The sequence below is a fragment of the Cannabis sativa genome, chromosome X, assembly GCF_029168945.1.
Source record: "Cannabis sativa cultivar Pink pepper isolate KNU-18-1 chromosome X, ASM2916894v1, whole genome shotgun sequence".
Classification (NCBI taxonomy): Eukaryota; Viridiplantae; Streptophyta; class Magnoliopsida; order Rosales; family Cannabaceae; genus Cannabis; species Cannabis sativa.
In genome coordinates, this window is record NC_083610.1 from 52,897,070 (window position 1) to 52,959,928 (window position 62,859).

The 62,859-nt window shown below is 34.8% G+C and overlaps 1 protein-coding gene and 1 long non-coding RNA gene across 3 annotated transcripts; both read left to right on the forward strand.

Moving 5' to 3' along the window:
- Positions 1 to 34,424: 34,424 nt before the first annotated feature.
- On the forward strand, positions 34,425 to 35,334 carry LOC133032445 (uncharacterized). Its single transcript, XR_009685083.1, has 2 exons — positions 34,425 to 34,903; positions 34,991 to 35,334. It is a non-coding gene; the product is annotated as an uncharacterized LOC133032445 (long non-coding RNA).
- Positions 35,335 to 40,677: 5,343 nt separating this feature from the next.
- LOC115695570 (uncharacterized) lies at positions 40,678 to 60,063 on the forward strand. 2 transcript variants are annotated; one of them, XM_030622634.2, is made up of 19 exons: positions 40,738 to 41,108; positions 41,244 to 41,431; positions 41,756 to 41,860; positions 41,948 to 42,019; positions 47,359 to 47,506; positions 47,774 to 47,856; positions 48,162 to 48,217; positions 56,532 to 56,668; positions 56,825 to 56,915; positions 57,028 to 57,093; positions 57,226 to 57,445; positions 58,109 to 58,210; positions 58,359 to 58,444; positions 58,524 to 58,646; positions 59,051 to 59,120; positions 59,200 to 59,291; positions 59,405 to 59,509; positions 59,590 to 59,718; positions 59,826 to 60,063. In XM_030622634.2, exons 1-18 carry the CDS (start codon positions 40,759 to 40,761, stop codon positions 59,701 to 59,703), a joined length of 2,208 nt encoding a protein of 735 aa, XP_030478494.1. In that variant the 5' UTR covers positions 40,738 to 40,758; the 3' UTR covers positions 59,704 to 59,718; positions 59,826 to 60,063. The 2 variants fall into 2 exon arrangements, with proteins under 2 accessions (XP_030478488.1, XP_030478494.1); XM_030622628.2 differs by having other exon boundaries at positions 40,678 to 41,108; positions 59,590 to 60,063.
- Positions 60,064 to 62,859: the final 2,796 nt, after the last annotated feature.

Consider the following 62,859-nt stretch of genomic DNA (forward strand, 5'->3'; position numbering starts at 1 on the left):
GGTCGTGAAACAATAATATGCACAAATCATTATCAACATGACTTTCATCTATATAACCAAAAGCAAGCAAAATAATAAGAATAACAAAAGAACATATTCCATTTTTATTTTCTAGAAAATCTGATAGCATAACGACTGTATTTTGAATAAATTCGAAAATCATAACCTGCATAATTATTTGTACAAAAATATATTTGGCACTCAGTGCCTTAGAACACTCCAGAAAAATATACAGATTTGTTGGAATTTATTTTACCAGGATCTAGATTTACTAACATGTATGTTTCATTAACACCCTAAGTATGAATTCTCTAATACGATGAAATTAAACACATAGGATTTTAGAAAACCTTACATTGATGGCAGCAAAATAATATGACTCCTTTCACTCAGATTTCTAACCCTTGTTCCTTTTTGTCCCAGAGTAATAACAAGATCTGAGTCTGGATCTCCTTCTTTCCTTCGAGTTGGTTAACTACCGTCTTCTACACTATGATTGAGTACTTGACTTGCTATGTGTGGGCATGGTACTCTATCACTAAGGCTCGAATTGATGAAGAACAATGAATAAGGTGTGAAATCACTATAGAAAAGGAGTCTCTCATCTACTAGTTGTTAGAGAATAAAAACTAGGTTTAATTTAGTTGAAGTGAGTTGGATGAGAATGACAGCATCATGTTCCTTTTATAGTATTTCAACTAGGGTTTGGGATTTAATTATATGGATTAAAAGAGAATAAAATAATGGGCAAAAAATCAAATAAGTGGCCAGCCACACTAATGGGCCTCACTAGCTACAGTTTTTCCATTTTATTTCAACCATTTACCCTTCTTTCAATAATGTTATATTTTCCAATTTTAATCCTACAAATGTCAAAACTATTTATTTAATAATTATAAATCAAATAAAATTGCAATTTATTTTATTCATTAATTAGACCATACAAAGTCTCTTAATTAATAAATAAACCCCAAAACTTCTTTTCTTCATAATTAAGCCCTTGCTTAGTGAAAATTCATAAATAAGACATAGTCTAATTTTAGAATTATAATTGATTGATTAAAACTAATTAACTGAGTCTGCAAGCAATATTATCTCAACTAGTGTGTGGACCATGGGGTTATATAATCAAACTTCCAATAAGTAGAACTAGAATTTACCAAGTAAATTCTCTAACTTATTATCCTTGCACCACTATAGATTCGATATTGAACTCTTAATTATATAGAACGCTCTATATTTACCAAGATATAGATACACTAGAAATTATCAATTGTTACAATCTAAATAGTCAAAGATCATCTATATATGATCTACATCAAATAGGGAAAAATTTACCGTTCTACCTTTCAATACATTTAATCCTTAAAACACTTAGGTACCTATAAATGATATTTCAGTAAACTAATATAATTACTGAAATGAGGCCTCAATCATTTATCTCAATAAGCTAAGCTCGAAGAAAATTATTGTTTCACTTCTAAATACTTATAGAAGCTATAGATTCCATATCTATGATTAGCGCTCCCACTCAATTGAACTACCATGTCCTTAATTTGTATGTCATGAGAAGATCCAATTGGTCGACTTAAACGAACAAATTGAAGAGCATAAATAATAATTAAGCTTGAACATAACGATCTTAGGATTAAGATCTATAGACCTAAAGATCAACCGGTGATATTGACTTAGAAAGATATAACGGTAAGTTTATGATATCTTGTCCAAGTTTAATATCGGTCCAATCCGATGTATACTCCATACATTCAATATTGGCATACTTTGTCAATGTCCTGGAAAGGACATAACACTTATCCAAGGTGTAAGTATACCTTATCGCTGATTATCATGTCAATCTAAATCTAGTGTACTGACAAATCATGGTACTTAAACTTTTGAACATATAATCATGATTATACTCCACTGTGTTGATAACACTATAATCATGAATAACTATATGTTTTGGATTTAATAGAATTTATACATTAAACATATATTCATGAAATAAATCTATGAACCATGCAACTTAAAATGATTTATGATATTTTATTAATTAGTAAATCCGATTATATTGAAATGTGTTTTATTTAGGGCACAAAACCCAACAAACTCCCACTTCCACTAATATAAAACTAAAAGTGCATTTCAATTAATCTCAACACCTTGATATCCAGATCTGCATATTTCTCTAACATACAGTCTGCATACTGATCATTGGAGATATTTGTCCGAACAGGTAAAGAGTGTGCTGACTTTGTAAACCTGTCAACTATGACCCACACAGAGTCATACTGTCTCGTAGTCCTAGGTAATCCAACTACAAAGTCCATGGTAATGTCTTACCACATCCATTCCGGATGGTTCAATGGTTGTAGCAAACCTGCAGGCCTCTAATGTTCAGCTTTCACTTGTTAATAGGTTAAACACTTTACAATGTACTTTGCTATATCGTTCTTCATTTTAGGCAACCAATACATGGACTTAATGTCTTGATACATTTTTATTGTCCCCGAATGAATAGAATAAGGAGTTGCATGAGACTTATTAAGAATTTCTCTCTTGATATCATCATCCACAGGAACACAAACACAGTTCATAAATCGTAACATCTCGTTACTATCCACCGTAAAGTCATTAGTCTTTCCAGCTGAAATCTTGTCCCAAGACTTCACGAAATATGGATCTTGATATTTTGCTTCTTTAATTCTTTCCAGAAGAGTAGATTGCAAGGTGATGTTAGCTAACCATCCCACAACAAACTCGATGTTAGCTCGGGTCATTGTATCTGCCATTTGCTTGGATATCTATTTCATTGTATTCATCTGGTTCTGACCTTTCCTACTTAGGGCATCAGCTACAACATTGGCCTTCCCAGGATGATAAAGGATTTCACAGTCATAATCCTTTACCAGCTCAAGCCAATGCCTTTTCCTCATGTTCATGTCTTTCTAGGTAAACAAGTATTTCAGACTTTTATGATCAGTGTAAATCTCAAATTTCTCGCCATATAAGTAATGTCGCCAAATATTTAGCGCAAATACTACTGCTGTGAGCTTTAGATCGTGAGTAGGGTACCTCTGCTCGTACTCTCTTAACTGTCGAGAAGCATAAGTTATTACCTTTCCAGTTTGCATAAGTACACAACCTAGACCTTATCTCAAGGCATCACAATAAATGACGAACTTTTCCTTATCAAACGAAAGAGTTAATACTGGAGCAGTAATCAAGCGTTGCTTTAACTCTTGAAAAATTTTCTCACACCGATCTGTCCAAACAAATTTTAAATTCTTCTGGGTCAGTTCCGTTAAAGGTGTTTCTATTTTCAAGAAACCTTCAACGAACCGATGATAGTAACTAGCTAGACCCCAAAAGCTTCTATCCTCAGTAGCTAATTTTGGTGTTGGCCAATCCCGAACAGCTTCGATTTTGGCCGGATTGACCTTGATCCCATATTTATCCACTATGTGCCCTAAGAAAGAGACACGTGATAACCAAAACTCACACTTCTTGAATTTAGCATAGAACTTTTGATCCTGCAATCGCTGAAGTACTAATCTGAGATGTAATTCATATTCTTCCTCTAATTCAGAATAAACCAGAATGTCATCAATGAACACTCTTACATGCTTGTCCAGGAAATCTTTGAATACAAGGTTAATAAGATCCATGAATACAGTCGGGGCATTGGTGAGTCCAAAAGACATCACCAGAAACTCGTAATGTCCATACCAAGTACAAAATGCAGTCTTCAGGATATCCTCTTCTTGAATTCTTAACTGATGGTCACCGAAGTGAAGGTCGATCTTTGAAAAGACTGTCTTACCCTTCAACTAGTCAGACAAGTCATCAATTCGGGTAGAGAATATTTATTCTTGATAGTGAGATTATTCAGTTCCCAATAATCGATGCACATTTGAAGCGACGCATCTTTATTTTTCACAAATAACACTGGAGCACCCCAAGGAGAATAACTCAGCCTGATAAATCCCAAGTTGAGTAATTCTTGAAGTTTGATCTTTAACTCTTTCAATTCTACTGGGGCCATTCGATAAGGTGCTTTTGAAACTGGTTCTGCTCCTGGAACTAACTCTATAACGAATTTAATCTCTCTGGAAGGTGGTAATTCAGGTAAATCCTTTAGAAATACATCTAGAAATTTACACACCAACCACGTATTTTCAGGTCTAGTTGACATAGGTTGGCTAGTATCCACTGTAGTTACTAGGAATCCTAGGCAACCTCTGCACATCAGATCTCTAGCTCTTAAGATTGTTATTCTAGGTATACGCTATCCGTGTACCTTACCAACAAACACCGTTAGATTAGCACTATCAGGTTCAAACACTACCATCTTCTTCTTACAGTCAATCGTTGCCCCTTACTTGGACAAGAAATCCATTCCTACAATTATATCAAAATTAGATAATTGTAACTCTATCAGGTTGGAAGTTAATTCATAACCATCAATCCAAAAAAGACAAAGACCTAATCCACCGAGTAGATACAATTAGGTCTCTAGAGGGTAACAGGGTACCAAACCCCCAAAGCATACACATTAAACAGTTTATGAAAACTCTTAATTACTCTACTTGATACATAAGAATGAGTAGCTCCAAAATCAAATAATACTGAATAAGAACAACCGTTTATAGACAACTGACTTGTCACCACTAATGGACTAGCATCAGCGTCAACTTGAGTCATAGTAAACAAACGCCCTGGGTTTTGATTGTTGTTCTTCTTTGGTTCTTATTTCTTGGATTACGGACAGTCTCTAATAAAATGGCTCACCATACAGTACTAGGAATATGTTTTAGCTCGGCACTCACCGTGATGGTGCTTCTTGCATTTAGGACACTCCAGGTAAGTTCTTAATGTTAACACACGACCCTGATGGCCACCTCTATTTCCACAAAACTTTCTATCACCTCCTGGTATTCTGGAAGCTTCAGCCTTCCGCTTATGGTCCGGGTTACCACTGTCAGTCCCCTTACTGACACTACCACCCACACTAGGGTTTGAAGCCGTGACGACATCCTTAGCAGCCTGCTCTTTAATCACATGTTGTTCTACCTCTACAGCAATTAGTACCAACTCAACCACTTTCTTGTATAACGTATCATGATCGGTGGTAATTTTTCAAGTCCTGACTGATAGTGGCATTCAATCCCCTCAAATATTTCTATTTCCAGGTGAAGTCCGTTGGTACTAGGTCACAAGTGAACTTGGATAGGCAATCAAACTCTAGGGTATACTCAGCCACTATCCTCTTACCTTGAGCCAATTTCACAAAATCTTCCATATGTGATGTTCTGATGGCAATGTTATAAAATTCTTCCTCAAACAGGCTCTTGAATTCGTCCCAAGACATGATGATAACATCTCGAGTCTGTCCCACAATATCCCACCAGACGCGGGCATGCTCTTGAAACATGAATGCAGCATAATCAACTCGTCCAGTTCATGTCACCCCCATATTATCCAGTATACGAGTAATAGTGCCCATCCACTGCTCTACCTTAATGATATCAGTACCTCCCAAAAATGTTGGAGGTTGGAGCTTGACAAAATGCTCAAAAACTAAGTCTCGATGTTGTAGTACAAATCTTGGGTTACCCACCACTGGAATAGGAGCTTGTGGTAACACTTGTTCAACTGGAGTTGCCTGGGCCGATTACCTAAACAAACGTAACTCATCTTCTTGACAAAGTATGATGCTTCACATTTCGAGGAACATTTGCTACCAGTCAGTATGTGGATTAGCATTGTTAACCTCCGCATTATCTCATGGATTCTACAGAGGCTCATGCTGTGCTTGTGGATTGGTTTGGTCATTACCGGGCTCTACGTGCTCGCCCTATGGTCTAGATGATTGATTAGGGTCCATTTTTCTCAAATAGCCCTGAAATAAACAACCCCGGCGAGTTAGGCACCGAAACTACACTTACACACTTATTGCCTTAATCCTAACTCATACATATAATTTCTCTTTTAAAATAAACATTTATCAATTTAATCACTAATCATGCTTTTCACACAACATTTCATTTTCTAGATGCTCATATGTTGCCTACAACAAAAAATGGTAAACATAAATCACAAAAGCAGTAAAGCATTTACTCTCAATACTAACTGCACCACAAGTCGAGCTTGTCTTTGAAGATGATTGTACATATTCAGCTGATCTACAGGAAGTTTAAAAACCTTGGCGCTTTGATACCAAATTGTAACGCCCTAACAATAGGAACACCATGAACGGTGACTAAACATATGTTGATCCCGCTAAAACGGGATTAATAAAGCTAAGAGTAGAATTTTAAACTTTAAAATAAATATAGAGTAAAATTATAACTTGTAATTATTTAACTTCACAAACATTCAAAAGGTCACATTTTGTTTCGAGATCCCGTAAAAACTTTTCAAAATATTACAAGTTATCATTACACGCTGACCTAAGCGGTAAAAGCTGAGATTACAACTTTCTTCTAGTAAACCCAACCTTCGTGGTCTAGTATGGCTCGAACATGTACAATACACAGCTAAGCCCTCAAACTCATGGCTGATCAATAACAGATTTACCATTTCTTGCACAGTAGAGCACCCGTGAGCTAAGCCCAGCAAGACAGTATAAATAATAATATGCATAATAATCAAAAACCTCATAATTATTGATGCCACTGCATCTATCGTCTATTTGACATAGACCTACGTGTTACGCTTACACGTCTATTTACATAAGGTCTTAGAACGGTTTATCTCGATTCTAATTACCGAGTCTATCCTAATGATGCCTTATGTGCATAATTCTTTATCTCAACATATATAGTATAGTATTGCATTCAAAATCATTTAAATACTAGAGTAGTAACCCTAGATCACAAAACTGTTTGCTTTTAGGGTAATAACCCTAATCCCAGTTTTCTCACATAATATACGCATAATAACATACATGATTGCTGCTACACTTAACTCTATGTGCTAGCTTACTGTCTTACATGGTAATTCAAGTATGTGGAGATATCAAACCCCTGAGTGTTCCTGAGCAAGCGCCGATAATCTTAGTCACATGTTCTCGAGATTTCACAAATAGGGCTAATCCTAAATTCAATTTCACATAAACACATTATTTTCATTCCATTTATAGATTAACATATTGAGCTCAAAACGAGCTTTCTAATGATATCAAGAACGTCCAAAATGGAGTCCCGAGTCAAAAGTTACAGCAAAAACAAGAAACTGAAAATTCTCAAAAAAATAGGGCCTCGCGTGGCGAGCCAAGCCATGGCCTCGGCTGCCCAACCTGTTGGACCACACCGCGGCGAGCCAGATCGTGGCTGTGGCGAGGGACCCTAGAACCCCAAAAATTACCATTTTCTCGAACACTCAAAAATCATTCCAAATCATACCAAAACCTTATCAACACCATACACAAACTCAAAATCAAAACTACAATCACCCTATCCATGATCAACAACAATTCTAAGCCAAAAACAAAGCGTAAAATCATAGTTACAACACCTAAAGCATGCTACACAACCATACATGCACAACATAACACAAACTTTAAAACTTAAACATTCAAAGCAACAAAACCCAGAATGTCAAGTGATTAGCCCAGAAAATCACAGTGCAAACCTAGATTTACACATCCTAAACTCAACCAAAACTTCCCAAGACAACAAAGATGCACCTAGCATGAATCTACTAGAAATAATATAGCCAAAAACACCACAAATCATACTATTCTCAACAACATGCATCTAATCACATATGAACATAAAGAACAACTTAGAAGAGCTCCAAATATCAGAAATTCAGAATAAAAAGATCAAGAATCATTACCTTAAGTTTTTTCCCAAGCTTCAAGCACAAGAATCACACAAAAATCAAGCTCTTTTCTTCCAAATCAATTGAAATCAAATAGAGAGGGTGAGAGAGAGGGGGTCGGCTAAGAGGGGTTCATACCTAGAAAATGGTTTTCTAATTTTCCAAAAAATGATATTGTTGATTATTAACTTATGTGGTTAAAAGAACAAAATGCCCCCAAGGCCAAATATATCCATAAACATATATACAAGGGCAAAATTGTCATTTCACTCACACAAAACTATAAAATTAATCACATTAATTCAAATTTTCTCATTTATTTTGGGCCCCGAACCCGATTCGGACAAAAATACTCAATTGTAACTCTCGCTAACTTGTCAGAAATACCTATTGATAGACAGAATAAACATACTATATAATAATATAGTACATAAACACATTATATCATTAAATTACGATTTTACCCTTTTCATGTCAAAATTATGAAAATTCTCTTGGCACACCAACAGGGTCTTAAAATGCAATACATCATAACAGTTTCACATATTAAATTATATAATAATATAATTCCTAATTATCACATAATTAATCTAGTTAGGGCTACTAATTCGAATATTAAACCTTAGATTATTACACTTTATGTCCTACAATATTGTATAGTCTTGGCTTTCATCTAAATGAGCCTATCCTTCTCAACGATGCCAGCATCCAAGGTGGTAGCCTGGTCTTCAGCGAGCCGGTGAAGTGCCTCAGCTAAGTCAACCTTGGCCTCCAGCCCCTTGATGATATTGTTTTTGCCCTAAAGTTCTTGAAGTTTAACAGACATTTGGTTCTTAAAGGCCTCCTTGGCTCCTTTGGCCTCCTTGAGCTATGGGCAAGGGTAGAAAATGCAGATTCCAGCTCAGCGCAATGGGCCTTGACCTTTTCCTCCATTTTTTTTCTTGGAGTCCTCCTTATAGTCATTGAACTTCTGCAAATATTTCTTATTAGCCTTGGCATCTGCTTCACCATAGTACTGTTCGACCTCTTGGATGTTCTTGTTGATCTTTTCCATGGCCTCCTTCTTGATGTTCTCAATTTGGGCCTCCAGTGTCTGTCGGGTGGCCAAGAAAAGTTCAAGCTGAACTGCCATAAAGCTCACTTATTTGCATGCTCCGCGAGAACCGCCATCTAAAATAAGAGATGTATAGCAAGTGATGTGTGAGCATTCTAAACATTATATACACCACATGTGTATAGCAAGTAAATCACCAAATTTGAACAAAATTTTACACATTTTCCCAAAAGCTTATTTCTTTCTACCACAAGCCCTTACGGAAAATGAAGGAATAGAAATAATTTTGGATTTATCAAGCCTAAAGAGAATTTCTAGCAATATGCTCTCCTGATAGTGTGTCCCAATATGAAACACTTAGGTCTCTATTTATAGTGTAGGTGAATTACATTTCAATCTCTCACCCAAATGACTATTACTAGTCAAAATATGGTCAGAAATGGGATACAATGCGTTGGCTTGAATATAGAAAACATCCCCACTTAAGAGGTGAAAAACGTTCTTTAAAAATATGTATTCAAGTGACATGTTGCATAGGATGAATTATGCACGCCATTTTTGAAATCTCGTAACACTCCTTAAGTATTCCCATATGCATGTTTAGGCGACATATGGCCTGATGTGTTCTAACAAAGAACAATGAAGATCTTCGTAACTCTTCTTCATGCTAACTCTCTCACAAATATTCTAACACTTATTTTAATAATATAAATATTATAAGCGTTTTATAATAGATATATTATCACTTATATTAATCTCCTAATAATTTTATAATAACTCATTTATTTATACAATTTAAGTAAATGTATTTCATAGATTATAAATGCTATTTCAGATTTTGTAACTTTCCTTTTGTTACTTTTTTAGTGTTTAATTAAATTTTATAATATAATTTAATGACTAATCCTACATAAATATATAAGCCACATTTTAATATTTTAATCAATTTAATATTACACCAAATAATATAACATGGCTCACTTGGGAAAGAAATTGTGCTACCACAAAATATAGAGGCCTTGGTTTTTAAAATTTGGTTAATTTAATAAGGCTATTTTTGAAAAACAAGCATTGAGGTTGTACGCCAACATCTTTCCCTCTCCACAATGTTTCTAACAGGCATTTCCTATCCCCATTGGTCATTCTTGGAGGCTAACGTGACTTAGTAATGCCTCTTTTGTTTGGAAGATTATTTCTTGAGGTTGGGAATTATGGAGATCGGCTTAGGGCTGAACATTTAGACCCGCAAACCCGAAAACCCGGCAACCCGCCCCGACCCGCTGCCGAAAAAAAGCCGAAAAATTAAAAACCCGTGTAGTCGGGCCAGGTCCAACCCGAAAATGCTCCACATGGGTGTCGGGTTTGGGTTTTAATAAAATGCAAATATTAATTCGGGTGTTAATCCGAAACCCAAAAATTAGGCACAATTGCATAGATTTTCGTAATAGGAAAGCTGAAGGTACAATTTTTTCATTTATTATGAAATAAAAATGTGTAAGAGAGGCTATCTATCTTCACGTTTGTAACTGTCTCACCTACAAAAGTATGTCATAATCGTACGTGGGTATAAAAATAGCTACTGAACAAAGTTCAAGTCATTTTCCTTGGGAAACTAAGTTTTTTTAAAAAAAACCAAATGAACATACCTGCGTATTGGAGTATATAAATATATATATATATAACATTTTGGGAAACTAAGTTTGTTTTTCTATTTATTTTTTAAATAATATTTTCATTAAAATAAAATAAACACCTTGGGAAACAAAGCATTTAAAGTCTACAGACCAAACAGTGAGATTATTCATCTTCCTCTCGTCTAAGTGCATTGAAAAGCTAAGTTTGTTTTACTATTTATTTTTTAAATAATATTTTCATTAAAATAAAAATAAAAATGTTATTATAATATTATTTGTACATTTTTTTTTTGTTCTTTGACAGTGGTAGTGGTTCATATATGAACTTTTCATTGTGAGTGAAATGACACCAAACCATAGAAGTTTTTTATGCAAATATTGATTCGGGTGTTAATCCGAACCCGACCATAGTAAACCCGCCATACCCGACCCGAAATCCGATGGACCCGACCACCCGAAAATCGGGTTCGGTTACACATTTTAAACACCCGAAATCCGAAAGCCCGAACCCGACCATCCGAAAACCCGAATACCCGACCCGTGTGCAGCCCTAGATCGGCTCAAGATGGCATACTCGTTGAGGTAACATTTCTACCTATAATAAAGTTTATATGCCCAGAGAAGATGTTCTTTGATTGTGTTTATTCACTGTGTGATAGTATTAGAATTATTGATAAGGTGTATGGAGTTTCATCTCAAAACTAATTGTCCATGAAGAGTAACTCATACATCTTATATATGGTGTTATATTTCTACACCTTAACTGTTGGGTTTTATGCCCTAAATAAAACTCATTTCAATATAATCAGATTTACTTATTAATATAGATCAGAAATAACATTTAATGTTGCATGGTTCACATGATTATATGTACATAATGTATAAATTCATCTGAAACCCTTTTCACATACTTGATCCTGTTTATTGTGTCGTCAACACATTGGAAAGTAAACATGACTATGTGAATAAAGTTTCCTAGATTTATCAGACATAGGGTTTTACTGATATGATAATCTACAACAAGAGTTTACTTGTATTTGGAGAAATACTATGTTCTTTCCAGAGCATTGGTTAAAGTAAAGCTCAGGTTGGATGCATGGAGTATGCATCGGAAGGGACCGATATTGAACTTTGACTTAGATTTATTAAACTTACCGTAATATCTATTCAAGTCAATATCGCCTAGTTGATCCTAGATCAAATGATCTTAATCCTGTTATGATTAGGCTCAATCTTGAAAGGCTATTCGTGTTCTTTGATTTGTTAGTTAAGCCTACTTTTAGGTCGTGGTGATACGTACATTTTGGGAACACGGTAGTGCAATTGAGTGGGAGCGCTATCATAAAAATGGAATCTATAGCTTCTATCTGGCGAATAGTAAGCAAAGGATGATCTCCTTCGAGCTTGACCAAACGAACATAAATGGTGGAGTACTCATTTCACATAAGCTGAAATATCATTTATACGGGGTCAAGTGTTTTAAGGAATAAATACATTGTAGGGTGTAACGGTAATTTAATCCCTTTACAGTGTAGATCATTCATATAGAGGGTCATTGATCACATTAGGATTATAACAATGGATAACTAATGATGTGTCTATATGGTGGAACATATGTAGCATTCTATATACCGGGAGTGCAATTCTAAGTTCTATGCGTGGATTCAACGAAGAATTAATAAGTTAGTGAATTTTAGTGCTAAATTCTTGATCTACTTATTGGAAGCTCTAAGTTATAGACCCATGGTCCCCCCACTAGTTGAGATAATATTGCTTGTAAGACTCATGTAATTGGTTTTGATTAATCAATTATAATTCTCAAATTAGACTATGTCTATTTGTGAATTTTTCACTAAGTAAGGGCGAAATTGTAAAGAAAGAGTTTATAGGGGCATATTTGTTAATTATGATACTTTGTATGGTTCAATTAATGAATATGATAAATGACAATATTATTTAATAATTATTTATAGTTATTAAATAGTTAGAATTGGCATTTAAATGGTTGAATTAGAAAATTGGCGTTTTTGAGAAAATCAGATGCAGAAAAGATAAAACTGCAAAATTGCAAAAAGTGAGGCCCAAATCCACTAGTATAGGGCCAGCCACTTTTGTAGGAAATTTAAACTGATTTTTTCATTATTTTAATGCCATATAATTCAAATCTAACCCTAGTGGAATGCTATAAATAGATAGTGAAGGCTTCAGAAAAATTACACTTTTCTTCTGACTTTTTCTATTCAGAAAAACTGAGCCTTCTCTCTCCCTATCTTTAGCTGAACACTCTCTCTCTTCTTCCTTGATAATTTCGAAATCCTTAGTGTATGAGTAGTGCCCACACACATCAAGTGATACCTCAATCATAGTGAGGAAGATCGTGAAGAAAGATCATCAGCAAAGGAGTTTCAGCATCAAAGATTCAGAGAAAGAGATCCAGGTTCGATATTGATAATGCTCGCGCGTAAAGGAATCAAGGGCTAGATATCTGAACTGGAAGGAGTCATTATATTCCGCCTGCACCCAATGTAAGGTTTCTTAAACTTTATATAAAGCTTATTTCATCGTTTTAGAAAGTTCATATTTAGGATGTTAATAAACATACTTGTGAGTAGATCTAAGATCCCCGGTAAAATAATTTCCAACAACTGGCCTCAGAGCCATGGTAATTGATCTACTTACATGTAATTTGGACTTTAAAACGATTGTTTGTATGTTCTTTGGATGGTATCATGTTGTATTGAGTGTTATTTGATGATTGATTGATGATTGTGAAATTTTCGTGAAAAATAATTGTTATTTCGGTTCTGGCATTATTTTTATTGGATAGTATGGAAAAAATTAAGCAAGTTAGCCTTTTACAGAACTCAATTTGGATTTTATTTGAATTAGTTATGATTTTTTGAAGATTTCGACAAAATCGCTCGATAGTTTCATATGATCGCAACTGTCCGTACAGTTTCGAATTTTTTCAATTTTCTTCAATTTTTCATACTTTTTCATGGAATTAACTTCCAATTTTTTGTATGGTTTTGTATATATACTATTACTATTCCTAATTCAATTCTAATTATCATTTTGAATTAATTTAATTTTTTTTTTTAATTTAATTCAAGATATTAGTGTAATTTGAATTTGAATAGAATTAGTATTTATCTTTTTGCTTAAAAATCTATCTTATTTTTAAATTTGATTATATTTTTTTTAAATTTAAGGTCAGATATTTTAAGATATTTATAATATCTTTTAAGATATTTATAATATCTTTTAAGATATTTAAAAATATCTTATCTTTTAAAGATATTTATAATATCTTTTAAGATATTTTAAAAATATCTTATCTTTTAAGATTTTTTAATTAAATCTTTTTAGATATTTTGACCATATTTAAATTTAAAATAAGATATTTATAATCATGTAATTTTAAATAGATATAAGATATTTTGCTAATTTTTTAAATTTTGTTATTTTATTTATTTAAATTACATTTAAAAATTTGAAAAAGATATTTATTTATCTTTTCTAATTTTTTATTTAATTTTTATTTATAAAATAACATTTAAAATTTAAAAGTAGTTAGCAAATTTTTGAAATGATATTTAGGTTGGTTGAAACCTAATTTTTCAAAAATTGTAGGTTTAATTTTAAATTTTTTTTAAATTTCGAATTTTTTTTAAATTTTTTAAAAATTTTAAATTTTTTTTTATTTTTATTTATTTAATTAATTATTTTCGAAATTAAATATTTATTTAAAATTAAATAAATCCTACATCCAACTATCCAGCTAACCTTGTTGCAGGAGTATGTGTTTTAGCTTATGTGTAAGTTTTTAAAACCTATTATTACTTGATTGCAAATAGCCATGGTTACTTTTTGCCAGATCTAATGATCTGATGGCTCCCTTGGTCAAGATAATAATTTGTAACAGGTATATTTACAATCTTCTTTCATCTGTGTATGACCTAGCAACATACGATAGACCCATCCAAAGTGTGCACGTGTGAGCCTATGTGTTTAATTTTATTATAGATGCATATAGGTTAATGTTGCTAAATAAAATGTCATAGTCATTGATAGATTTTATTTAGGCCCATTTAGTTTTGGGCTTATTCAATTAATAACAGTTGTTCTTATTAAGGTTAAATTCCTCTCTTTTGGGCCTTGTGTGAGAGTTGGGAGCCATAGAAGTGGGTACGACATACCGAACTCCAAGACCCCTCACACAAACCACCCCGGTTGTGAAGGCCCATTTGCCTGATTTGAATGACTGTACTAGGTTAATTACACTAGTTTAACCTAATTAAAATTGATTAGCAACATAATTAATTTCATTTATTTTGAAATTAATTTAAGAAAAACATAGTTTAAAGAATTTTTTTTATTCTAAGCTAAACTATGTGTATTTTCTTGTATTTAATTAAATATAGAATTATAACCATCTAGATTCTTTCTGGAACTTAATTTAAATTTTTCATTAAATATTCCTATTTAAGTTGATATTTAGTTATCTTCAACTAACCAACTTAAATCAATATCTTTGAATTCAAAATTTCAAAATTAAGTTGAGGAATTTTAGGCATTGGTTATTAAGATTCTTTAGATATTTTTAAGTTAATATCTTTTCGAATATTAACTTAAAATGGAATATTTTCAAATTAAGTGGTTACAACTTAATTTTTGATATTTAATTAAATTTAAATTTGAAAAATATTTAGGTTCTAGATTTTTTCTAATACAACCTAAATTAGATATTTTTTCAAATTTTGTGGAAAAGATACTTAGTCAAATAAGATATTTTCTAGATAGTTATTTCTGATTACTTATTATTTCTAATATTAAATAGAAAAATATTATAAATTGTGAAATTAATTATTTATATAATTAATTTTGGTACAATTTATTTTAAGTATATTTTTTCCTAGATAAACTAGTAGATTAATAATTAAGCCTTCTCTACACTTAATTATTTATTTCTTGAATTTAATACATTTAATTAATTTGAAAATAAAATATCTAAGTTGATTTAATCATCATACTTAAATATTTCTTTTTCATGACATTTAATTAAAAAGAAAATTATTTTTAGTTGAAATTTAATTTTTCAACTAAATTTAAATAATTTTCAAAATATATTTTTTCTTTATTTTATTAATCAATTTTTCGAAATTGCATTTCTTAAATGCTAGAATTTCGAATTTTATCTTGAAAAATAGATTAAGTTGTAAATTAATTATTTATTTTAATTAATTCTTGGATCAACTTAAATCAATGATTTTTTCATTTATTGATTAATTTAAAATAAATTGAATTAAAGTATATTATTAGAAATTGAATTAATTAGTCAAAGAAAAATCTAGATAGATGATATTTTTGCTTGAAGTATTTTTCTAGTGTATTTAATTAAATAGAAAATTAATATTTAAGTTGATTTTCATCATCATACTTAAATATTTGAAATTTTTCTTATATATTTAATTAAATAGGAAAATTATATTTTTTGTTGTAAATTAATTTTATTAATTAATTTTGGGCCAACATTAAATTAGAATAATTTTTCCAGGATTTATTTTTTATTTTAATATGCATTTTTTCGAAAATTGTATTCTTATATACTTTAATTTTTCGAAATGCAATATATATTTATAGAAAATTAAATTTGAGTTGTAAATTAATTTAAATTAATTTTGTAACAACTTAAATATTTTTTTCTAAATATTTATTGGAAATTAATACTAAGATGGAAATAATTCATGTTATTTTCATATCCATCTAAGTAAAATTTATAAATATTAAATTAAAATTTATATTTAGAATTTTTCATTCTAAATTGGAATTTTTAAATAAATATATATTTAAAATAAATAAATTAAATAAAGAGAATCAAAGAAAATACAACTCACTTTAAATAATGAGCTTGATTATTATTAAGATATTCGATCTCCATTGTTGGTCTTACAAAAGTTAAATGTTTTCAATATAACCTCGAGACGCTAGACTTCGTCCCCCTATGGATGGTTATTCGTTGAACGCATTTAACACCGTAAGATTTCATTTGATAAGTGTTTTGTAAGTTTTCGTCTCTATTAGACTCTCCTACTAAGTGACTACTTAGAGATAAACTTATGAAACATGAAACAATGGTTGAGGCTCATTAAATGAGAATAACCTTGACTCTCGCCTACGGACAACGTTGGATTCTTATTTTGATCGAATAAAAGGTTGCTAGAATGGTTTCTATTTTAGATGAGCTGACAAATCTATTCAATAAATGATGCTTTGACTCTCGCCTACCGACACTTTGTATCGCTTGTTGAAAACCTTGGAAATTATATAGGATTGTATGTTTTAGTATTTTCACTAGTCATTCCTACTTGCTATATGTTTATAATTTCTGAATTGTGTATGAATTTATATTGAACCATGTTATTTTCTGTTATTAAGTTGTAGTTTAATTTCGAATCTTCATTGTTGGTCCAACATGTTTGTTTATCTAATGAGATAAATCCCTAATGGATTTTCACCATTAGACATACATAATAGTGTAAGATCTCGAAAGATAAGTATTGTATATGCGACATCTAACTGTTCATCAATTGATGACACCTTAGACTAGTATTTTTACGATATGAAACAAGAAGATTACATAAATAAGATTACTTTGTCTTTCGCTAATCGAAGCATCGTTGGATTCTTATTTATAAACGAAATTATCCTAATTCCTCTTAGCTTATTCATTTCGAATTAGCTCAATAATATATCATTGGATGAATGGTCTATAAATCATTTCATGTCATTATATTTTCTCTTAAGAAATTAAATGACGCATATGATTATAATCCCGAAATTCTATTCCCAATTGATATAAATCCTCAATCTTAGAAATCTCCTACTTGTATGGGCAAATCTGACTTAGAGTTTGTATTAGTAGTGCTTGTCCAAGATAGAATTACTCATTATATTTGGTATAAATTTAAGTTTTTGACTTTAATTTTAGATTCCAAATAGAAATTTTCTTAAATTTCTAATTCCAGAATACAATACAGTTACACTTTCTCAAGTGTTTAATATCCATCTTCTATTAATGGATTAAAAACTGTATGGAATATGAGTTAGGTATTCGTGACCGGGATCCAGCTTGCATTCTAAGAACTCTTTGATGTAACTAAACCTATGTCATCATAGACACTACCACTTTCTTTTAATCTATGGCATTTGTATCTGTTCATAGTGGATTTGACAAGATCAATCTCGCAAAGAGTTAATATGCCTATATCCATCGAAAGTAGTTCATCTCATTCGTATGGATGTACATTCGAGGGTGGATATGAGTTTTTCGTTGTATTCTTAAAACGATAACTCTAGATTATACCTTTTAGCAAAGAAATTTGAAATGTTTGAAAAATTTCATTAATTTCTAGCAATGGTTAAAACCATTAAGGTAAGTGGTTAAAGATCTTGCGAACCGATAGGGGTGGAGAAATAGATAGTAGATATGCAACTTCAAAGATCATTAAATTGATTTTTGAATTATATCCAAACTTACCTCCAGTAAATTTCGAGTTGCATGTTGATGATTAGTTACTAGTCGTTGCCTAATTCCTTCTATGGTAATACAATTTCGAATGATGTAATGGTTGTATACTTAATGTAAATCATTACTAGATTCATGGATGACCTAATCAAAATCTTAAGAAAAGCTAGAACCATTAACCATGGTTTGTTAGCTATTCTAAGTGATTGGGGGTGGACCATCCCATTGTCAATAGATAAGAAAGTGTTTGTTCAAACAAATACTACTTTTCTAAGATAATGACTAAGTCTCTAAAACAAGTAGCAAATAAAGGAGATATTTTTCTTGATTCCAAAAGTGTTCTATCATCTTATATAACATATGATGATCCCACTCGCCTCCGTTGTCTTGTCACAACCGAAGAGATCAATACCATTTAATTTTCTTAGACATAATTCACGGTGCCTTGTCGTAGTGGGAGAGTTTCTAGGAACTCACCTTCTTATGACTTGGGAGACACTAGTGATTTAAATCCATTGTGAGTTTAAACAAGTAATGGATTGTCAAGATAAGAAACTAAGAAGAAAGCCGATAGAACTATGGTTTAATCCATTCACATGGAATAACCTAAAGTTTTCTATTACAAGGACATAAAAGGAAATTTTAGTTAATCAGTCTATTCTATAGACTTAACAAAACTTCCCGTTCCTAGTATTATAGGTTTGAGTTTATCTAAACCTATGGCTTGTGGTATACACCCGGTAATTACTTACTCTAATGCAAGCAACTTACTTTAGTAAGATGCTTTCAAGCATTTTCTTTCTAATGGCAATCTATGTAAGCTTCACAACTTCTTAGGCATAGATTTTATCTAAGGAAAAGTCTCAACTATTCCAAAAGATAAAGCCATGAAAGAATTTCTTATATCAACAAAGTGAGAGGTCTTAGATATGCTTTTGTATGCCTTGGACCAGACACCGTCGTTGAGTGGGAGTAATGAGTAGGTATCGATTAATCTAGAGAAGAACATTGGAAGACAATCAAGTAAATTTTAAGATTAAGAAGAGGAACTATATGTTAGTCTATAAGGGTGTGATTAAAACTCTTAGACTACACCATATCAGATTTCGAAATTTGCCTATGTGCTAGTAAATATTTCTGATAAGATGGTGATTACCTTTGGGTGGAATAATGATTTTGGAGAAGTGTAAAAACCTATCCGAAGTCTCTGTGTCTACCAGAGAGAGACCGAATGTTAAAGCCGAGAAAGGTACTTATTCGGCCTAAGGAAAGTTCTATACATTTTTGGCATCATTCCAAATTGCCTTAAACTACTCGTGTTAATTTCCCGATTAACCAAAAGTAGTTGCCAAAAGTATAGAATCCAAAGATCCCAAGAGAGTAGACATATAGAGAGGAATTTCACATTATCAATGATTTTGTGATTAAAGGAAGAGTAATGGTGGAGAAAAGGTTGTGGTTAATTCAACCTTTCGTATCCTATTACGAGGAGTTTACTACTACTACACTTGATTTGTATATCAAGGTGTTGAGATTATTTGAAATGCACTTTTTGTTTTATATTAGTGCAAGTGGGAGTTTGTTGGGTTTTATGCCCTAAATAAAACTCATTTCAATATAATCAGATTTACTTATTAATATAGATCAGAAATAACATTTAATGTTGCATGGTTCACATGATTATATGTACATAATGTATAAATTCATCTGAAACCCTTTTCACATACTTGATCCCCGTTTATTGTGTCGTCAACACATTGGAAAGTAAACATGACTATGTGAATAAAGTTTCCAGATTTATCGACATAGGGTTTTACCGATATGATAATCTACAACAAGAGTTTACTTGTATTTGGAGAAATACTATGTTCTTTCCAGAGCATTGGTTAAAGTAAAGCTCAAGTTGGATGCATGGAGTATGCATCGGAAGGGACCGATATTGAACTATGAATTAGATTTATTAAACTTACCGTAATATCTATTCAAATCAATATCGCCTAGTTGATCCTAGATCAAATGATCTTAATCCTGTTATGATTATGCTCAATCTTGAAAGGCTATTCGTGTTCTTTGATTTGTTAGTTAAGCGTACTTTTAGGTCAGGGTGATACGTACATTTTGGGAACACGGTAGTGCAATTGAGTGGGAGCGCTATCATAAAAATGGAATCTATAGCTTCTATCTGGCGAATAGTAAGCAAAGGATGATCTCCTTCGAGCTTGACCAAACGAACATAAATGGTGGAGTACTCATTTCACATAAGCTGAAATATCATTTATACGGGGTCAAGTGTTTTAAGGAATAAATACATTGTGTAGGGTGTAACGGTAATTTAATCCCTTTACGTGTAGATCATTCATATAGAGGGTCATTGATCACATTAGGATTATAACAATGGATAACTAATGATGTGTCTATATGGTGGAACATATAGAGCATTCTATATACTGGGAGTGCAATTCTAAGTTCTATGCGTGGATTCAACGAAGAATTAATAAGTTAGTGAATTTTAGTGCTAAATTCTTGATCTACTTATTGGAAGCTCGGTTATATAGACCCATGGTCCCCCCACTAGTCGAGATAATATTGCTTGTAAGACTCATGTAATTGGTTTTGATTAATCAATTATAATTCTCAAATTAGACTATGTCTATTTGTGAATTTTTCACTAAGTAAGGGCGAAATTGTAAAGAAAGAGTTTATAGGGGCATATTTGTTAATTATGATACTTTGTATGGTTCAATTAATGAATATGATAAATGACAATATTATTTAATAATTATTTATAGTTATTAAATAGTTAGAATTGGCATTTAAATGGTTGAATTAGAAAATTGGCGTTTTTGAGAAAATCAGATGCAGAAAAGATAAAACTGCAAAATTGCAAAAAGTGAGGCCCAAATCCACTAGTATAGGGCCAGCCACTTTTGTAGGAAATTTAAACTGATTTTTTCATTATTTTAATGCCATATAATTCAAATCTAACCCTAGTGGAATGCTATAAATAGATAGTGAAGGCTTCAGAAAAATTACACTTTTCTTCTGACTTTTTCTATTCAGAAAAACTGAGCCTTCTCTCTCCCTATCTTTAGCTGAACACTCTCTCTCTTCTTCCTTGATAATTTCGAAATCCTTAGTGTATGAGTAGTGCCCACACACATCAAGTGATACCTCAATCATAGTGAGGAAGATCGTGAAGAAAGATCATCAGCAAAGGAGTTTCAGCATCAAAGATTCAGAGAAAGAGATCCAGGTTCAGATATTGATAATGCTCGCTACGTAAAGGAATCAAGGGCTAGATATCTGAACGGAAGGAGTCATTATATTCCGCTGCACCCAATGTAAGGTTTCTTAAACTTTATATGTGTTTATTTCATCGTTTTAGAAAGTTCATATTTAGGATGTTAATAAACATACTTGTGAGTAGATCTAAGATCCTGGTAAAATAATTTCCAACATTAACAATGTCAATGGATCACAATTGTAGCTCTTTTTGACTTGTCTTTTTAGACCGGCGACACTTTTAGCTTATAACGAATCACAAGCGGACATTTTTTAACTTGTCTTTTTGGACTGGTGACACTTTTGATTCACTATTCCAAAATTACAAACCGTTTTTTTTTAATCATCTTTTTGGACCAATTATTGTATTTGGATCGAATACTCATTATAGTTTTGTTTGGCTCTAATGTTATCTTAGAATTTGACAAGGTACGTGCGATTTTATCTCAAAACTAATTGACAATAAAATAAGTAGCTTATATATCTTATATTATATATGTGGATTTTGTTTCAGTACTCGCTTGGTGGAAGTGAAGTTGATGAGGCTATCCTTTCAATTCCAAGACAAGTGGAGCTCTCTTTTGATAATCTTGTTTGAAATTATGGAGAGATTGGTTATTATACGATACACAATGGTTATTGGTTTCTTTGTCTCCATAAAGGTGTTGGTCAGTCTTCCACTTCTCAGGGGCCTTCGAAGTGGTGGACGATGATGTGGAGTCTATGCTTACCTCAAAAGTCAAGCCCACAATTGGTTGGCTTGTCTGACTCAGCTTGCTCAAATAGGAATTCCCACTTCCAGTTTGTGTCCTTACTGGCTTAAGGGTTTTGATAAGATGTTGTTTAGCACGCTCTTTGGGGTTGTGAGAAGCTGGTTGCTATACATAGTACTTTGACTCAACTAAATGAGATACTTCCTGAATCCTGAGGCAGATTTTGAAAAAATAATTATGGTGTTCTTTAGGATCTAGTAAAAAGGAAACAAACGGGTGAGTGAAAATATTGTAATTGATGATTTTCAAGTTGTCAATGGGCCTTTTAAGGACATCTAGACATGTTATAGAGTTAATAATGACTCAGGGCAAGCAGGGAGTGATTGACATGCGATTTGTTCTCCTACTGGTGGTAAGTAGATCGCACCTCCCACTGGTATTATTTAAGTGAATATTTGTGCAATTTGTGATGTTTCTAACTGCGAGAATGGATTGGGAATGGTGGCTCCTGCTTCATTAGGAGAACAAATCGCATGTCAATTGGGATATATGCTTATTTAAGTAGTGTTGTGAAATAGTATCTCAAAAAAAAAAAAAAAAAGAAAAAAAGTAGTGTTGTGAAATACATAATTGATGTATGTAATGTTTTCTCTAATATTTCTTTCCAGCATTGCCTTATTGGAGTTAATGGTGTAACTCATGCTATGGCAAAATTAGTTTTATCTAGGTAATAAGATGTTCTTGTTACACAGATCTGCCTATTCAATGATTTCCTTTGGCTCTCGGCCTTTAGGCTAAATTTTTCTCACTAAATACAAAAGTGTCAATCAGTATTATCGATTATTAGATGATGTGAAATATTAATTTTAGACATAGTAAATCTTAAACTTTTAACTAGAAAGTCATCTGCAATAAAGAAAAAAAATAAAAAATAGAATGTTATCGGTTACAAGATTTATCTCAATTAATATTTTTCTAATTTTATAATTATTAATAACTTTGAGAGAATATCCATAATAACTTTTATCATACTTCAAGTAAATATAACCGGTAGTGCTTTATATTGATGAATTTTTATGTAAGTTCAAAATATGCATGGAACCCACGTATGGAGCAAAGTCTACTATTATGCCCGTAGCATGCTTTGTGAATAAACACTTTAACCTTTATTTATTTTGGTGTCTAATCATGGCATGTGCTAGCTCCTTCGGCTTGTTAAGTCAGCGGTCACTTATCACAAGTCCAGAATGGACAACACAATCAAACCAACCAATTCATTTAGAGTCCCATTCATTAATTGACCAACGATAATATTTAATTATTTATGGTATTATTATTATTATTTTCTTCTTTTCACCTTGTATTATTAAGTAAAAACAGTTTTAAAACAGTTTTCATATGTACTTTCCAATTCTACTGATCAGTACTCAGGAACCAAGGAAATAATGCAAAGCTCGCCTAGCCATGTCAACAAATGTACAAGAAAGGTGAAGCTAATTTTAATTGCGAAATTTGATAATCCAGGCTAAAAAGATAAGTTTGGTGTTTAATTATACCACCCCTCCTAACAATTTTTTAACTATATTTATCTTTTATTTTTAACCCAAAAATATCTCTCTCCTTAAATCCAAAAATCTCAGTCATCATCTCTCTCTCTCTCTCATTTGTCTTCACTGTCGGACCTCCACCATATTCACCCTCAACAATCTCGGCCGGACCTTAAAATGAGCTTAGCCCGACATCCACCACACTCTACAAAACAATGGGTAAGTGTTTTTCTTAGTAAATAGTGTTATTTTTTGTTGTATTGTATGGATCTGAATATTATTAGTTGTAATTTGTCATTTTTGTGTCCTTGAAATGGAGGTAAAGTTTGTTTCGAACACTGTGTTTTTTCTAGGTTTTTTCGGTTTTTTACGATTTTGAGCGACATTGTACCATTTTTTGTGTCAGAAGTCGAAGGTTAGGGATGACATTCATAATTTTGGCGACAATTAACGATGTTCTTGCAATTTGTTTTGCAATTTGTGTGCAATATCGTGGCAACATTATGAGAATTGGTTTATGTATGTTTTCTTGTGCGACATAATGCGATATTGTTTCTTGGTTGTGCGATTATTGTGCGATATCGTCGCATGAATATCGCACAACAAATTCTAACACTTGCACATAAACAAAAATAACACTTATAGCAAAATAAATATCAAAACAACACAGAAAAATAGAGTAAGATTGACATACCCTTTTCTCAAATAGTGCAGCCACATCAGGTTGCTTCACATCATGTTTCGTAACCGAATTGGGAGTACTCTAATTCAACATTCGAGGGAATCTAGTCCATCTGCACTGGCCATACTTCTTCCCCAAATCTTGCATCACCTCAAAGGCCCAATATTGCAGCGCCGGTGCATATCCATAGACATTGTACTTCAGATCTGGTTGAGCAATTTTTTTTCTCCTTCTTCTCTTTCTTCTTCGTCTTATCTTTCTTAGTAAAGACCTTATCCATGTAGATCTTCCTAAGGTCAATCATACTTTTAGTTATGCATGACCACAACTTCTGATAAGAAAGGAGGCCCCAAGGATACTCGAAGAACTTGTCTACATTTTCTACTAACTTTAGCATATTTGTCCATATATAAACACCCTCAGCCCTTGATAGCAACAAACCTTCAACAAATGCACACAACCCTAGCTTGTACACATCATTTTCAACATCGCACGCCTCAAAAGCTAGCCAAAGGGTTTTAAAAGTAACCCTTTTCGCATTATTGAGGTACTCCCGCAGTATCCGATCAGACTCACATAGTGTACTCAATTCTTCTGTGGAGGGGCCACCGCTCATCTTTAGGCATGTGATCAAATCTAACTCAGACTGCCCAAATTTGGTTTCGGTTTTACCACGTAAAACCACACTTCATCATTTTTGACCTCACTCACGTTCTTTTTCCTCAATAGTAATTGATGCACAATCACCCTGGAGAATTTCAGATCATTGGCATTCCAAAAAACTCCAAAGGGAGTTTCCTTCACCTTCTCAATCAAGTTAAAGGCTTCGAACGTAGCCTTTATTGAAGCAAAGTACCTGTTTCCTATGTAAGTGATACACCCCAAAAAATGCTCTGAAAATAGGAGAATGAGTTCTGGAGCCATCTACATTTACAAACAAAGATTATTATTAATTAGAATATAAATTGCACATACATCACACAGCAATCACACATAAATTGCACAAATTGCAAAGACACAAAATCCAGAATGACATTGCATACATATCGCATAAATATCGCCCAAACATCCCACAATGTTTCAGATGCAATATAAGTCCCACAAAATCGCACAAACTCGCAGAAACAATCGCATAAATATCGCTCAAATGGTGCACGCAGAAACAATCGCATAAATATCGCTCAAATCCACACTGGCAAATCGCACAAACTCGCACAAAATTGAAAATCACACAAATAGAACTACAATGTCATCGCACAAAATTGCACATTAATCGCATAAAATTGCACAAACAACCAAAATCAAAAAAAAAAAACTAATTCCCCCTAACCTAGATTCTTCTCCAAACACAAAAACTTACAAATCAAAAATTTAATAATTTACGTATATCAGTTTTATCACAAATTCTAAATTTAAAGGATAAATAACAAAAAAAAAAATAAGGGAAGCCAAACCTGGTTCAAGTGTTTGAGTGGGTTCGTGGACGGTGGCGGGGATGATGGTGAACGGAGACTGGGTCGACTAGGATCGAGTGGGTCTCGTGGGTCGACTGGGTTCGAGTGGGTCTCGCGTGGGTCGATTGAGTGGGTCGAGTGGGTTTTTGGGTCTCCTAGGTTGAGTGTTGTAGTGGTCGACACTGGAAAATTAGGTTGAAGGCTAAACTGGAGGCGGTGGTTTGAATGGGTTGGTTGGCTTTGGTGCAGTGGTGAGAAGAAAACTGAGATTGGAAGAGAGAGAGGAGAGAGAAAGAAGTTAGAGAGATTGGGGGGAAATGAAATGAGGGGTACTTTTGGAACTAAATTGAAAGTAAAGAATAACGAACCTATGTTTATTTTGTGTGCATAAAATAACACCATGTGTGTTTTTGTAGCATAAAATGTCAAATTTCCCTTTCAATTATACTTTTTCCCGAACTTTTTCTTTTTATTTTACTATTCATAACTACCCAAGGAAAAAATAAAAAATAAAAAAACCTTGAATATGCTCTTTTGTTTATGGAACCTACTTCGGAGTAATACACATAAAATAATGGTCGCGAAAATGTAAGGACGCAGAAAAATGCCTATTAAAAGTTAAAATAAAGTTATCCACAATGTCAAATGATAATAAGGTGTGTCATATATGAGGATATTGTTGATTATGGTTACAAGTTTTATCTTACGGAAAGTTAGTTGTTACTTCAGAAAGAAGTTACAGGAAGCTTGGTGCTCATCTAGAAAGCTTTGTTCGTAAAGTTGTGGTCGAATCCAGATGGTTCTTTTAGATAACTTGTCCTTCGTAAGGATAAACTTTCTGGATAGCTTGTCATCAGTCTGAAGACATATTTCCAGATAGCATGTTGTCAGTCTTGAACTCCCGTCCGAAGGGAGTGCTTGTATTCATCTGCATAGTCTCATCTAGATTGACTCTTCTAGATTAATTATTTGTACTAAAAGCGCATTTCTGAAGCTAGTGTGGAATATGTTGCTGGCCCTGACTTGGAGAGAATTTAAGGTGGCATTAAGTAGCAACGGTAGAATCGAAGCTAATTTTGGCAATAATGATAATCTATAAATAGTTATCACCTTTGTAATCCATTGGAGAATTAGACAATTAAACAACTTCAGTAAAAATCGTGATTGTGCAAGGTTAGAGTGTGAGAGTTTAAATTAGAGAGAGAAAGTTTATTTTGTAATCTCAGTAATAGGTTGAAAGGATTATTGTAACCTTGAAAACAGTATTATCAATAAAGACATGGTTGTTGTTGTTCCAACCGAGATGTAAAGCATTGCACAAGGCTCGAACTCGTTAAATTTGGTGTTACCTGGTCTCTATTTTACTATTTAATCCATTATATGGTTCTTATGAATCATTTAGAGTATTGTTCTTGATTGAGTGTTTGTTGGTCCAGTATAATTGCATCGTAAGTCATTTATTGATTCCCAACAAACTTGTATCAGAGCTTGGCTCATAATGATGACTGCTGCAAAATACGATGTGGAAAAATTTACTAATACGAATGACTTTGGATTGTTGAGAATGAAGATGAAGACTCTGTTGGTTCACCAAGGATTGTATGAGGCTCTGCTTAAAGAAAAATCTCTTCCTGATTCTATGTGTGAGAAAGACAAGAACGAGATTCTTGCAAAGGCTCATAGTGCAATCATATTGAATCTTGGAGATAAGGTTTTGAGGAAGGTTACAAAAGAAGCCACGACCGCCGACATTTGGCTAAAGCTTGAAACTCTATATATGACTAAATCATTTGGTCATTTTAAAGATACAATGTTATAAGAAAGAGAATCAATTACACTCTATGATGTTCAATCAGCCTTGAATTGAAAAAAGTTGATGTTATCACAGAAACTTTTCCTGGTGATGTGGACATCAATATTTGACATGTGGCATGAATGATGATGTCACGGAGTTAAGTAAACTCGATTCATAGTAATTGACCTAGGGGGGTCCCTAGCCCTACGCCCAGGTTGACTTCGGGAGGTCCGGGAGCTCCAGGATGAAAGTTTGGACTTCAATAACTTGAATCCAACTCACTATATTTCAGTATTATGTATAATGAATACATGGAGCAACCTAAGCCAAGCCCCATGAGCTAAAATGACACGAACCTACAACTCAGAAGCCAACCTGGGCACTAGGTTCACTCGATGCCTAAGTTAACATTTCTCACTATGGTTTCAGTTTCTGGGATTGTCTTAGTGCAAAAGGGTGAAAACTTGCATTAGGACATTAACTAGACATACCATAAACATATTTGATCCATCATAATCAATTTTAGAGAAAGTTTATTTTTGAGCACGCAACGCCTAGGTTAGCAATCTATCAATCTGGGCACCTTCTAAGTATTAGATCAGAGATTTGACTTTTGCATCTTCTTCATCTTCATCAAAAATGGGGAAACTTTTGTGGAAGAAACGACACTTCTTGGGTGCCAAAAGTAAGGCCCAGCGCCCAGGTTGACACTTGGGGCTGAACATGTGCCCAGGTTGACATTTTGTCTACTTACGCCATTTTCAGTGGAATTTTCCAAGAACACTTCCAAGCATCTTCTTTGTTTTCAGAAAATATTAAGATTCAACTATTTTTGGGAACCAAACAGAATTTCTAGAGGGCCAGAACTTGGACCAAGTGCCTAGGTTGACATATTGTCAACTTGGGTTGTTTCCGATCAAGTTCAACAAAAAGTGTTTTTTGTCATAAGAAATGTTGACCTCAGATTTGGCCAACCGATAGCAGATTCAAATTTAATGTTGATGCTTGCCACATGTTACACAATTAGAATAATAAATTAAATAAACACATGATTTTATAGAAGTTCGGCCACCTTAGTTAACGGGTAATGACTTACACTAAGCAAGAAGTAAAAGAGGCTTTGTTTTCAATTCCTGGTATCAAGGCTCCAGGTCCAGATGGGTATGGTAGTTCTTTTTATCAGGACAACTGGGACATTGTGGGTTCTGACTTCACAGAGGCTATTCTTTCCTTTCTCACTACTGGGAAAATTCTGAAAGAAATCAACCACACCACTATTACCCTCATTCCCAAGATAGCTTGTCCCAAAAATGTGGCGGATTTCAGACCAATCTCATGTTGTAACGTGCTATACAAGACAGCTACCAAGGTTCTTTGCAATAGACTGAGGAAGGTATTGCCAGATCTTATTGCAGAAAACCAAGGGGGATTTGTTCATGGACGATATATTGCTCATAATGTCCTTGTTTGTCAGGATATGGTGAGATTGTATGGGAGGAATAACTGCAAACCAAGCTGTATGATTAAAATAGATTTGAGGAAGGCATATGACACCATTGAATGGAGTTTCCTTGAGGAAATGCTTGATGGTTTTGGGTTTCCGATTCAGTTCATTGACCTTATAATGAGCTGCATCAGGACCCCAAAATTCTCTCTTCTTTTTAATGGCTCTATGTGTGGATTTTTTAATGCAAAGAGAGGACTACGACAAGGAGATCCTATGTCTCCCCTTCTCTTTGTATTAGGCATGGAATATCTATCACGAATTCTTCACAAAATTGGTGATATGCCTGGCTTTAAATATCATGAAAGATGTTCATCTTTGAAGCTGAACCACATGTGTTTTGCTGATGATTTGTTGGTATTCAGTCATGGAGATTTTGTTTCGGTTATGTTGATGCTACGAGGGCTGAAACTTTTCTCCTCAACCTCGGGTCTATTGCCAAATGAGCAGAAGACAGCGATTTATTGTTCTGGTATGCCAGAGTCTGAAGTAGGAAGAATTCTTGAAGCCTCACAATTCAAAAGAAGTTCTCTGCCGTTCAGGTATCTCGGAATCCCTATCTGTTCAAAAAGAATTTCTCATGCTGAATGTCAGATTTTGTTAGAGAAGATGGTCAGTAAAATTAGAGGATGGAGTTCTCGGAATCTATCATATATGGGAAGAGTAACATTGATAAATGATGTACTCATAGCTATACACACTTATTGGGCTCAGATTATGATTTTACCTAAGAAATTGCTCAAGGATATTGAGGCCATTTGCAGAGCATACTTATGGAAGGGCTCTCAATCAATGATGGGGGCTGGTTTGGTGGCATGGGAACATGTATGCACATCCAAAAGTGCTGGTGGACTTGGTCTTAGAGATATTCAAAAGTGGAACATAGCAGCTATGACAAGGTATGTATGGGATATAGCTAATAAGAAAGACTGTCTATTTGTCAAATGGGTTCATGCTGTATACTTGAAAGATAGGTGCTGGTGGGATTATGAAGCTCCCACGGATTGCAGCTGGTTTTGGAAAAAATTGATTCGAGTTAGAGATCAAGTGCAAGGTAAGATGGATCGAGCAACTTTCCTTATGCAGAAATTTAGTATTTCCAGCATCTATCATGAGTTGTTTAATAGGCCCGAGAAGAAGGAGTGGAGTAAACACGTGTGGGATAGGCTTGTTATCCCCAAACACAAGTTTATCCTGTGGTTAATTTTGTGGGACAGATTGAAAACAAAAGATAGGATAAGCAAATATGATACACAGGTGGACTTAACTTGTTTGTTATGTGGGAAGGAGAATGAATCAATTCACCATTTATTTTTCCAGTGTGAGTATAGTGGGAAATGTCTCACAGAGTGGAAGTCACAGCTGCAATGGGGCACCAAAGCCACGGATTTGCAGCAGCTGCTGCATCTCATCAACAAGAGAAAAGGTGTGTCAGCCACCAGGAAGAGCATGTTATTAACTATGTTAGCTGCCTTGGTTTATCATATATGGGGTGCACGCAATGATGTTTTATGGAACCAAAAACAGTGGCAAACCACAGTAATTGTCAATCGGGTGCAGCAGGAAAGCAAGAGAAGGATTATGGGGGTTTGGCCAAGCAAAGCAAAGGATGAAGACAAGAACTGGGTGCTGAATTTGTAATTTGAATTGTAAATTGGTAGACAATTTAGAGTTATAGCAGAATTTGTGTTATAGCAGATGGTAGCAGGTTCAGTTGTGTTTGTACAAAAATATGTGATGTAAAATTGGTAGTTTGAGCAATACAAGTTTCCTTATTCATCAAAAAAAAAATAATACTATTTAGATCACTATAGTAATGAGATTTGAAGTGGCTCTCTTAAGGTTACAATATGAGAATCAAAGTTGGCAAATCTCAAGTGAAAGTAAAGTATTGGGCGTGTGGAGGAGAGAGAGATGAGTTATCAGACTTTGAGCATAAGGCTTAGGGTTTGAGACTTCAAACTTAGGGTTTTAGGGTTTGACTAAGGCTCTTTGTATAGGAGAGCTTACATCCCTAAAATTCCTTAAAAAAGGTAGATAAAGCTATAATTTATATAATAAATTGATAAAATACAAATAACTAAATTGCCCCTTAAAATAGGGAAGTTGTTAATATTTTCCCTCTATTTTTGTGGGCTGTTAAGGCCCAATTTGTGGTCTGGCTTGTTGTCCACGTATGAAAGCTACACACCAAAATCATGTCAGGCCAAAGGCTGGTTGTCCATGCACCTGGAGAGTGCAGGCTAGCTGACCATGTGATGTCCAGAAGTTGGTCAGCTTATGCTGGCCATAGGGCCTGCAAGGGGTGGCCAGCCAGCCCCCTTGAGGTGGCTACTTTGTCACTTCGTCATCCTGCCCGAGTACTTGGACCTCTCGTTGGTTAAAGTACTGAGTAGATGGCTTGGCCTTTTTATTGGCGAGTTGTACTCCCACGTGGCACTGATGTTGGCCACGTAGGCATGCCACGTTAGGTGGCCTAAAATAGGGATAACATTTCCCCCAAGTCCCAGTGCAAACATCTATGCGGATAGGGACTTTTCAACTTAGTTGGGACTGGTGTAGCCTTAACTGGAAAAATCTTGCAGCATATTTAGCCTTTGAAATATTTGTTATTGACTTTCTGATCACCTTCTTAGCAGTACGTTAACCGCATTTTTATTTGCATGCTCTTTAGTTACACACTGCATGGCAAGTAAAAACGAGGTCCCACAGGAGATATATAAGCTTATGGGAGGGAAACCACTCTTCACTTCCACATTTCAATCTCTCTCTACAAAAAGTTACTATTGAAAGATCCTCCTTCTCTCTAGAAGCCAACGCCCATAATGCTTCAACTCTTGGGATTTTTACACCATTTTAAGGATTCAAGCTTCCCATCTTCTCCATCAAATGTTTCTAGTAGTGGGTAAGCTTTCTAATCCCATTATTCACTTGTTTAGTTAATTTTGCCATGGTTGTATGAAGCTTTTCTTCGCTTTGAATATTTTCTGATTCTCACGTTAAATTGTAATCTTTTTGGTATTTTGATCATCATGCTAGTCTTAGGATGTATAATGTGTGATTTCCTGATGAAAAATATCTGATTTTGACCTTCATTGTGATTCTTGACTCTTTGAGTCACGAAGAACATGAAGAACGTGTTTGAGTTTTTGAAAAACACACATTTAGATCTAAAACACACACTGGTCGCCCATAAGGGTCCTGTTCAAGACATGGCCGACCATGGGTCTTTCTCATGGAAGTTGGCCAGCCATAGGGGGTACCCCAAAAGTTTGTCAGCCAATGCCTAAGCTTAGGGTCCCTGGCCGGCCCTTGGCTGGGTCATGGAACCTTGGTCGGCCCTCTCTAAGCTTGGGAACCTTGGCCAGCGAAGGCCAAGGTTCCAAGCGGGGGGCCAAGTTTTTGTCCTTTTTTGACCTCAGCAAGGGTTTTGTGAAGGCATTGTAGGCATATACAACTGTAATCTCATACGTGGCTCCCTTGGGAACTTTGTATAGGACTTGATGGTGAGTCTATTATAGTCAAATGTACAACTTAAGACTTGCCATTTATCTAAGTAGGTATACTTGAGACGATACTTCGTTGATACCCAAGTACCCTTGGGTACAATTGGCCAGAGTTCTGTCTGTTAAACTTTGAGAATTTAGGAAAAAAAACAATATCATCAGTCATCTACTCAATACTTCAGCTGACGGGAGGTCCGAGTACTTAGGAGGGACAAAGAAATGACAAACTAGCCATCCTTAGGGGGTTGGTCGGCCACCCCTAACCGACCCTATGGCTAGCAGACATTGTAGGGCTGACCAGACCAACCTACACTTGGCAGGTGCATGGCCGACCATCCTGTACCTGGCAAGCCTTTGGTGCATAGCCTTCATCCGGGGATAGCAAGCTAAGTTGTAATTTGGGCTTCAACAACTCATGAAAATAGGGGAAAATATCAGTTACTTCCCTATTTTTGAGGGATAATTAACCCATTAAATGTTTATTATTTAATTATGTAAATCAGGATTTATTTTCTTATTTTAAAGGATATTAGTGGTTAATCTTAATGTAAGCTCTACTATATAAGAAACACTAACCTAACCCTTATTCTCTAAGTTCTAAGTCTCTAAGCTCTCAAGCTCTACGTCTGAAACTCAAACTCCCTCTTCTCTTCTCTCTCACATGCCTTATGCACTCTCTCTCACTTGAGATTCGCTAACTTGATTCTCACATTGTAATCTTAAGAGAGCCATTCCAGATTCCACAACCCTTGTAATTTGAGTGGTATTGTCTTTGGTATTAATACAACTAAAAGGGGAGTAGATCATTACTCGCTAACTAAGGGGGTCGAACCTCTATAAAATCTTGTGTCTCTTTTAATTTTTTGTTCTTATTGTGTAACACGTGGAAATCAACAGTAATAAATACGACTCTGATGTCGGTTGGCCAAATCTGAGGTCAACAACTGGTTCTCCAACACGTGGCTGTTTAGGCTTTCTTTCTTCTACAACTAGAACTACATCAGATTTTTCATATTGTAAGGCTCAGGCATACTTTTCTCCAGCTTTTCTTGAGTCTCTAGCAAGGTGGGGGCCTCCAATGATAACCTGAAGATGTTCGTCCGCTGGTAGAGGCATTAACTGATTCTGGGTGTTATCTGTTTGGGCGACCCTTTGTTCTTGGTTGGTCTTGACATATTTTTGTAAGTGTGTATTATTTTTCCTAATGAGAAAGTCTATTTCTCACTTCAAGTTATTGCATTCATTTGTGTCGTGATCGTAGTCTTCATGAAAATGACATAACTTGGTGGTGTCCTGTTTGTGCATGTCCTTCTCATGGGAGAGGTTTTTTCTGTATGGCACCATAAACTAGGTGGTTGCATAGATTGTTTCTATGTCTTCTATTAGGATAGTAAATGCCGTGAACTTAGAGGCATTTTCTCGAGGATGTTGTTCGGAGTTGTCACCTAACATGCCTTTCTTTCCATTTCCCTGCCTGTTGCCATTGTTTGACCTCTTTCCACCTTTGTTTGAACTGTTGTGATTTTGGGAATTCTGGTCTAGCTCAATGGATGTATTGGCTGCATTGGTGTGTTGTTGAGTTTTCTTTTGTCTAACTATATCCACACGTCGTACTGCTTCTTTGAGCTTTATAAATCCATCTACTCGGTCCAAGAATTCTGCCATTCATCCCACAGTCAGTCTTTTTATGTTTTCCACTACTACAAAATTGAGTTTTAGTGACACCTTTTAGTGACACACACAAAAGTGTGGGTCACTAAAAAATCAGGTATAAGTTTCAGTGACACACACAAAATGTCTCCGAAATTTCAATGTTAGTGTCTCACAATCTGAGTCACTAAATATATGAGGTGTCACTAAAGAGTAATTTTTATAATGTTATATTATTTTCTTTAAAAAAAATAATATTAAACTATAGTGACGTGAAAAGTGCGATTGGATAAATATTTCCAAACACGCTAGGAGTGTCACTATATCATAACAATTAAAAACAAAATCAGAGCGTCACTATATATATCAGCACAATTAATATATATGAAAAATAAATGAATTTTAAGAATAAAAAAATAATAAAAGATATAAAAGGACTTTTTTTTAAAAGGTATATAAGGGTTATTTAGAAACCCTAATTTCTCTATCTTATTTTTCTCTTCCGCCTCTTCTTCTTCTCTCTTTAATATATTGCATTCATCTCATAGCTAGGCCGGACGGGCGTCTCCGGCGTTGTAATGCCGAAACAGCCACCACCAGTAGACGTAGCACCCGCCGAAACACTGTTCCTTTCTTGGTTGTTCGTGTTCTGCCCTCTGCGAAGCGAGACAGAACCTCTCGTCTCCCTCTACTCCATCGACGACTTCTCAACCTCCAAATGCCAATGGTCTCCTTTCCTCTCCCTTAATATATTTTTTTTGGGTTAAAATCTCTCCCCCTATCTCTGATTTTTTCAGGTGTATTGTGTTTGAAGGTCTTTGTGGATCTAGTTGTTCGAACTTCGTCTGTGGTCTATGGTGGTGGGGTTTGTTGTTTTCATCGTTTGAAGGCTCTGGTTCCTGGTTTACGGTGGCAGGTTTCATGGGTCTCGATGTTTGAATGTCGACGAGTCTGGGCTCGTGGTCTATGGTGGCCGCGTTTGTAATTTTTTTTGGTTCAGATTTTTAATTTTTTTTCTAGATGTGTTAGATTTGTATTTAACTGATCTGGAATTTTTGTGGATGTATAAGTTGAACTTTGTTATAAAAGGTTGTATTTTAGATTTTTTCAGTATTGAACTTTGTTAAATCTTTAACTGGGTTTTAATTTTTTTTTTCAGATACAGTTTCTAATCCATTCCTTAAAAAGAAATATAATAAAAAACATTATATAATTTTAATATATATTTTTTAATTAGAATTGATTTAATCTGTCAAAATTATATAAAAAAAATATATATATATAAAAAAAATAAATAAATGGAGGGTTTATTATCATTATATGTAAAATAAATTAATATTATTTATCATATATAAAATTTGAACTAAATCAAATTAAATATTATTTTTTTTTAGAAAAATATTTAATATAGTGGCACTTTGTGTGTCACTATATCTCCAAAAATATTAATAAAAAAGAAAAAAAAAAGATATAGTGACACTTCATGTGTGTGGCTGTTACCTTTTCAGTCTGACAAAACCTGTCTCTATATGCCCATAGTGACACGCAGAAAATGAATGCAAAAGGTTTCAGTGACACGTGTGAAGTGTCACTAAAAATTGTCTTTCCAGTCACCCTCATTAGTGACGCGCGTTGAAGTGTCACTATACACTTTTAGAGTTACTCAATGTGTGTCACTAAAACCCAATTTTCTAGTAGTGTTCCATAATTCTCCTAGGGGTTCGATACCTCCTAGGATTGTGGCCAGCCTTCCTTCCTCGGTCAGTCCTTTGACCTTTGTTGCTTCAGTCGTGAACCTACTAGTGTAAGCCTTTAAAGGTTCTAATGATATTTGCTTCACTTCTACCAGGTCTTCTAAATGAGATGGAAGTTATCGAGAAGAGGAAAACTATGGACGAAACTCAGATGTAAAGGAATTCCATGAATTGAACATCCTTGGAGCTAATATGAAGTATCATTGTTGGGCGGCCTCTGCCAAAGTAGCTTGGAAGATTCTGCACCGTACATCACCTCTCATCGCTTGTAAGTCTATTTACATCTCAAAAATATTTAAGGTAAGATAAAGGATCTTCTTTGCCTATATACATTTTTCATGTTGGCATTTTAAACTTGGGCAGTAGGTCGAGAGCATTGATCTCTTGTTAGATTTGTGATCCTCTAGTCCTATCAAGTTCAAGATCTCTGTGAGTTTTGGGTCGGTCAGGCCTTGTATGAGGCTCTTAAGATGATCTATTTATGATTGCACTAATTGATCAACTTGACCTACTTGTTGATTGGCGTGTGTCACATTAGGATCTCTATGAATGAGACTAGGGACATAGTTGTTTGCATTATTTGGATGGACGGTAGGAGGAACATTTTGTCTATCTAATCCTCTCCTACGATTCAGTCATTTTTGAGGTCGTGCACGGTACCCAGTCGGTCAAATAATGATGTGCCGAGGGGCCCCTATGTCTGACCATTTTGTATAAAGGGTTGGCCTGATATCTCCTTCTGAGTATGGGTATTAAGTTGGTCATTCCTTCCCAGGGGACAGTCTGGTAAAATCTTCCCGTCTACCACTTGGCCCACAGTTTGAACCTGTGGCCTTGGATTGGACGGTCCACCAACATGAGTTTATGGGGTGTGATCAGTTAAATACTCTTTTGACCCGTTCTGCGACCCCATGGGAATGCTAGCGCTAGTCACTGGCTGTTGGCTGGTGATCTAATAAGCTCTTCAGATCAGTATGGTGGCCTGCCTGGAACGGTTGTCAATGGTCGCTTGCTAGGCTCTCATGATCTCCATCTCTCAATCCTTCCACTCGTCAAACTAGCGTCTTTGTTCATCAAAAGCAAGATTTATAGATGCTCAGATATCTTGCTGGTCATGGTGAAAGTGTTACTGTGGCCTTGCATCAACCCCAATGCATCTCTCAAATTCTATATTTCAATATCATCTCGATCGACCTTTGAGTATTTGAAGTGGATGGGATTCTAGTTCCAGGTGTGGTGTGCTCGGCTGTCGTACTAGTGTTTCCAGTCTCTTGCACACCTAGAGTGAACCCAGCTAGAGGAAAAGTCACTCTATGGCCTGTTGTTGGTGGTTGAGTATTAACTTGTCTGAGGGCTGTCCCTGGTGGATCCCTTGCATTTCCGGGTGTCTGGACGTTCGGATCTGTCACCATTGGATCGACTGTATTACTTTGATTCCCCCTTCGTGTTACAACCATCCTGTGTCCTGTAAAAGACTTAAGACAAAAAATTTGGGTGTCCTTGCTCTCCGTGAAAGCACCAAAATATTTACCTCACTTTTAGCCAACGACAATGAGTCTTAATTAAAGCAATAAGAATAAAGAAACAATAGAAAGCAAAGAGTAATAAGTAAAGAAAATACTAGAATTTATAGAAGTTTGACCCCGTGATACTGGTAATAGCCTACTCCCCTTTTTGTTGGATTGACTTGTGAGTAGAGAAACAAGAAGACCTTGATTTCTCTCGAAAGCTTTTACAAAGATCTCTGATTAATTCACTCTTAGATCGAAATTTCTCTCTTGAGTATTTTCTTTCTAAATTAATTCATGTCCTTGAATAGTGAGATGAGACCACTATTTATAGGAGCTAATTACATAGGATTGGTTTCCCTTAAATCTATAAGAAATAAACTAGGAAACTAGCATGTTTCCATAATTACAATAAAGAAATTGGGAAATATAGGCTTATTGCCTTCATTCCCTAAATATACGAGCTAATCCCACAAATGTAGGGATTATCTTCGTGACATGCAAGCTTGGAAACTACGATGTCTATTTATGAAATTACCAACTCGCACCCCCTGGTCGGTGTATGCGAGTTAATCACGCGATCGTGCTAGTTAGATGTCCATCAACGACTTTACTCGGGCATCCTGCTATGTACGTATGACTTTGAGCTTCATATCAACCTGTGTGGCCTGCTAGGCATAGAACCATCCACCAGGTTATCAAATGTGAGACACATGTCATCCATTCAGCTGTCATATCATAGGGCAAAATTAGATACGTAATATCAACTTTCAATTCATAAAATGTAGATATGTCTGAAATAGATATGGAGTTCTTGATCAATCTAAATCAGGTATAAACTAAAAATAAATGTATCAATACACTAGCTAATATTTCTCCCATTCCATTAATGTTATTTTCTATATTTTCAATGGTAGATTTATTCATATCAAATCACGAATAACAAAGAAAATTTGAATTCATCTAAAGCCACGTACATAGAAACATTATTCTAGATTTTAAGTTTCTCCGTAGTTACATTGTAGTGGCATTAAAATTTTACTAACGCTCTGAAACTAGACATATCAATGATTACAAACTGATAATGATAAAATTATTTTTATGATATTTGTAGGTATTTCATATCGACAATCTAATACAAAACTCTTTAAAAAAAATTATAACAAGGTTAGTTTTATTAATGCATTCATTTGGTTGTTATAAAGTTGGTTTATAGAATTCTAACAGTTATTTCTCCACATAATATTATTAAGGTACAATTGATTGTTGATCAGTGACAAAAAAACACTGACAATTTTTTCATGATGATGCCCATTCAAATTTTATATTTCTAATTACAATTAATTTATTTATTAGTTAAATAATAGTTGTGCTACTACAATATTATTATTTAAAAAAATAAGACTCGAAATTAACAATGCACGACTTGTTTAGAGAAAACTCGATTGTGGTAAGTTATGTTTGTATTACATAAGGGCTTTATTAGTTGTTTTAAGATTTAATATTAGTTGCCTAACAACAAATATAACTGTTGCATTACAGTTTTATGACAGTTATCCCATAGTTGACTTACAATACTTAAAATTTTAAAATTGTTAAGAAAAAGATACAATTCCGTTTCTCATATTTTGCGATGGACAGTTTGATCAATGAACAAATTATGTAAATTATGAAGCTACTGGCCAATACATTTCAATAGATTACAAATATGAAGAACTAGTACACAAGCTGAAATAAGTGCTGGAATGCAACCAAAAAAAAAACACTCAACTACAACTGAATATCAAGTGAAAGAAGGATACCAACCGTTGAGGATAAATGACTATCTAAGCCTATTTTTCTACATACAACTAAAATTGAAAGAACCTTACTTCACAAGGTATCCATTGTGTGTGAACATGGTCAGCAACACAACAACAACCAACAACATCTCCTTCTTTGCAATGAGCAACTCATTAGTTGCACAACAGTTGTTTAAGGTTGTATGTCATATCCAAAATATTAACAGAAACATAAAGCATTATCAACATCATATTTGACATATTAATGTGAGGTTCTAAAACTTTTTTTATTACATTAAATATTCTGTTGAATCTTCAAAAGTTTCTTATTACTAAAATAGCACAATTTTAAGGCCCAAGATAAGTGTTACCATAGGGACTCGAACTCTGAAAGATAACCAAATGAGGAAGTTTATGCAAAGCATCCAGCCAACTACATCACACACTTGATGGTACAATTAATCAGTTATTAAAAAAATAAAAAATAATCAGTACTTTTAGAAAAGAAAAAAAAAAACTTATGATCCTTAGAGATATTTAAAAATAGAATAAATATGATTTTTACCTCCTAAAGAAACTAAGAAAAAATAGGGCAATGTTAGAGCAAAATGATAAAGAAACTAGAAAGAAACCTTTGGACTCTCATCAGTTTGTTTCTTCCTATTCTTAACTTCAGGGAGAGAAATGTTTTCAGCAACATTAACCATTGATTTCTTCTTCACAGGGCGATGATCACTTTTTTTAGTAGGCTGAGCAAAGTCTGAATCATCATCTTCAATAATGGGTCGTTTGCCTTTAGATTTGTTTACAAGATATTTAACAGCCGTTTTTGAAGGCTTTTTCAACAATGGTGATGGAGAAGATGAAAACCAAGCAATGACCATTTATAGAATAGAAAAAAGAAGAAAAAAATTGAAAAAAACGTGGTCATATGATGGAGGAAGGCAGTTGAGTAAGATAGACAAAATCAGTTCTTTTTTTAATCAAAATAGTTTTGATTGTGGAAGAAGTTTTCAAACAGAAAGCTACAATGAAAACTGAAATAAAGGAAAAAAGATAAAAGAAAAGAAGGGAAAATAGATAGTGTGTGAATGTGGTATAATAACATCATACTCGTGTAAAAGGTATTAGTGTAAATATAACAATATTAAAAGTAAAAATGTAGGAGTAGCCGTGTAGGTATATGGGTAATATTTTTTTTTGATAGCATAGAGATAATATTTTTGAATTTTTTTTATTTTCTATGTAATTTTTTTACTAAAAAATATGTGTTTTATTAATTTGATAAGGTACATTAATATAAAAATATATAAAATTAATACAAAATAAAATAAATAAGTATATAAAATACCAACATATTTTATTTAAGGATCAGTTTCTAAAAACTTTTATAATTTAAGGACCAATTTGACAAAACTTATATAATTTAAGAACTAGGACACAAATAAACCTTATAATTATTACTAATTAAATCGGATTAAAAAAAATGGATTGGGGTGTTTTTGACATTTAAGTTAGTAAAATTTAATATTCAGTAAAATGGCTCTCTCAGCCTGCATCCTGGGTATATCTCGTTTCTCTGCTCCACTTTCTGCATATTCCTTCTCATCTTCTTCTCTCTACCTCAAACTTATTACCCCAAGACTCAACCAGATAATACCCACCAAGCAACACTACCAGTTTCACCGCTCTAAGACAATGGCTACTACTTCAGCAGCACTTAATAAAGAAGTTTCAGCCAACCAAGAGAAAATCACTGCTCCCTACGGCTCTTGGAGCTCCCCCATCACCGCCGATGTCGTCGCCGGTGCCTCTAAGCGGCTTGGTGGTACTTCCGTTGACTCTCATGGCCGCCTTGTCTGGCTAGAATCCCGCCCCGCTGAAGCAGGGTACCTAAATCCTTCCTTACGTATATAAATACTTATATGCATATGTAATGCCTGTATTCCGTGAATAGAAAATTGGGGTTTTTTTTATCTGACTACAAAAAGTTTGAAAACAATTGGTATTTGTGTTGTAAACAGGCGTGCGGTTCTTGTAAGAGAAGCGGAGAAAGCAGGGGAAGAACCTGTTGATATTACGCCGAAGGATTTTGCGGTACGAACGGTGGCCCAGGAATATGGCGGTGGGGCTTTTTCGGTTTCTGGAGATACAGTTATTTTCTCTAATTACAAGGATCAAAGACTGTACAAACAGTTTTTAAATTCCAAAGGTTCATGTTCTAGCTGCTTTTCACATTCCATTCAGTGATTCTTCATAGTTGACGTTCGGTTCTGTTATCTCTTTCAATGTTTCAATTACGGTCATATGCTTTGTTGTATTTGAAGTTTGATCATACAATTCTTTTTTGCAAACCTTATGATACATGTTCCTGTTTATGTTTCCTTTTTATGGTAGTACCTGTCACATTTCTAAAGTACATGTATATTTTGAGCTTATTGTAAATATACTGTAGCAATTTGTGACATTTTTTAATCTGATTTTTCTTGAAAGTATCATAGAAACCTGCTAACATTATGCAATCTGTGACAAACAGATTCTATACCCAAACCACTCACCCCGGATTACGGTGGACCAGTAATCAGTTATGCAGATGGAGTATTTGATTCACGATTTAGTCGTTATGTCACTGTCCGGGAAGGTACGTTCGTAGCTTCTCCTTTTTCTTGGTCTTTTTGATTTTTTTAATTATTTGTTACAATAAAGGTTCCTTTTTTGTTTTCTGTAGATCGTCGTCTAAGTAGCGCAAATGCAACCACAGATATCGTGACAGTTAGTCTTGGAAGTGATGATATTCAAGGTGAGAAATGTCAAGCTGAAATGTTACCAACTTTCTCTCAATGTGTATATTGTATATTTGTCAAAATGTTTTTTTATTTGTCAAAGGTTACTAATGCATACACAATCACCTTCCTGTAAGTTCAAATCAAAAATAGCCCATAGAGTAGTTGAAGAAAATCTGGTATTATTGATGAATGAAAGACAATTACAAAATCTCTTTCCTAGCTTTTCGAGACAGCCAGGTATCTCCCTAGAGTATTATTTACCCTGTACAATTTTTTCCCTAGCCAAATAAAAGAATCAGACTTTCTATTTATACCCAGCCCACTAAATTGACCCCAAACTAAACACTTGCTTTGACTAGGGTTGCCACATCAACAGTTATATGTACACTTAGTTTCTTTTGTTTTTATTTCTTCTAGAATACACTTTACGTGGTAGTGGTGGTGGTGTAACTCTCACCTTGTCCTCAAGGTGGAAATTTGGAAACTTCATATTGAATTCAGCAAAACTCTCCCCAACTGGCTTCAAATTATGGGACGGACTTCCATTTAATGAGAACTTCCAAATCTTTGTCGTTGTTGAGAGATTGCTACCTAACTTGGAGCACACTCTCTGGTTCCATGGGAACTTCCAAATCAGGCGTCATGGGTGATAGAGAAGGAGAGGACAATGCTGTGCCAAGAGCTCGCTTCAATTGAGAAATGTGAAAAACCGGGTGGATAGTGGAGGTGGGTGGCAACTCGAGCTTATAAGCAGCGGCTCCAACTCTTGCTAGCACTTTAAAAGGTCCGTAGTACCTAGCCGAGAGCTTTTCAAATCGTCTCTTAGCCACCGATTGCTGTTTGTATGGTTGTAACTTGAGGTATACTAAGTCACCCTCTTTAAACTCTTCATGATGGCGGTGTTGGTCAGCTTGGAACTTCATTCTCTGCTGGGCGCGCAAAAGATGCATGTGGAGGTCATCTAAGATAGCATCACGATCAGCCAACAATGTATCAATTGCCGAAACTTGCGACAATTGAGCTGGATAACGAATCAAAGGAGGGGGTTCTCGACTATATAAGGCAGTAAAGGGGGATGTTTTGGTGGCTGAATGAGTGGTTGTATTGTACCAGTATTCTGCCCATGCTATCCACTTGGCCCATTGTCGTGGCTTCTCGTTTGCAAAACATCGAAGATACGTTTCTAAAGTTCGATTCACCACTTCTGTTTGGCCATCAATTTGTGGGTGGTAGGCCGTGCTTTAAGTGAGTACCTTGCCATTTGTACAACTCACTCCAAAAATGATTGGTAAAAATTCGATCCCGATCTGAGATGATGGACATTGGCAGCCCGTGAAGTCGCATGACCTCCTTCAAAAAGGTTTGAGCTATTATGGCTGCTGTAAAAGGATGTTTCAGTGGTATAAAATGGGCATATTTGCTTAATTTATCCACCACCAGCATGATGGTGTCCCGCCCATCAGACTTAGGTAACCCCTCAGTGAAATCCATGGATATTTTGTCCCAAACTCGGGCCGGCAAAGTGATGGGTTGAACCAAATCAGCGGGTTTGTGGCTGCATATTTGTTCTTTGGCAAGTTGGATATTTACTTACAAATTTCAGCATATCTTTTCGCATGCCTGTCCAATACACCTTTGATTTTAACCTTTGATAAGTTTTCACTTCTCCCGAATGGCCTCCCATTAGAGAGTTGTGAAATTCTTCCAAAATAGTGTGTATTAGAGTGGAGTCCTTGGGAATCACAATTCGCCCTTTATAGAGCACAATGTCTTGTTGGAGGGTGAATCCAAATGGTTTTTTTCCTTGTTGAATGTCTTGCTTGATGCCCTTGAGGAAGGGATCTTGTTGGACTTCTTCTTGTAATTTTTCCCAATGCTGCCATTGTGGAAGATTAATGTCATTGAGTTCTGTTGCTGCTGGTTTTTGGGACAAAGCATCAGCCACCTTGTTGCTAGCTCTTGGTTTGTAAAAAATATCGAACTCATATGTCATGAGTTTTGCTATCCACCGTTGGTACTCACTGCCAATGAATCGTTGTTCAAGCAGAAATTTTAGACTTTGTTGATCAGTGCGAACAATGAATCTTCGACCCAACAAATATGGCCTCCACTTACAACAAAAATAATGGCCATTAATTCCTTTTCGTAAATAGACTTGAGACAACCCCTTGGCCCCAATGTATGGCTAAAATAAACTATTGGTCGATTTTCTTGCATGAAAATTAATCCAAGACCATATCTCTAAGCATCCGTTTCAACTATGAATGGTTTTGAGAAGTCGGGCATAGCCAGAACTGGAACTAAACACATAGCCTCCTTTAGTTTGTGAAAGGCCTTTTCAGCTTCCTCAATCCACCCAAAGTTATTTTTTTTGAGTTGTTCCGTAAGAGGCCAAGCGGTGTGAGCATACCCAGCAACAAATTTGCAGAAATAGCCTGTCAATCCCCAAAATCCCCGAAGCTCTCTAATATTTTACAGCCCAATTCTTCATTGCTGCTATCTTAGTTGGGTCAGTTGTTACCCCTTGTCCTGAGATGATGTGGCTTAAATAACCCAATTGTCGCTGCCCAAACTTGCATTTCTTTCGGTTGGCAAAGAACTTGTGTTGTTGAAGCACATTTAAGACAATGCTAAGATGTTCTTGATGCTCCTCTTCACTAGTACTGTAAACCAAGATATCATCGAATTAGACCAGTACATTCTTTCCTGGATAAGGGCGGAAAGTGTCATTCATTAAAGACTGAAATGTGGCAGGGGCATTAGTTAAACCAAATGGCATAACTAAAAATTCATATGGCTCGTTATGCGTCCTAAAAGCTGTCTTTGGCACATCCTTTGCCTTGACCCGTATTTGGTGATACCCCGATTTGAGATCAAGCTTAGAAAACACTTGTGCTCCATGAAGTTCATCAAGCAACTCATCTATGATTGGTATAGGAAACTTATCCAGAATAGTAGCTATATTGAGTGCTCTATAGTCTACACATAGCCGCCAAGTCTCATCTTTTTTCTTAACCAAGAACACTGGACTTGAGAAAGGGCTTTGGCTGTCCTGAATGATTCCAACTTGTAACATCTCAGCAATTGGCTTTTCTATTTCTGTTTTCTGGAACTGTGGGTAATGATAAGGCCTCGCCCTAATCGGTTGGGTACCTTCCTTAAGGTTTATAGCATGTTCCCTTCCTCGAGAAGGTGGTAGACCTTTGGGAGTTCGAAAAACAGCTTTGTAATTGCTCAAAACATTGTTTAAAAAAACAGGATTAGTCTCCGTGGTGGCTAAATTACATTCTTCCAACCGCTTGGTGGGTTATTTGTGCTACGTTCTCAACACTGTTTTTAAATTTACCGGACTCTTTCCCACACAATCCCCTTTTATGCTTATGGGTTGTTCCCCCACTTTGAACTTCAAAATCTGATGCTTCCAATCGACGTGAGTGTTGCCCAAGGTTGCCAGCCATTGTATACCCAAGATCACATCTGTGCTCCCTAATCCAAAAGGTAAAAAATCATCAATGATGGTCAGCCCTTGTAGTTCCATCACTACTTCCTTACAAACTCCTTCACTCTTAATCGATTTTCCCGATCCCAAAGTCACTCCATACTCCCCTGTTTTAGTTAACGGCAACTTGTTCTTTTCTATTGATTCTTTTGAAATGAAGTTGTGGCAGCCCCAGAATCGATAAGTACCGTAACTCCATGATTCCCTACCACTCCTTGAATTTTCATAGTGCGTGGGTTGCTATTCCTGTTGCTAAATTTAGCGAGACTTCCACTGTTTTTGTAATCTCAGCTTTGTCTAGGGCCAATTCATCCTTCAGTCCTGGTTCTTCGTCCTTATTACAAGTGATTACCACACTCAATTCCTTCCTAGCACAACGATTTCCCGGAGCCCATTTGTTATCACAGCGGTAACAAATGCCCTTTCGTCGTTTTTCTTGCACCTCGGAATCAGTCAACCGCCGAAATTGGCCAATGGGTTTCTGATCTTTATTAGAAAGGTTTGTTCCCCTCCTATCCCCATTGCTGCCTGGCCCTTTGAAATGGCTCCAATTTGAGTGAGAACCAAATAAAGAATTGTTCTTGCTCTCTATCTTAGCAGCAAAATCCATGGCCTTGTTCAAAGTATTGGGTTCAAATAACCTCAACTCTTCCTTAATATTCTTTTTTAACGCAGTCAAGAATTGGCTGAGCGCCACCACCTCGGAGACATCATCTAAGGGTGCAAGCAGTTCCAAAAAACCTTCACAATATTCTTCCACGGAACCTTCTTGCGGAACTCGCAAAACTGTTCGTGGAGTGAACCCTTGAAGGTGTTGCGAAGTTTATTCAAGACCAGCAACCTTAGGTCTTCCCACAAGACGATCGGATGGCGCTGCAACTCCCACCGGTACCAAGTAAGCGCCTTCCCTTCGAAACTGATTGCAGCTGCTTCCAACATCTCCTCATTACTGAATTGTTGGAGGGTGAAGTACTTGTCAGCTCGGAGCAACCACCCGTCAGGGTCGGTACCATCAAAGATGAGTAATTTTAGTCGCCGTAAGCGACAAGTCCCGTCGAAGCTCGTAAGCAGAGCTGGTATTTCCCACGTCTGGCACCGTTGAAAATCCCATGGCTGGTTGTTGAGCCCATTTTCTAGATTTTTCTGGAGTTCTTGAATGGGGATGTTCCGTAATGGGCTCTTTATTCTGGTTCGACCCACTTTCATCAGCTTGCTTATTTAATAATTTTCCAAGCATGGCTGTGATCTCCTCCTTAAACTGTCGCATTTCATCCTTGACAGATTCGATTTTGGCGTCAACATGTTCCTCCGTCTCCAGCAACTCCTCTGTGCGTTCTTGATCGTTCTTCGCAGCTTTCTTGGTGGGTGCCATGACTCTCCTGCTCTGATTCTAATTTGATGTATACACAATCACCTTCTTGTAAGCTTAAATCAAAAATAGCCAAGCCATAGAGTAGAAGAAGAAAATCTGGTATTATTGATGAATGAAAGACAATTACATAATCTCTTTCCTAACTTTTCGAGACAGCCAGGTATTTCCCTAGAGTATTATTTACGCTGTACAATTTTTCCCTAGCCAAATAAAAGAATCAGACTTTCTATTTATACCCAGCCCACTAAAATTGACCCCAAACTAAACACTTGCTTTGACTAGAGTTGCCACATCAGCAGTTACACTTAGTTTCTTTTGTTTTTATTTCTTCTAGAATACACTTTAAGTGGCAGTGGCAGTGGTGTAACAGGTACCTAAATTCGAACGGTATAGCTGTTGTGTATTTGGTAGTCTTTTTCTGATAATTATGTGGTTATGAAGAAAATAGTCATTTTCTGATTGTAGTTTTGTATGATATTCAGAACCAAGAGTACTGGTTGGTGGAAATGATTTTTATGCCTTCCCTCGATTGGACCAGAAAGGTGAGCGAATTGCATGGATTGAGTGGAGTCATCCTAACATGCCATGGGATAAAACAGAACTCTGGGTTGGGTATATTTCTGAAAAAGGGTAAGGAAATTTCATTTTTTGCAGCCACATAGTGCTTCATTGTTTGTGTCCTTTTTGAGGTTATATGGTCATAAACATTATTAATTGCCTTACTGCGGTTTGATAAGTAATTATGTCTACTTGTTATATGGCATGTGTATTGGTTTTGTTGTTTTTCGTTTGAATTTTATTTACACATGCATCTACATTTATCCTTGATAATGTCTCCTCTATGGTTTTTTTTTTTCTTTTCACACTTAAACATAATAACATTGATATTTCATGCAGAGAGATCTACAAGCGCATTTGTATTGCTGGGTCAGATCCTACAATTGTAGAGTCTCCAACTGAACCAAAGTGGTCTTCTTCTGGTATGTATTGTTTTCCTTGATTGAGAAATAGATTTTTGGACATAGTAACAAAGAGACAACTTACATGTATATGGTTATATATCTTTCTTTAACGTTTCCCAAATTCTTAGTTATGCTATTACTTGCTGTACAACCTAATACGCTTGCTTCTTCCTTCTGCTCTATTTATTCTCATGTGTTTGTTTTAAGTTCTATGTTATTTGTACTACACAGTATGCAATTCACTAAGCAGTTCCAATATTTTTTCTAGGTAGCTGTTTGCTAAGGTGTTCATGTTTTAATTCATTATGTTTGAATATGTGCAGGGGAACTATTTTTTATTACAGATAGAAAAAGTGGATTTTGGAATATTTTTAAATGGGTAAGTTCAATATTTGAATTTAATGTTCCTTATAGCCATATTTTATAGCAAATAGTGATTTTACAATTTTGTTTATTTGACTTTGTTTTCAAACAAAAATATACACCCGTTGACTCTCTCGGGCCTAAAAAATACAGTGACAACATACTATTATATTGTATGTATATATGAAGGGGGAAAATGCAAATCACTTTTAACATGGTAGAATGTAGAGTTCACTAAGAGGTTGGAAAATTATGGATATGTGTGCATATATGTATATCTGTTCACAAGAAATTTATAGTGATTCTATATTATGAGGTTCGGGTACCTCTTTGATGCTTACATAACAGTTGCTATTGGTTTACAGTTAGGTGGAGAGTATATTATTGATATTATAGTGGTTTGTAATTATTTTTTATTGATGCCCAACGACTCTATGCATACTTCTCTACCTACCCAAATGTCGGGCAACTTTCACTCTAAATATATCTCTCGAGTTTCCTCTGTATGTTGAAAAAACTGTACTAGGTTTTCTTGTATGCCTTCCATCTAATAATAAAGGCTTTTGTTTCTTTTTCAGATCAAAGGGTTCGAATTTTTTATTAGAGTTGTTGATGCGGTTTTTCGTCAACTGATCTAATAAATAGGTTTTAACAAACTGAATGAGATGAAAAGAATGATAAACACAAGTTTATAGTAGTTCAGCCCAAAAAAGATAACCTACTTCCACTTAGTCATTTTTAGTAATCCCATAACACTTAGGGGCCAGTTTGGCACAACTGTACTATGTGAAAAAGTAGCTGTAGTAGAACTGTAGAAAAAAACTAATCTGAGTGTTTGGTAAATTATAAATTTTGAAGTGTTGTGAGTTGGTAAGATTATATTATAATAACAATAAAGTTATAATCTTATTTATTATAATCATAAATATATAAAAAATTATGCTATATAAATTTTTAATTATTTTTTCCCATAATATAAATTTATATGTTTTTGATAAAAATAATTTATTATATTTTTATCACTTGTAAAAAAAAATTGTAGTTTATAAAAAATTCTAAGTTGATGTGGTGTGTTAATAATAAAAATATAAATATATATTAAATATTTTTTAAAACAAAATAAAATATAAGAAATTTGTTGACTCAGAATTTAGTCAACTGACAACAGTTTTATTAATTGTTGATTTTTCACCACGTGTAAATATTAATAATAAATAATAAAAGTAACACAGGAATTTAGTGGTTCGGCCCCCTTGATGAACGGGTTATGACCTACCCTCCTTTTAGTTGTATTTATTCTTGAGATAATACCATGCAGATTATAAGTTTAGACTTTGTAATATCTAGTTATGGCTCTCTTCAATATTACAATAGTGAGAATTGAGTGTTACAGATCAAGAACTCGTAGGATTCTATGAAGAACTTATGAATAAAATAGACTTAGAGTCTAGGAAGCCTTAGGTGCGTGTGGAGGTTTAGAGAGAGAGAGAGAGCTTTGGGCGTGTGGCTTAGATTTAGTCCTCTTTTCATGTGATCTAATACCCTTTATATAGTGTAAGGCTTACAAAAGATCTTAATTCAAATAAGTAAAGATCTCCCTTTAAAATAGAGAAAATAACATCTTTTTATCTTATATTTAAATTACAAAAATAGGTAGTTAAATTACTAAATATAGGACTAATATCTTGAGGGAATATCCCTATCTTCAAGGGTTGTTAAACTTGTCCCGACATTGTAGTTTGGCTTGAGAATCTTCTAGAAGACTCCTGGTGGACCTTGCAATTTGTTCAGCCTGTTCGGGGCTGTCTGCACGAGTTCGTCGACCAACTCTATTTTTAGGGTCCTAGCTGGCATGTGACCTATTGGCCGGCCAGGTATGGTCCGACCAACCTTTTCCATACAATTTTCCTGTTCAGCTAGGCCGACCAGCCCTTTCCATACAACTTTCCTGTTCAGCTTGGCTGACCAGCCTTCCCTGGCCGGCCAGCTTGCTCTCAAGGGTTGGCTGGCACACAAGCTTCCGTTGGCCGGCCAGCCATGGTCGGCCAGAGTCTTGATGGCTTGCCTAATTTCTTTTGCTTATTCTTGCTTGACAGTCTTGGAACCTTGCCAATTGATAGACTGTTCAGGACAATCTTGCCCGGTTCTTGACACGTTGTATGCCACCTATCTTCTGCTTTGACTATGTGGACAAGCCACGTCAGATGCGCAAAAGTTGGAATAACATTTGCTCCCCATGTCCCTGTTTAGACGTCTGTACGGATAGAGACTTCTCAGCTCTTGCTTTGACTGTAGGAGAGCCTTTACTGGGTAGCCTTGTCTGGCCAGGTATTGGACTCTTCGAAGGACGCGCTTCTAAACCTTTGATCTTCTCTCTCCCATGTATGCCTTTTACTCTCCTCATTTTCTCTTCTTCGAAATTTCCCTCTCTCTTTGAATCTGACATTGATGAGTTTCAAGCTTTTTGAAGCTTTTAGAAACTTTTTGATTTTAACCTTTTATAGTAGTATTTTTACATTATAATTCACTTGATAACTTTAAGATGCATAATGTATGACTTTTAGATGAGCAAGATCGAGTCTTGGACTGGTACCTTGGGTCTGCAAACGGGTCGGATTTTCGGGTGGTCGGATTCGAGTTTTTGGATTTCAGGTGTTGGAAATGCACAACCGAACCCAGTTTTCGGGTGGTCGGGTATGGCGGGTTTAACGTGGTCGGGTTCGGGTTTTATTGGGCTGAGTCCGAATGTTTCATTTCTGGGCTCAAATGAAATTTAATTTTTAAAAATGCCATCTTTTTTTATTTTTAACATTTTTTGGGCTTTTTTTTATAATTAACATTTTTTGGGCCTAAATAGTGAATTTGGTTCATACCCAGTTAAGAAAATGACATTCAATTCATAAAAAACTTAAACTACCTGTCTAAATAATCATTCATTATTCACAATTATTTACCAATTTAAATATTCAAAATAAACAACACAATAATAGATACCAATCATAAACCCACAAAAAAGAAAAAAGTCTAATCCGTATCTAATCTACAATATGTATGGACCATATAAAAAAAAAAGTCCCAAAATCCAAAATATAGCTATTAATAAAAAAATATTAATAATCCAAATTTTAATCTACTCCATATCCCATCTATACAATATGGAATTATGGATCATATCAAAAAAAGTGTCAAAGTCTAAAATATAGCTATTAATCAAAAAAGTATTAACAATCCAAATCTAATCCATATCCAATCTATACAATATGGACCATATAAAAAAAAATCTCAAAGTTCAAAATATAGCTATTGATCAACAAGGTGTCAAATATCAATCATCCAAAATTCCAAATCTAATCTATATCCATATGAATCATATCAAAAAGTCTCCAAGTCCAAAACATAACTATTCAAACTTCAAAACCAAAAGTATCAATAATCCATGTTCATATCTAAAGTGTAAACTAAAGCTTAGAATATAACTATTCAAAAGTACATACTTCCCTTGTGTATATTGTGTTCTTCTCTCTGTGTTTCCTTTGCTTTGCTTGGTGTAACCTAAATCTATCGTTTCTTCCTTTTTAATGTCCATTGTCCAATTCAACAAACTCTAAAGTCCTCCAAGTCCAAACCTTTCAATGTTTTTCTTGAAATAAAAAAAAGAAAGATAAATTAGCAAATAAAATCAATAAATTAAATGTAATAAAGTATAATAATAAACATTTTCAATCCAAGGTCGTGTCTTGTTGTTGAGTTATTGAGGTTGAAGGAGTAGAAAGAGTGTCTATAGTATTGTCATTGAGAATCTCTATAAAATATCAAAAGTATAATCTAGTTAGATAATAAATATGCATATGTAAAATAAATATTATGATATTAGACTTGAATTATGGAAATCAAAATAAAATATAACAAACTAAAATTACTATCTTCGAGCAATGCTTGTGTTTAAAGCATTTCTTCTTCATCTATGTACTCTCGCACAACAGTGGGTTGATGTGATCCGCTCCACCAATTCTTGAGACAAATTAATGCTTCAATCATCCTTGGGCTAAGTGAACTCCTAAAAGGATCCAAAGTCTGACCCCCAGCAGAGAATGCCGCCTCAGAAGCAACAGTGGGAACCGGTATAGCTAGCACATCACGTGCCATGAGTGACAATATCTTGTATTTGCACCCACTACTAGCCCACCATCTTAAAATATCAAATTGTTGAGTTGGTTGCTCAGCTTCCTCTTCAAAATACTTATCAAGTTCATTTTTCATTTTGCTGCCATTTTTCTCCATTCTTCGTGCCACGAACTCATCATGGACATTACGTGACTTCTTGCCTTTAGGTCGACTAGAAACGATGAATGAGGAAGAACCACCATCATCAATAGGCTGAACTTGTGATTGAGTGATTGAGGGATCAATACTTGATGCAGAATCATTATATTGATTAAACATTCTCCAAATCGTTTGTTCCACCCCTTTCATCATCTCTTTGCATTCTAACTCCGTGTGAGTAAAGCTAAAACAATGACAGAGATAATCAAGTTTGCATCTAGGGTCATGAACCAAGGCAATTAGAAGTGCCTAATTGCAATCATCAAGCTTCCCCCAATACTTGTCATACTTGGATTTCATGTTATGTGCCATGTTCCTCAACAACTCATCCTCATCTTCATCAACTGAAGAATCGACCAACTCTTGGTGAATATTGCATATCTTGATGAAGTACTTATTTACAGTTACATAAGTAGATTCACTAAACTTCAATGTTACATTATAAAGGTCTTCAAAAATCTCACAAACACACTTGCATTCTATTTCAGACAAGGTTGTCGGGAAGATCCTGCATCGCACATCTCCAATTACTTTTTGGAGATCTGTCTGGATCTCAAAGTATTTTATGTACGGCAGGGGATCTTCTGTCTCGGTGTACATCTTCCAAGCTGGCATTTTGAACTTAGGTAGGGGCAACACATTGACATATGTCGTAATGGGTTATCCCCTAGACCTGTCCAGTTTTAGGTCGGACAACTTCGGGCCGGAAAGACCTTTGATCATGACTTTGAGTTGATCCAGCTATGCTTATACAGAGGGATCTGTTCTGGTGGCCTCTTGTTCGGACAACTGTCCTTGATCGGCCAGCTTTCCTTGGTCGGCCAGGCCTCCTTTGTCGGACAGGCCTCCTTGGTCGGCTAGCCTTCCTTGGTTGGACAGACCTCCTTGGTCAGACAGATTTCCTTGGCCGGCCAGCCTGTTTGAGATTGTCTGCACGAGTTGGCCGGCCAACCCTATTTTTAGGGTCTGTCCGGCATGTCTGTTTGCCTTGGCCAGCCAACCCTTATTTGGAGGCCTGTTTGACATGTCTGTATAGCCCTGTCCGTACAACTTTTCCATATAGCTTTGCCATACAACTTTGTCGTACAGCTTCCAGGGTCTTATAGACCTGCCCAATTCTTCTTGTTTGAGTCCTTGTGATCTTAACACTTTGAGGATTGAAGAACCTTACAGGGCTACCTTGTGCAGTTAATGATGAGCTGTCTTACACTTGTCTTTTGCAGGCTGTAAGCCATCCAGCCTTCTACAGGCAGGTTGCCCAACCTTCTGTAGGCTGTAAGCTATCCAGCCTTCTACAGGCAGGCTGCCCAACCTTTTGCAAGTTGTAATCTTTTCAACCTGCTGGTCATCCTGCCATATGGTCTGTTGGGCAAGACTTGTCCGTCCTCGAGCAAGACAGAGTTTGGCCCCCTGTTCGAGGGACCTGAATGGGTTGTTTGCCCATTGTCTGCCTGTTGGTAGGCCCTGGTCATCCCGTTTGTGGATCTCTCTAGCAAGGGATCTCTTATCAAGGCCTTGCCCCTGAAGCTTGTTCTCGTATTGAATTGCCTTATCAGGTTGTTGGCCTCCTGATTATGGCAGTTCAGCTCTGCCTGGTGGGCCTGGAGGGTGGCCTCATGGTCATCCGTCCACTTCAGGAATTCGCGCCTCTACTAGGCAAAGGCATCGCACGCAACAGAGCGTGTTTCTTCTTGTTTTGTTTGACTGACCTGGCCTACAGCTTCTCTGAGCCTAACCAGCTCAGCATCATCCCCAAGGTCCAAGCAAGGTTTGTCAATAGCAGGTTGGCCAACTCCTGGCCTAATTTCTTCTGCATAAACTCGCGAGGCATTCTTATTAGTATTATGAGCAGGTTGCTCCACGTTGTTCTACTCTTTTGTACGAGATCCTGCGGGTTGTTCTAGCCATGGAGGAATGGTAGAATCAACAAGATTCGCAGGATTGGCTGGATTGACAGTATTAGCCGAATTAGGAGGACCTTTTGTGGTGGGAGGAACACGAACATTGGGATCTACCGCCATGGGATCTTGAAGAGGATTCGAAGAAGCAGTTTTTCTGGTTAGAACCATGGTGATTGATCAGAACGAGATGAAGAAACTCAAAAAGAGCTCTCAATGAAAGCACCAAAATGTTGACTTGGAATTTAGTCAACTGACAGCAGAGCCTTATTAATTACAGATTTTCACCACGTGTAAATAATAATAACAAATAATAAAAGTAACATAAGAATTTATAGAAGTTCGACCCCCTTGATGAACGGGTAATGGCCTACTCCCTTTTTAATTGTATTTATTCTTGAGATAATACCACACAGATTATAAGTTTAGACTTTGTAATTTCTAGTTATGGCTCTCTTCAATATTACAATAGTGAGAATTGAGTGTTACAGATCAAGAACTGATAGGATTCTATGAAAAACTTATGAAGAAAATAGACTTAAGAGTCTAGGAAGCCTTAGGTGTGTGTTACAGAAAAGTATTTTTGTTTTTTGTAATATATAATAAATATTTAATTACGTACAAGATAATTTATTATAGTCTTTAATCAAAATAATATTTTCTAAAAGTTGAGTTGTACCAGCTTTAGCTTTTAGCTGTAGCTTTTCCATAAATTCTTCAATAAACTTTTTTTTAACTGTTTACCAAATACTTTTTTATCACAGTTTTTTTTAAAAAAGTAACTATTAGTTTTTTTAAAAGCTTAAAAAGCAGCTTTTAGCTTTTCTATAAGATGTGCCATATAGGCCCTTACAATATTTCTCTAGAGTTATAATTCTCCAAGAGTTATGATTTTTCAATGAGTTCAAGTGTATTTACAAAACAAGTGCAACCGATTTGTAGATATCTGCCACCAACTACCTTCCTTCAAATTAGGAAGATATTTACAAATAAAACAAATATTTATTATAAACTTAAACTATTCTTAAAATAAAGAAAATCAGCTGATGGTATTTCCAGCTTCTAGAAGTTCATCCTAGGTTGTACGAAATTTTGGCTTGAGGACGTGTCGTACTTGAACCTTCTGTCTGAGCCATCTTGTACCTTGCAAGCCATAGTCAAGTTTTTGACGGACCATGTTCTATCCAAGCCTTATGATGGCTTGGGTACATCTTCAATTCTTCCTCTTTACTTGAGCCACTCAATAGCTTGACTATGCTTCACACTTCAAGCTCTCTTCGAGCCATAGGTAGCTAGGACAATGCTCCATTCTTCAAGCTATGTCCAAGCCATAGGATAGCTAGGACAATGCTTCATTCTTCAAGCTCTGTCCGAGCCAACGCATAGCTTGGCTATATCTTCAATTTTCTTGCGAAGCACGAGCCATAGGATAGCTCACGACTTGTTTCTTCATCCTGCCAAGCTTACTCGAGCCTTGTAATGCCTCAGCCACACCCTAAGCATCTAGCCTTTGTTGGAGCCATAGAATTGCTCGAGTAGTTCTTCTCGTTTGAACCTTTTGTTCGAGCTATAACATAACTCGACCAACAATCCACTCGAGCCATGCAAAGGCTTGACCAACACATGGACATCTCACATTTTACCCAAACCAAGCAGTGACTCGGCTACTTCATGAATGTTTCAACCTTATTTGAGGCTTCTCATGGCTCGAGTAACACATGACACCTTGACATCTTCTCAAAGCCTTCAATGAACCTCTCTGTTGCTCGAGTCATGGATTTCACATGCCTTACCCGAGCCTTCCCATGGCCTTGGCATAGCAGCTCTGTTTTGTCCTCATATTGCCATTGCAATACCTCTTTTATGCAACTTAAAAATTCTTCAAATATCATTTATGGAGGATAGTTGTCTGGTATATGAAGCGCAAAATTGACAATTAGCTTTATTTACTGTATGAAAATCTGTGAATCCAGTCAGGAAAAAGAATATTTTGCGCCTTCTGTTGCTAGAATAGCTGTTTAATCCAATACTGAATTCTAAATGACTGGTTTGGAGCTTATCAAATACATTTGTGACTGATTTATTTTACATGTTCTTAATTTGCAACAGGTTGAATCTGACAACAAGGTAGTACAAGTTTATTCCTTGGATGCAGAATTTTCCAAACCTTTGTGGGTTTTTGGGATAAATTCTTATGAGCTTATTTCAGGCGATGAAGGAAAAAGCTTGATTGCTTGTACCTACAGGTGACATGTAAAGCCGCTCTACAGTGTTAGCCATTGTTGTGCTTATATGTATATGTATATTATATATTATATATATGTTATCTTAATTTTGCCTGTAACTCACTTTGAGCAATTTATTCATTTTTTTTCTTGCGGTACATTATGTTTTTCTTGCAGGCAGAAAGGGAGGTCATACCTGGGTATTTTGGATGAAGTTCAGAGCACCATATCTTTGCTTGATATTCCGTACACTGATATAGATAACATCGTACTGTCAAATACCTTATACGATGTCACTGGTTAAATTTATTTATTGCGTTTAGTGACCTTCAGTCAGAGTGGTACTTTTCTTTTTTTGATATATTTTGGCTGCCTTTCAGACTTCAACAAAGGATTGCTTGTATGTGGAGGGAGCATCTGAAAATTACCCGTCATCTGTTGCTAAGGTGCAGAGTCAACTTATTAATTGGATAATCATCACATTTTACTTTGAATAGGCACAAATGCTTAGCAACAACATTAACTTGAATAATGTCCTTAAATATCTACTTGAATAGCAATGAATACTGTCCTTTCAGGTGACGTTAGATAAGCCGAAGTCAAAAGCAGTTGACTTCAAGATTATTTGGTCCTCATCGCCAGATTGTTTAAAATACGAGTCTTATTTCAGCATACCTGAGTTTATTGAATTTCCAACAGAAGTTCCTGGTCAAATTGCCTACGCCTATTTTTACCCGCCGTCTAATCCTTGTTACCATAGTCAGGAAGAAAAGCCTCCACTTCTATTGAAAAGCCATGGTATGTTTAACTTTGCCATGCACCATATAAAAGACATATTCTGTGTGTCAGAGATTAGATCATTTCTTCTATGAACACTAATTCTGCCACAAAAAAAAAAAACTTGTGATTTCAAATTAAAAAGGGGACAGAGGTTCCAGTGGATGGAAAGGTAGACCTGGGATCTGATAAACTTTGTGAAGTCAATTGATTCGTGTGAGCAGGTCCTTGTAGCTTTTCAAGAACAAAGTTTTGGATTGTCTATCAGTTTATATTATTTTACATACGAAATTAAACTTATATTTTCAAAACATCACTATAAATGGATAAAGTCCTTTAAGATGATAGTACTAATGAATAACCTGCTGTTTCAAAGTTGCCAAATTTAGAGAATATTGAGCCTACTTATTATTTTTACTTCAGAAAATTTGTAAATTTTATCACGTCAAGAAAATTTGCTTGTTTTCAGTAAACTGTCTTTCAATTTTTATGGTAAAACTGTTGTTTAGTGATTGCAAAGTCAAAGTATACTTAATGTGAAATTTTTCAAGGTGTTGATAAATGACCAAAATAAATCATTCTTATTTTTGCACTCCTGCCTTCCGCCAATCGTTACGAGTGAATGGATGAATTTTCCAATAATTATGGCTGTAGGGACTCAGTTAACATTCTTGTTCCTTTCAGGAGGACCCACAGCTGAATCACATGCAATGTTGAATTTGAATATTCAGTATTGGACAAGTCGTGGATGGGCTTTTGTTGATGTTAATTATGGTGGAAGCACTGGTTCGTTCTTATATTTTTCTGTAATTTCTGACAAGAGTTTGTTGTTTTTTCTAGTGTCTCTGTGTTATTAGATATTGGATCACTTTACAAATGTTGTCTCTTCAGTTGTAGTTATTTTGGCCTAACAGAGACTCCTATTGTTTTCTAGGTTATGGCAGAGAATATCGAGAACGGCTGTTGAAGACATGGGGAATTGTTGATGTCAATGACTGTTGTAGCTGTGCTAAATATTTGGTAAACAATTTCTGATCCTGGTACACGTCAAATATGGATATGTCTACTCAAGTTGTGTTGATATATCTATTTTATGTAGGTGAATACTGGAAAGGTAGATGGAGAGAGGTTATGTATTACTGGGGGCTCTGCAGGTGGCTACACGACCTTAGCTGCTCTTGCATTCAAAAACACATTTAAGGCGGGGGCTTCCTTGTATGGTGTAAGTGCCTGTTCCTTAACTCTGATCTCGTTTCTACCAGTTTTTTGGTTAATCAATGGTGACAAACTTACGTGAGTATTCATTCACTGCATCTAAGGCTGTGAATTTAAAAGAAAACTGGCCTTTGGACTCTTTCATCGTACCATTACAAGGTTGATATCTTATCCAACTTGTACAATGGAAGATTCCCAAATTATAATTGGAACAATATTTTTCCGATACATGATTGGGTTTTGGACCTAAATATAAAAGAAGATTGGACCAAGATCACTGAAGTCTAAGGAAATAGCTAAATCACACAGTATTGGATTGTATTGTATTTTTCTATGCATCAAATTCAAACACTTCTCATCAAATGGAATACTACTTGATATGATTTCTGTCTTGTGGCACCATATGAACAGGTAGCAGATCTAAATTTGTTGAGAGCAGAGACACACAAATTTGAATCTCACTATATAGATAATCTTGTTGGTAAGACAAGGGATAACATTGGTTCATTTATTTTCTCTTGATTTAATTTACTCTTTTAATAAAAGCAAACTGGTTGCAGGAAGTGAGAAGGATTACTTTGAGAGATCACCAATAAACTTTGTTGATAAATTTTCTTGTCCCATAATCCTATTCCAAGGATTGGAAGATAAGGTAAGAAGAGTACTGTCGGAATGAAATTGGGATTTGAATGTTGTAGACCAATTGTATGAACCCTGGCTTTAATGGTGATAATCTGATTATTTTGGGAACTAACTGATTTTCAGGTTGTACCTCCTGATCAAGCTCGGAAAATCTACGAGGCATTGAAGGCAAAGGGTTTGCCTGTTGCTCTTGTGGAGTACGAGGGGGAACAACATGGTTTTCGGAAGGTAATACAATTTTTATAATATGGCATCATCCTATGGTTCATTTAGTGAATAGTATTGTCTAATACAAGATTTTTGCACAGGCTGAAAACATAAAGTTTACCCTGGAACAACAAATGGTTTTCTTTGCACGATTGGTTGGACACTTCAAGGTTGCGGATGAGATAACCCCAATCAAAATTGATAACGTTGACTAAGCATATATTGTAAAGGTATATGTTCTGCTTCTCAGTGCATGCATGTTCACCGATTTGTCATAAATTTGGTGTAGTTTATAGTTTCTAATGCTCCCAACATAAAAGAGCAACCGATTTTCCAGCTTCGAGGAAGTTTTGGACCTGCTGCCATGTTGAACAACTTTAAGGTGAGCTTTAAACTTTGTGTCAGTAGTGGAATGGATACATACATATTTATATATCTTGCTTTTGGGTTTTGATTTATGGCCTTTATTAAGGTTTTTGTTTTATCAAGATGTATTACAACTCTATTGTAAAATAATACAAGGATTAAAATAAGAGACTGATTAAACATATGTTACAATACACATATGGACACTATATATATTGCATATATATATATATATATATATATAAATTAGAAAAAAATACAATACACGTAATATAATATATATATATATATATATATATATATGGAAGAGATTTCAATGGTTACATTTTTATTGTAACTATCATGGTTACATTTTTATTGTAACTATCATGGTTATATTTTTTTAAGTTATTGGATTACTATTAAATGGTTGTGATTAATTTGGAAATTAAACAAAAATAAATAATAAATAACTTGTAACCTGAAAGTAACCTAATAATTTATTTCCTTATAAAACTTTAATTAAGATTAATTATAATTATTAATTAATTTTTTTTTGAAATTTATTACTATATAAGGATCTTTTAGCAATTTATTTTTTTACACTTAAATTATTAAAATTTTATAGCAAAATTTTTTATAATTTAAAATTATACACATATAATTTCATAATTTAAATTTTATTATACTTGTAATCTTAATTTTAAATTATTACACTTAATTATTTAATTCTTTATTTAAATATTTAAAAAGTAAAAAGTGAAATAAGTTGAAGAATTTTTTAGAAAAAATTGGCTACACTTGTTATCGATTGACTAGTTTGAGGCTTCATACTTAGTTCATCTAATTGTAACAAAATAATTCAATATCATTTAAAAATAATTAATTAATTAAAAATTTATTATAAGAAGAGAATTTTAATTTGTGTAAAAAGAATTGTAAAAAAATAAATTTTATTGTAAATATTATAATTAAATGGCTTAATTGTTAAAATAATTAGAGTAAGGATTTAAATATAAATAAAAAAAAATTATTTGTAAATATTAAAAAGAGGTCTTGTTAAATATTTAATTAATTATTTTAAGAAAATAGTTAATTATAATTAATTAATTCTAAAAAAAAGAATGTTTACCTATTAGTAATCTACTATTGCAGGTCAAAGAAAGATGTAACCATATGGTTACAATAAAAATGTAACCATTGAATAGTCATCCTATATATAATAAGAGAAGAATATATATATATATATATATATATATACACTAGTATATTGTTACGTGCGATGCACGTATGCTATGTTTTATATTAAGTATTAAATTATGAGTTTTGAAGGAAATAAATAATATTTAATTTAGAGAGATTTGAATAATAAATTTAAATTAAACTTTTATGTCCAGTATAATGGAGTTTAAATTAAACTACAAATGTTAGTAAAAACATATTGGAAACAATAATAATAAGGTTATGATATATGTTGCATTTGTTCCCGTTCAAATATTACAAAATTAAGAATAATTAACACTTGAAGGAACATTCTCACTACCAAGGAGAAATCTTAGATATGGAGTCAAAAATAGAGCAAAATCAAAATTAATGTGTACAAGTATTCCTAAGAAGCTACCACTGTCAGCCTACCAGAAGTCATGAATTTTAACAATGCTAACTGAAATCTCATCTGCTCATTATAAAGCCACCGTCACTCAAAATAGCACAACAAAAGTAACAAAGAAGTATTAAAGGTGTAATTTTTACCAAAAGCAATGAGAATTAACAACTGATGATTGCATTCTGTTCCTCGAACACCCCTATTGTCAGAGCAGATTGTCCTATATAAGGAGCGATCTTTGCCTGAAATGAAAAAAAAAAAGTAATTATATTCTGACATTTAGCTTGGACACTCTTGTAAAATAATAGAACTGCAATCGATGAGAAAGAAATATGAAATCTGTTTCAGTAGGTGAAATTGAGAGAGGGAGGCTTTTGTTGTGTTTGCCTGTATGGGTGATAAATGGGTTAATCGTAAAGATTGTTTAATTTTTTTTGGGTTTAATTATCGGGTTTATTTTTTGAAATTTGAATGAAGCAGTGTAAAAAAATTTCAAAAATTGTAGTTTGTTAGAGAGATATGTAAGTTAATCGTAAATATTATTTAATTTTATGGGTTTAATTATTGAGTTTATTTTTTGAAATTTGAATGAAGCTGTGTAAAAAAATTTCAAAAATTGTAGGATTTGTTAGAGAGATATGTGGGTAAGATATTTTTTTTAATTTTAAAAATGATTGTTTAATTTTTTGGGTTTAATTATTGAGTTTATTTATTTGTTAACGTTTAACGTTAACAGTCTGTTAAGTGCTAAATAAAAAAAAGAATCGTTAAACCGAGAATTGCCGTTAAATAGGCACTTTTAATATATAAAGATATATATGAGTGCACTCTTAATGGGTATTACCCATGAATGGGTAAAATTAGAAAATTTTGAGTTTTTATGTTTAATTTTTCTATTTAATTAAAAAAATCTCTCATTTTCGTATCATATGGGCTGAGATTGTTCCATCGATAAAAAAAAAATTAAAAAAAGTTTTTTAGCAAGAAAAATAAGAAAAGAAAAAATTGAGTTTGAGTTAAATATTTTTGTATGAACATATTTTTGATAGTTTAAAAAGAGATATTTTTTTATATATTTTTTTTTAATTAAGTAGTTAAATTAAGCATAGAAATTCAAATTTGTAATTTCATTATTCGTTATTAGATCAAAATTCGATGGTTTGATATTTTTAAGATTAATATTTATAGTTAAATTTGTTTAGTAACCATTCATGAGCAATACCCATTAAGAAGTGTTCCATATGTATATATATATACATTTATTTATAATAGATTAGTGGAGATCGCTATGACTTGAACAAGGTATTACACCTTTGTCTAAAAATTTATTTCTCCTTATCTCTAAGCACTGTGGCGTTTGGTTGGGAGGAATAAAAATATAAGAATAGGAATGGGAATGAGAATTGGAATAGGAATGAAA

What these genes read in the sequence shown, in the direction of transcription:
- LOC115695570 (XM_030622628.2), top strand. Translation starts at nt 40,759, where the DNA reads ATGGCTCTCTCAGCCTGCATCCTGGGTATATCTCGTTTCTCTGCTCCA. An exon ending in TTGATTGCTTGTACCTACAG is followed by an intron (nt 56,669 to 56,824) that starts GTGACATGTAAA and finishes TTTTTCTTGCAG; the next exon opens with GCAGAAAGGGAGGTCATACC. An exon ending in CGGGGGCTTCCTTGTATGGT is followed by an intron (nt 58,647 to 59,050) that starts GTAAGTGCCTGT and finishes CCATATGAACAG; the next exon opens with GTAGCAGATCTAAATTTGTT.